General features: G+C 35.4%; 1 protein-coding gene across 1 annotated transcript; it reads right to left on the bottom strand.

Annotated features, from left to right (window-relative positions):
• Window positions 1–28,180: 28,180 nt before the first annotated feature.
• Window positions 28,181–32,234, bottom strand: LOC131076395 (cation transporter HKT1;3). The gene is made up of 3 exons (XM_058013543.2): window positions 30,498–32,234; window positions 29,034–29,288; window positions 28,181–28,940 (listed from the first exon to the last, which is right to left on the bottom strand). Exons 1-3 carry the CDS (start codon window positions 31,859–31,861, stop codon window positions 28,559–28,561), a joined length of 2,001 nt encoding a protein of 666 aa, XP_057869526.2. The 5' UTR covers window positions 31,862–32,234; the 3' UTR covers window positions 28,181–28,558.
• Between the last annotated feature and the right edge of the window lie 39,855 nt (window positions 32,235–72,089).

Below are 72,089 nucleotides of genomic sequence, written 5' to 3'. Positions count from 1 at the left end.
AAACTTTAATTTTCTTTACCAGTGCCTTGACAGTCCTCACAGACATATGTCTACCATTTTTTTGATAATTTTTGATATACTTGACCATAATCAAAATAAATTACATATTATTGTACTACACTAGATTCTATACACTTAAAAAAAAATGGTTTGCATTTTCGATTATTTTGATGCAAGTTATGCCTAGCGCAAGAACAGGTACCAAATTTTTAGGATGTGATCACTTCAAAAAATAATAAAAAACAAAATACGTAAAGGAAAATTACAAAAAAATACACAGCTTCTAAATCTCACTCTTACCTATCATAAAAAGATAAATCAGAAGCTTTTCAAATGTTTAAATGGTACAAGGCAAGAGTTGAAAATGAAACAGGAAGACAACTGAAATGTCTTCGATTAGATAGAGGAGGAGAGTTCACATCTAATGAATTCAACCTATTCTGCAATGATCATGGTATTAAAAGACAAGTCTCTACACCGAGAACTCCACAATAGAATGGAATAGTTGAGAGAAGAAACAGATCTATTGTGGATTGTGCTAGAACACTAATGATTGAAAAGAAGGTGCCACAAACATTTTGGAGAGAAGCAATAAGCACAACAGTTTACACCCTGAACCAAGTACAATTCAAGAAAGGTACTTTGAAGACACCATATGAAATCTGGTATGATAAGAAACCTAATGTAAGCTATTTTAGAATCTTTGTAAGTAGATGCTATGTACACAAAGATGATAGAAATGGCAAGTTTGATCAGAAGAGTGAAGAAGGAACATTTTTAGGTTATTCTTCTAGAAGCAAAGCATTTAAATGTCTGATCAAATCATCTAACAAAATAGCAGAAAGTGCAAATGTGAAAATTGATGAATTTGCAAAAAGAAATGATGAAGGAAATTCCAAGGAACCAGAAGACTATGATGAATTTGTCTATGTTCAACCGAGAAGTCTTATTGAGAAGACTATTGAAGAAAATGAAGAGAATATCCAGTTACCGTGTGATGAAGAAGATCATATAGAGCATACCGAGCCTGTATTAGCCAAGTATGTCAGAAGACATCATGCACCAAGTCAGATTATAGGAGATAAGGATGATCCAGTGATGACAAGGAACAAACTGAGACAAAACACATGTTTGATATCTGAATTTGAACCGAGAATAGTGAAAGAGGCATTTAACAGTGAAGATTGGATAAATGCTATGACATAAGAGATTGATCAAATCAAGAAGAATGACACATGTACACTAATCCCAAAACCAAAGGACAAAAATGTAATCGGTACAAAATGGATTTTCAGAAACAAGCTAAATGAAAAAGGAGAGGTCATTTGAAACAAAGCAAGACTAGTTTGCAAAGGTTATGCTCAAGAAGAAGGAATTGATTATGGTGAAACTTTTGCACCTGCTGCTAGACTTGAAGGAGTAAGAACATTGTTGGCATATGCTACTTTCAAAAATTTCAAGGTATATCAAATGGATGTCAAATCTGCATTTCTGAATGGAATATTAGAAGAAGTTTTTATTGAACAACCTGAAGGATTTGTTGAAGACAAGAATAAAGATCAGGTATGTAAATTGAACAAAGCTTTATATGGTTTGAAACAAGCACCTAGAGAATGGTATGAAATATTGCACTCTTATTTGATTAAGATTGGTTTTATAAGGACAAGTGAGAACAACAATATGTACATGAAGAATGATGAAAATGAAATATTGATCTCAACCATATTTGTTGATGATATTATATTTTATGGAAATGACTCTTTATGCAAGAACTTTGGAAATGAAATGAGCAAAGAATTCGAGATGTCATTAATCAGTGAGATAAAATATTTTATAGGTTTATAGATACTACAAATGAAAAATGAGATTTTCATTACTCAATCTAAGTACATAAAGGAAATCTTGAAGAAATTTGGAATGGAGGATTCAAAACTAGTAAGTACTCCTATGACTACCAACTGTAAATTATCAAAGAATGATGAATCTGCATCTGTTGATGAGACACTTTACCGATCCATGATTGTAAAGCTACAATATGTTGTTCACAATAGACTAGAAATAACACATGCAGTAGGTATAGTTGCAAGATTCTCTGCAAATCCTAAGGAAACACACATGATAGAAATCAAAAGAATTTTTAGATACTTGAAAGGCACAGAGGATTATGGCTTAGTATATCAGAAAGGAAATGATTTTGATTTAAAAGTTTATACTTATGCTGATTGGGTAGGCAACATTGATGACAGAAAAAGCACAAGTGGAGGAGCTTTATTTTTAGGAGAAAGACTAGTGAGTTGGCTTAGCAAGAAACAAGGATGTGTTTCACAGTCAACAACAGAAGCTGAATACGTTGCTGCAGTATTGAATTGTACCAACATTGCATGGATTAAATAACAGTTGGAAGGTATACATGAGAAAGTTACCGAGCAAGTAACTATATTCTGTGACAATACTAGTGCCATTAACATTTCAAAGAATCTTGCTATGCACTCTAAGACAAAGCCCATCTCTATCAAATATCATTATCTTAGAGAAGAAGCTCAAGAGAAGAAAGTGGTGTTGGAGTATGTTAGCACAAAGGAACAAATAGTAGATATCTTCACCAAGCCACTACCAAGGGACACTTTTGAATATCTCAGAAGTAAGTTAGGGGTCCTACCCCTATCTTCTACTCACTGACCGAGTTCAGTGAAAGCATCAATCCGATGACTCTATCGAATATCTTTTAGGAGTTGATGCTTCATTACACACTTTAGGATGTTTTCTAAAGGTGTACAAGAAATATTATAGGAAAACAATATAGGGAACAAGAATTGAAGAAAAAATACTCTGACCGAGACTGCATTGATACACAACAACAGGAAATCACTTCATACAGGAAGAAATTATGTTTTAGTTCTTTACTTTTTGGCATTGTTGTCAAAGGGGGAGAAGACTAAAGTTTGGAAAGAAGACTAAGAAAAGAGGAGAAGTCTAATGTATGGGGGAGAGCATTTCAACATTTTAGAATCATAGCAATCCGAATCTTTTAAGGTCAAATCAATTGGTTTTGCCATCAATGCCAAAGGGGGAGATTGCTAGCAATATAGCATTATAACAGACAATGGGAGATTGTTGACATTTTAATAAGGATATTGAGAAAGTTGTTGATGATTATGGATATAACTAATTAAGATGTTTCCTATCTTGATATTATTATTTTGTCATTGATGTCAAGAAATTGATTTTCTAATTTAGTATGATGTTGCCATATCTTGAGAAGTATGATTTGAAGAATATAAAGATGTCGGTAAAAGGCACAGGAAAGATTATGATGAATAAGGTATTCAATGGGCAACTATTACTGAGTCAGACAATAATGAGATCATGATGTTTAGATTGTTTTAACACCATACATATTGTGTAAATTGTAAGGTTAATACTATACTATGTTATCAAGCAAAGAACCTAGTCGGTAAACCCTAAGGTTATTGCTATCAGTTAATGAAGGCAGAATGTCCACTGAGTGAACTTTAGTATTTACCGAGTTGTAACCGAGCTATAACAGAATGCATTAAATGGTTACATGCATTATTTAATGAAGGAAGCTGATGAGCTGGAACTGATTAAATGATTGGTATGTCGTGCATGAAGTTTGTTAATGAATCTATGACAAAGGAAAGTCGACATGAAGATCTACAGTGCAGATTGAACCACAATACCCTAGCACAAGTTCCAAGAAATATATGCAAGTTCCTAGGCGAGGTAAAACATTTTCAGATTGAAAGATGCATTGAACCTAGACAAGATTGAAGATTTGATGGCTATGATTGATCATGGGAAATGTGATCAAAGAGATTACGCGGTTAGCTAATTGTTTATAAATAGGAAACTGTTGATAAACAATGTATGCGGGCAAGTGTATGCATAGGGATGCTACATAGTGATTACTGAGCATAGAAGCTTGAAGACCTATTTGAATAATAGAGTATAGAAGCCCAACAGATGGACAAAATTAGTTCTATGTCTAGATTGTATTGAACAAATAAGAATCTACTTTAGCATTTTAGATGTGAAGTTGCAGATAGATTTTTATTACTGTTATTTTGTGAAAGTGACAGAAAATCTCTTAACCGAGTGGACTTAACAGTCTTATTTGTAAAACCCTCTAGCAAGGTGACATTCTGATTGAGTGTTTGAAATCCTTTAACAAGGTCACTTCTAACAAGGTGAAGATCCTAACAGATCTGAGGGAAATCCCTTAACTGGGTCACATCTAGCAATGTGTTTGTAATCTTTAACAGGGTTTGCTTTTAACCGAGCATACTCTAGAAGAGTATATTTCTTAGTGGGTCCAAAATCCCACAGTGGTTTTTCCCTATTTGGGTTTCCATGTTAAATCTGGTGTTATGAGGTTTATGATGTTTATATGCTTTTGAGTTTGCATGTTTGACAGTTTTGGTTATATTACTAAAGTATTTGTTACCGAGGTTGAATCTGATGTTTTTATTGAAGATTAAGTTTGTATGATTCACCCGCCCCCCCCGCTCATCTTGTTGGCTATTGGATCTGTACTTACATCAGAACTATCAAATTTCACATGTCTTCTTAGCTTTCTGACCATATAAATTTTTCTATTTTTGAACAACATTAGCATAGTAAATTTTAATTTTCTTTACCAGTGCCTTGACAGTCCTCACAGACATATGTCTACCAGTTTTTTAATAATTTTTGATATACTTGACCAAATTCAAAATAAATTACATATTATTGTACTACACTATATTCTATACACTTAAAAAAAATTTGCATTTTCCATTATTTTGATGCAAGTTATGCCCAGTGCATGAACATGTACCAAATTTTCAGTATGCGATCACTTCAAAAAATAATAAAAAAACAAAATACATAAAGGAAAATTACAAAAAAATACACAACTTCTAGATCTCACTCTTACCTATCATCCTACCAAAGGGTTTTGCAAAATACTAAATCTAACTATATGTTTTGTGCAGTGCACGAAAACAACTATGTTATGTTTTTCTAAAAAAAATCAGTGAAGTTTTTCGTGCTCGAGAGGTTTGACTCTCTTAATCTTATCCAATTTAAAAAAACAATTAGTAGTTTAGAAACTAGATTCAGAACACTACAATTCTTATTATTTGCTCAACTCCTAGTTTTGAGTGCATGACCTTCAAATATCTCTTTGAAATTCAGGTTTACTTATTTTCAAAAAAAATGTGACCACTTATACTCCCTTTTTCTTCACCATCTTGGTGCACTTACCCACATATACATATACATATACATATATACCTATACATATATACATATACATATACATATACATATACATATACATATACATATACATATACATATACATATACATATTGATGTAGAGACTTCCTGGGGTTATAACTTTTGACTCGGTTGTCCAATTGGGCTAAAATTTAACATGGACGTAGATCTTGAGGAGTTGATTGGATTGCCAACTGAACATAGTACGGTAGGGCCTCCAAAAATTCAAATTTTCAGGGTCGGATTCCTTCATCTAAGGCCTCAAAATTGGCTTTTACTTTCTTTTTCATTTTTTTAGAAAGTTGGTTTTTTAGTTAATTTTGAGCTCGTAATCTCTTTGATATTAGAAAGTTGTTTTTTTGTGTCGTAGGAATGTTTTTTAGATTTTTAGAAGATTTTGTGATTTTTGGGATAGATTTGAAAATTTCCTTAAATGGTAATTTTTGGATTTTGTAAAAATCTGCCCAAAAATAAAATTTTTGGTGATTGTTTAAAATAGGATCATTTTCGTTGTAATGGCAGAATGGTTGGATCTGCAGAAGAATAATGAAGAACATTTGATCTAGATTTGTGTTTATTTCTGATTATTCTTTGTTATATTGGCTATGTTTTAACTAGCTACATCATATATATGTATATACATACATACATGTATACATATATATGTATATATGTACATACATACATATGTATATATGTACATACATACATAAATACATACACAAACACACACACACAAACACATAGACACATATATACATACATACATACATACACATACATACATATACATACACATATGTACATATATTATGTATGTATGTATATATATACATACATACATACATACATACACATATACATATACATATACATATACATATACACAGATATATACATATACACACACACACACACGCATATAAACACACACACACACACACACACAAATATATATATATATATATATATATATATACACACACACACACACACACACATACATATATACACATATACAGCCTTACAATTATTATTACACTTGTGCTAATGATCACACTTTTTAACTACCTCGAGATGTTTTTGTACAAACATCCTAAATCAAAACTAGATTTAAAATAAATAAATAAGAATTCATTTTTTTTTAATTTTAGAAAAACCAATAAAAAGTTATGAAGTATCAAATATTACAAGGATTGAATAGAATCATGAAGGAACATACAAAGACATTGTTGCAACATCATGGAACAACTACATTAAACAAACATCACTAGACTAGTAGAATTGGAACAATTGCAACAAACAAAGAGAGTGTTGAAGCATCAAATTTGTATCTAGCATAGCTATAAATGTATCCATTAAACTAAAAAAAACAAGCATCTTAAAAATCCAACATAACTATAAATGTATCCATTACAAAATGCTAGTGTGAAATAAGAACATATGAAACCCCAAAACCAACTTCATGAAAAATTGCCTCTAGTCATAATGTCATATGAGGAAGAGCCTGAAGCAAATTGGCAACCACTCATGTCTTATTCGAGAAGATATTTAGTCCAGTTTGGAAAAAAAACTTCAAACAAACCCTAGCACTAATCAATTCAAAATATCTCAAAGGAAATTGGAGTCTCATTTTCTTTCAATAATATCCTAAAGCTGCAATAGATCATATCTTTTCCCCTATAGAGAAATGTTGCATCATTATGTTGGTAGATTAGAAATCTAAAGATAGATTGGCACAAAGCTTTTGAAACTCAATTTGAAGGTTAAGGACGAAGTTAGAGTAAACAAAAAGATAATGCATTCAAATAAAATTAATAATCACATGTGATGTTAAAGGAAGAAGAAGCGCCAAAGAGAGCTGCTTTCTAAGACACCACACTGAGGGGAAAGAGAAGGTATGGAGCTGAAAAGTGAAAATACTCTAATTGCATTTTCATAAAAGTAAAACATATAAGGTTTAGGTGCGTGATATAGAAAGGAGACACTGAATATTTTATATTATAATTTTTTTATTTAAATTAAATAATTAGGTTGTGAAGTTTTCTATATTTTAAGAATAGTAGTAAGAATAGTAGTAAGGAATGAATGTAAGAGAATAAATATGTTATTAATTTTTATTTTAAAAAAAATATATCAACATAATAATAAAATAATATTTAATACATATAAACATATTAAATACATATAGAGAACATTGTAGAGGAGAGTGTTAAGGCTTCGTAGAAGACTAGATTGATCTGCAGGCTTTGGAGGACAAACTGTTGCATGAAATTTTTCCCAAGGTAGACAAAATGAGTGGAAAGTGCTTGGTTGGGCTTGGGAGGGTCAGAGGCAAGGAAAAAATGCCTTTCATCCTAGATGAGAAAGCTTTCAAGATTGGCAAAGGCAGGTCAGACCCAAAAGAGGTAGGACACCATGGAGTCTTGGGTATTATAGGACAATGGAGGAGGTGAAGGAAGACAACAAGTGAATCTTCTCCAAGGAATTGAAACCCAAAAATGTTGTGAAACTAGATGGAACCAAGAAGGTATCTCCCTCGTTGTCTCAGGGTAACGTGATTTTTCTTTCTTTAGATTCTCAGGCATGGAACAACTTAGTCTCCCACTTTAGAGAAAATTCCTTTTTTATCAAATGGGTTGGAGATTGGCCAACCTTTAGTAGAGTTAAACAATGGTGTGTAGATAACTGGAAACTACCATGTGAGCTTAAGACTCAGCCAAATGAATTCTATATGGTCATTGGAGAAGATGCTTAGTTGAAAAATTGGGTCTTAAACAATGGATTGTTATTTATGGGTGGAAGAGTTCTTTTTGTACAAGAATAGGAGCCAAACTTTGACCCAATGAGGGCTTCAATGGAGGAAATTATGATTTGGCTCAAAATATACAATCTTCCGAGGGAATATTGGGTTGTGGATACTTTGTAGAGGATAGGAAGCAAACTAGGGTTTTCCATCAAGGTAGACAAAACCATTGATGAGAAAGACTATAGTATGTATGTGAGGATTTGTATTAGTTGGATACCACATGCCCCCTTGCCAAGCACTATCAAAATCAAAACCATTGCTGGAATTTGGCATCATAAAGTAGAAGTGGAAGACATTTGGGAAACCTGTTGAGCCTGTAAAGGGGTGGGTCATGTTGAGGGACAATGCTTGAAAAGAAAAGATAAATGCACAACCCTAGATCCACAAGTTAACAAATTATTTTAGGCCACATAAGGGGTTAAGGGTAATGATAGGATTGGTCAAGGATCATCAAGCTGAGATAGTCAATAGTTTTGTTGACCTTTCATCTAACCTAAACAGTGGCAAGAAAGATCTCAAAAAAAAATTCAATGAGGGGATCCTGAAAGATAATAGGGGTGACATATTTTTGGGAGAGAATAATCCTTCTGGAGTGGTACCCTTCACCAAGGGTTGTTCAAATTATATGGAGAAGGGAGAGATGACAACAACACTTAGGGAGGAAATGTAAAACTCAATGATGGTTATGGAGATAGAGGAGGGAAGGGATTGTAATATGGTTATCACTAACCTGGCAGGGGAAGCTTTTGCTAAAGTTGAGGAGGCCATTGTGGTTCTTCAAAAGGAAGGAGAGAAGATGTCAACGATCAACATGCCTCGGGGAGATTCTGATTAGATCAAAGTAGAACATTTTAAGGATATGGTCAATGATATTTACGTGTCACCAACAAAGGATAAAGGGAGAATCTCAAAGGAAAATTATTGAGATTAGAGGGGCAATGAAGAAGAATTAGATGATGACTAAGCCTAGGATGGGTAAGAGGAGGAGGAAATATGGGACCTAGATGATTATGTTGCCATCAAAGAGAAAAGAACAATCTCTAAATCTATGTTGGGGATTGAAAAATGCAAAGTAGGAGAGAAGAGGGCTAGAGGGAGGAAGCCAAATAGAGTGAAGTTGGAAGTAGAAGGGTGTGCTAAGGTACAAGAGACGATTGGTCAAAAGATGCTTGGACCAATCGAGAACAAATTTATTGACGAGGGACGATTGGTCAAATGAAAGTCTTAACCTAGAATGTTGAGGGCTGCAATGCCCCTGACAAGAGATGATTGGTCAAAAGATGCTTGGACCAATCAAGAATAGATATATTAATGATTCAAGAGACAAAGTTAGGGAAAGATGAGTTTTGTCTATTCAAAACAAGGGGTTAATGGAATTTCATTGTGGAGAAAGAATCCAGGACTACTGGGGGTTTGGGTATTGTATGGAATTCGCTAATAGTGTCTATGTCTAGTGTGATGCAGACATCCAATTGGCAAGTTGTGAATATAACATCCTTAATGTATGGCAGTGAGTACACTTTAAAAAAAAATTATGGTTCAACAAACCTTAACAATAAGAAAATATGCTGGATCCAAGTCTTAGATGTTTTGTAGTAGCTTGTTTAGAGGGTAGTTATCCTAGGGGGAGACTTTAATGTTGCTCTTGAAATTGCATATATAATAGGGGGAAGAGGTGGGATCGAATTGGTGCAGATTGAATTTCAAACCTTTGTCATATAGAATGGTTTGCTAGAAATAACATTGAAAGATGGGTCTTTCACATGGTCAAATAGAAGGTTTGGATCGGACTCACATCACATAAAAACTAGATAGATTCTTTGTTGTATGTCCATGGGCAAAGAGGTCTTTAATCTTCTAAGAAAATATTATTCCTTTCCCAGGATCAAACTATTTCCCCATCTCGATTATAGTACAAAGAGATTTAGTTCCTATATGATGCCCATTCAAATTTAGAAGATTGTAGATGGGTAAAAGCACAAAATTGTGTCACGTTTCAGGCTAACTTATCAGCACAAGTGAATTTAAGTAATTCTAACTAAAAATTAATTTTATTCAAACATATGGTCTGTAGAGATTCATTATAGCTATGTTATATATGGGCCACAACTTTTCCAACTGAAGTTGTCTATTAAATGTATATTTTATACCACTTTGAGTCTAATTACAAAAACTTGATGTTTCAACAACTCTTACTCTTAGAAATAATATTTTTTTTGAAATGTAAAAATACCTTTTTATAGATCTATAAGTGAATTTTCCAAAACATGTATCTTTTAATATATTAATTAATTTTTATATTTTATATTTTATTTTTATTGAAAGTAGGTCATCAGCACTAAAATATAAGGTTGATTATCTTGTGAAGGAAAAATACTAAAATTTATTTAATTTAAAAAAAAAAAAAAAAGCGCTAGAGAAAAGAGTCTATGTCAAGATGATATATTTTTTTTCGAATTTGGATAAATAATTAAGAAAAAAGGTGACGTTGAATGGAAAGAGTTATATTTCAGTAAACACAACTTTTCAAATTTATTGAAAAATATATATACATAAAAAATAGTTAAAAATAGATTTTTTTCATTAGTTTCAAGTTATCAATATACACAAAGAAATTGAAGAAAATAAGGTAAAATTTACTATATAAAGTGCAATGCCTCGTGTAACTTCAATTTCAACATTTTATTAGCAACTAAATTATAGTGTTTACTTTATAAGAAAACATATTCAAATAATTTTTTAAATTTTAAAAAAAATTATAAACATAAAATACATAAAAAAATAATGCATTTATTAGTTTATATCATTTTAAAATTCAAAGCATATATATCACTTTCTATTGATTCAATTTAAAAAGTTGAATCAACATTGGCCAGTTCCTTTATAAAAGTGTGACACAACTTTGTGCTTTTACTCAAATAAGAGACCCATCGATTAGTTGTTTGGTTGATAAGTGGTGGAATGAAGCCCCTTTGATGGATGCGAAACATGCCTATATATTTTTGTAAGAGACTACAATATATGAAACAATAATTGAAAGAGTGGAATAGACTTAGTTTTAGAAATATTTTTTGGAGAAGGGGAAAGTGGATTTTTTTTTTGGAGGAGTTAAATAAGAAGATTATTCAGACATGTTTGGAGGTGGAAGACCACATTGAGGAGAAATATTTGAATGAAAAGTATGCAAAAATCCTTGTAAGAGAGGAAATATTTTGGAGACAAAAATCTAGGGAGTGTTGGCTAAGGGAAGGAGATAGGAACACAAAATTCTTCAATAGTTCAATGAGAGCAAAACGATCCAAAAAATAGAATCTCTCAGATTAAAAACAAGGAAGGAGTCAATTTATTTAAGGAAGAGGACATTTGCCAGGAAGCAGTAAGGTTTTTTAAAGAACTCCTATTAGATGGGCAGCAAGCTAATGCTATCCTAGTGGAGGAGATGTTAAAGGAGATCCCAAATAGTATATTAGCACAACAAAATGAGATTCTATGTCAGCCATTGTCTAAGGAAGTGAGCATCATAGTTTTCACAATGAAGGGGGATAATGCACTTGGACTAGATAATTTCCTTGATCTTTTTTATCATTTTTTCTGGCATATTATTTCAAATGATCTATGACTAGTAGTGGAAGAGTCTAGGAAAGAAACTTATATTGCCAAGGATCTAAACAACACTTTACTAGCTTTAATGCAAAAGAAGGAGAAACATGAATCTTTTAATGATTATAGACCCATATCTCTATGTAATATGGTTTACAAAGTCATTGCAAAGGTGATGACAAATAGATTGAAAAAAGTTCTTGGCAAAATCATTTCGGAGGAGCAAAGTGGGTTTGTTCCTCAGAGATCAATAATAGAAGGAATCATTGTTGCCCATGAAGCAATACACTCCATCAGGTAGGCCAAAGTTGATAGAATGATAATCAAATTACATATATATATGGAAAGCTTATGATAGGGTGGACACAAATTTTCTTCTAGAGGTCCTAAGGAAATTTGGTTTTAGTGAGGGCTAGTTTGCTTGGGCAAGAAGTTGCATTATTACAATGAAGTTATATATTCTTGTTAATGGCAGTCCTCAAGGTTTTTTCTAGACCAACAAAGGGTTGAGGCAAGGTAATCCCCTCTCCCCACTATTATTTATCATAATGACTTAAGTGTTGTGGAGGTTGATTTCAAAATTAAGAATTGAGGGAAAATAGTGTGGTATTAGTATTGCTCCCAATATGGTTAATACCATGCATCAATGAATTGCTGATGACACAATTCTTTTTGGGGAGTCTTCCTTGCAAGAAGCTAGATGCATCTAGCAAGCCTTGGATAAATATTGTCTTGTCCCGAGGCAAAAAGTGAATTGGCACAAATCAAATGTCTTTTTATTTAACACTAATATGAACAAGTAGAGGGAAACTTCGAGAATCTTCATGGAAATCATATTAGGTGAGCTTCAAGAAGGTTTTTTGGGACGCCTCTATTCTCAGGGGGCAACAAAGCAACCTTGTGGAATAGTCTAGTGGATAGCTGTCTAAAAAAATTAGAGAGATAAAAAAGCAAATGGTTGATGGTTGTTGGAAGAATTTTGATGCTAAAAGCGCTAGTTTCTACAATTCCAATTTATCCAATGACATGTTTTTGAATTCCAAGCAAGGTGGTTAAAACCATAAATCGGAAGATGAAGAAGTTTTTTTGGAATGACAATAATGAGTAAGATAAAATTTCACTTCTTGCATGGGATGCAATTTGTAAACCAAAAGAGCTAGGAGGGGTTGGTCTTAAAAATTGGAGTTTAACGAATAGAGCAATGGGAGCTAAATTAGTATGGAATATATATTTGAAGCCAAATTAGAAGTGGGCATAAATTTTGAAGGAGAAGCATATAGACAATGATCGAAATGATCAAATTTTAACTATTCAAAATCCTTTAAATGAGTCTACCATTTGGAACTTTATAATCTCTTGTAGACATTTGATAATAGATCACATCTCATTGTAGATAGGAAATGGAGAAAGTGCTGATTTTTGGATGGATTCGTGGGATGGACATAAATAGATGGATGATGCTCTTGAGTGTGGATAGATAAAAAGTGAAACAATGGACAAATGGGGTAGGAAAGTGAAGGATTATGCGGTTTTCCTTCCCGAGGAATGATAATTCAAATAGAAATGGAAATGGAAAGAGACTAGGGACTTCAATTTGTCTCCACAACAAGAGGAAATGTTGAATAAACATTTAGAGAGTAGGAAAATCATTTTCACGGGTGGTAAAGATGAGATTTTTTGGTGTGGAGCAAAAACTGGGAAATTTTTAGTTAAAATTGGTTATCAACTACTAGAGCAAGAGGTGAGGGAGGCCTCTTGGCCTTATAAGCTCCTTTTAAACAAATGATGTCTTCCAAAAGAAAGTTCATTCACATGGTTAGCAATTAGAGGAAGGAATATAACAAGAGAAAGATTAGCCAAATTGGGTTCAATGGCTCATTCAGATGTTGGATGTGTAAGGAATCATAGGAAACTATGGATCATTTACTCATGAATTGTTCATTTGCAGAAAAATGTTGGACTTTTGTGTTGTAAAGGCTTGGATGGCAAACCCCTTGACCAACACAATTACTAGAGTGGTTTAATAGTTGGAGAGTAGATGGTGTGAAATCAGTCTACTCATGTATCTGGTATATAGTGCCTTCTTTAGTCATTTGGGAAATCTAGAAAGAGTGCAATAGAAGAATCTTTCAAGGGAAAGAGGAGCCCATCTAGAGATTCTTGTCTAGGCTAGAATTTGCAATCTTAGAAGTGGTCAATTCAACCACCACTCATCATAATTTTTAGAAATTTCCTATGAACATGGCAAACAAATTTATTCAAGCTTAGTGGTCCATATTGGAATTTAGGCTTGTTCATGGGCCTCTATGGGTTGATCCTGGCTCAATGCTAAGGAGGAAGGTGTTAAGGGAGAGACCAAGTAAAGGATGGGTGAAAATAAATTTTGATGGTGCCACTAAGGGAAATCCTAGAAGATTGGAGTAATCTTAGCAGTTAGAGCACAAAGGCTAAGGGATGGAACAAACAATAAAGCATAAGCAAAAGTGGCCCTACTTGCGATAAGGTTTTCCATGGGCATAGGTGCATCTAAAATTCACCTTGAGGGTGATTCATAGATTGTATTAAATGCATTGGTGCAGGGAGAAGCACAAAACTAGAAAATTAATGTATATTAAGCTCATTTTGAATCTCTTAGAACATTTTCAAGATTTCAAAGTATCCCATATTATAAGGGAAGAAAATGAACAAGATGACAAACGCTTTCAATTGGGGATGTGGATTAGACAATGAAGAGAGGACCAAATGGTGGGAAGATTTAAAAAATGTTCCATTCCCCCTAGGAGAGGATTTCGACACTGTAGGAGGGAAGAATGCAGAGATGGCGTAAGAGAGAAATAGAATGATGGTCAAACATAAAGGATAGATTGTAATGCCCCACCAAGAAACCCAAAAGGAACACACTAAAACATAGGAATAAAAGCGGAAATAAATTTTTTTAAAGATAAAATATCATTAAGGTGCATTAAGTTATAACATTGCACCGATTAATTACACAAGCGGAAGACTTATCCATATTCCTAAAGGGTTTCCAATGAAGATTACTTTAAAAAGAAATTGAAAGCTTAAGGTTCACTTAATCACTTATGATGCAAGTTAACTATCCCTAATACGTTGCAATGATATTCATTTAAAGAACTGAATTAGTCATGCTAAAAGTTACATACTTGCATTTGATTTAATTACATACAAATGATTACATACATCTAGTTTACTCCAATAAATCATTCAATAACCTCATAATTACCATTACAAAATTTAACAACTTATAATATCTCACATATATTGCATTTAAATTACAGGATAACATATGAATTAAATAAAGATCATATAATGAATTGCATAGTTGACAACATGCCAAGAAGGCATAATAATACAAATGATACAACTAAACTCATAAGGTTCAAATAGGTGCAATAATAAATCCAATGAGTACAAAAGAATCCAACTGGAACAAGAAGATGATCAAGACCAAAGAGCAACTAGAACACCTGAAAAGTCAACCCTCGTAAGAAGGAAGCAAACATGATACCGATGGAAAGTGGCACTACCACCCGACCATGTGGCTCAAAAGAACCACCCCTCCATGCTAGGAGATAGCACTAAGACCAACTAGCAAACAAAGGAAATAATAAATGGTCTAACAAAACATCGGATCAACTCACAAACATACCAATACACATTAGATAAGGCTTCACAAGTATACCAGGTAACATCTACAAGTCTACACACTAGTGCACATAACAGAAGATTGTCATCGCATAGCTTGACATGGTTATCTTGGCAAGCCTCCATAGGCCTCGACCCCCATCATGGATTATCTTGGTAGCCTTTCCTGAACCCCCATCCCCATCCAAGTCTAATGTAGACCCAAGCTATCCTTTCATGATGACAAGGTAGATGTTTTGCCATTCTAGGACTTCCCACTGCATCCTGAGTCTATACAAGCACTCAACCATGATCGAGGTAATTTAATCTTGTTTAGTGTTTGAAGCTACGCATACCCCTAATTCATTATTAAGATTATCACTTGTTATCTAACTTTCGATGGTTTATCCTGCTTACCACTTTGGATGCGGCCCTCACTCAAAATCCACTCTCTCTTACGACACCACAATCCTACTGAACTCTAAGGTACAACTCACGATACCAAAATACTCAAGGAGTTTAGACACAATAACAGTTCACTTGGTCATTTGAATCTAGCACCTAGGTTGAGGAAACTAGAGAACTCAATAGAATCATGAAAAGAGACTATAACAGATAAACAACACCATATAGAAATTAACTTAATGATTTGCACATAAACTTAATCATAAGCCAAACACATAGGCAAATCAAAAAGTACATCATGATATAAAAGAATTTCAGTAATGTTGTTTTTCCATCTATTTTCCTTTCAACCAAGTTTGCTATGTTTTCCAATTTGTTTGATTCAAAATGAATACAATTTCACCATCCCAATTAAAAAAATTCATTGATAATCTATCAAGTTCTCCCAACACAACTTAATCATATTCCATGAAAAAAATACATATATAAATATATAAATTTCTATATAATATTCTCTCTCTCTCTCTCTATATATATAGAATATATAATAAACATAAATATATAATATTCTATATATATATATATATATATATATATATGTACAAAAAAATTATATATCTAATTTATTAATATTTTAATATACTAATATTAAAACTTATCCTTAAAATGAAAAATTACCTTAATCTAAGATAATTAATTTAATATATTATTAAATATTAATTTTTTTATCATTAATATTTAATAATATATAGTTATAATAAAAAATATATAATTAAAACTTTTAAGTAAAATATTAAAATATATATATATATATATATATATATATATATATATATTAATAAAAATATAATATTAAAAAAAAATAGTTTAAAAAAAAAACTTAAATTAAAATCACAAAGTAAAGTGGGGTGTGGGGACAATGATGTGGTCCCCACCCACAACCCATGGCTATGGGGAGACCACGCCATGGTCTCCACACCATGGCTTTCCCCATGGCATGAGCAGCCCATGGCTTCCCACCACCATGGGTGGTGAGCCCATGGTGTCTCCACACCATGGCTCCCCCCATGGCGTGAGAAGCCCATGGCTCCTAAAACAAAAACAACGATTCCCATTTTTTTTTAATATATTTTTAAAAAATTTCTTAAAAAAAAATAAAACAACAACCCCTAGAAAACATAAAACTCAAAAAAAATTCTGAGAAAAGAAATTTTTCTTTTGACAAAGATAAAAATAAATTTAACTAATTCTAGTAAAATTTATTCAATAAACTACAATAATTTGATTGCTTGTGTTATTTTTAACACTGATTTTTGTTTCCAGCAATCATCAATCATATTTTAACAGAGGAATTTTTCTTTTGAACATTTTTTGGCAGCATAACAGTATGCCCAGAAGAAATAGAAACTAATTTTTTTATTTTTTTTCCTCTACCAGAAATTCTAAATAAAGAATTTAACTTGAATAACTAAAAAGAGAGGTTCAAGAATGAAAATTTCTTTCTTTTTCAACACACAGAAACACACAAAAATTTGATTTTTAAATTAATTATTTTCACAATCAGAAAATAGATTGGGGAAAAACTAAAATTGATTTAAATTCATGCTAATTTCACATTTCAAAACCAATTTAATGATTCAAGAAATTTTGACATCAATTCATTTCATACAGAGATTTCTTCAATCAAATAATTTTTTTTTAAACAAAACATAGATATATAAAACCAAAATCCAACCTTAAAAGCAATCCAGGAAGAAAACTGAGAAGAGCCCAACCTCATGCATCTAGAAACTTCCTTCAACAAGGATGCACAAATTTCTTCCAAATTTTGTTCCCTAAAATTTCTTCTCCAAAATTTTCCTTCCAAACCTTCTCCCTTACTCCCATGAAGAACAATGTAGAAATAGAAAAAAATAAACCTAAAACTAGTTTAGGTTGAATTTTTTCTCAACCAATCAAATTCATTCTCCAAAAAGTGAATTTTTAAAAAAAAGTCTTTTCTCTCCACAATAGCATGTTCTCAATTTTTAATTGAATCTAATATTTCCAATTTCCAAGTCAATGAGGGAAAAGAAAGATTTTATTACTTTACTTTTCCAATTCTATTTAACTTTTTACAAAAATGCATATACATAGCTAATTTTCACAATTTAAAAAAAATAATAAATTAAATTTCCTAATATAATGAATTGCACAAATTGACTTAACCATTTATAATACTGAGGGGTCTCATATAACTTTTATCCAATAGTTAATTCACAAACGCATAGAACGCAAATAAAATAACTCAAATAAACATACGAGTCACATACCAACAAAGGAAAACTGACGAGCAACAGGGACGCTCACTTTGAGCATGACAAGGGTAAAATGTAGGTCTTAGGACTATCTCCTCCACTTCCATCGGATCAGTAAGATACGCTCAGACCTGTGAAGGCAGGTGGAGACGATACCCCATACCTACACGGTACTTGTACCTACAATTCCCTACGTAAACGAAGCACATGTGCATATATATACAACCACAAAAAACACACCGGTGAAGGAGAGTCATGATGTTCCCTGTCTCACCAAAGTGAGTGAAGGAAAATCATCTCCTCACACCCCATACACTTACAAACATGAAACATGAATATAACTCATCATACGTATACAATGACTATGTCAGTCCATGTCAATAATCCAATAAAATCGCATTTAAAAACATCAATAAGGAAATATTGTATGAAAACATACATTGCAACTCAAATTAAAGCATATCACAACATTGCATAAAGTCTAAATAAAATATCACAATATAATATTTCCACTGAAAAAGTTAACATGAGTCTAAAAAGTCTGATCGAGGAAGGGGTACTACATCCTGCCCCCCAAAACTAGGCTTACTCCTAGAAGCCTAAAACAGATAAGAATAAAGTTCTCATTGTCGTTGCATCCTCCCATGTAGTCGAGGTCTCATCTTTTTTGTCCCATAGGAACCTTACCTGGTTGATGGTATGGCCCCTGAGGCTCAAACCCCGATGTTGTAGAATAAGCACAGGCTCCATGGAAATCTGCTCGTCCTTGACTTGCAAAGCATTCCAATCAAGAACATGGGTCACATCAGGATGATAAGGTCTAAGAACTGAAACATGAAAAACATCGTGGATGCAGGATAGGCTCGATGGCAAGGCAAGATAGTAGGCAACAGGCCCTATCCTCTCAAGAATCTTGAAAGGGCCAACAAAACGAGGCACCAACTTAGAACCCTTTCCATAACGGATCAAACTCTTTTGCGGATGCACTCTCAAGAACACATGGTCGCCAACAGAAAACTGATGATCCACTCTATGAGCATCAACATACTTCTTCTACCTATCCTGAGAAGCTACCAAATGCCCACGAATATGCTCAACCTGCTGCTCCATCTCTAAAAGTATATCCAGTCCTATACACACCATATCCTCTAACCGATCCCAACTCAAAGGAGTACGACAAGGACGACCATACAATGACTGGAAGGGAGACATACCTATGGAGCTGTGATATCCATTTTTATAAGCAAACTCCACAAGGTATAGATATTCCTCCTAGCGTGACTATTGGTCCATAACATACATGTGAAGCATGTCCTCCAAGACCTGATTCACACACTTGGTCTGACCGTCAATCTCTAGGTGATAAGATGAACTAAAGTTCAATCGGGTCCCCAAAGCATGCTGAAGTGAAGTCCACAATACTAAAGTAAAGACATGATCTCTATCAGAAATGATCCATCTAGGAATCCCATGAAGCCTCACCACATCTTCCATGAAAAATTGTGCCACCACTGCTGTTGTATAGGAAGATCGAATAGGAACAAAATGAGAAACTTTGGTCAATCTATCAACACTGACCATGATGGCATCATGGTGATGTGAAGAAACAGGCAACCCCACTATGAAATCCATGGAAATGATATCCCATTTCCAATCAGTACCAAATTAGGTTGTAAAAGCCCTGAAGGGTGCTGATGCTCCACCTTAACCCGTTGACATTCTAAACACTTCGACACAAAATCAGCAATGTCACGTTTCATACCAACCCAATGATATATTTGTCTAAGATCTGCGTGCATCTTCTTGACACTAGGATGTGCCGAATAAGGTGCACCAAATGGGCCTTAGTCATGATTAAAATACGAAGTCCATCTAAAGGAGGTACATAGATCCATCTGAGATGTCGAAGAAGATCATCTACCTCAAGGTTATATCTAGAATATCTACCCTCTAATGGCCTTTCAATCTCAGTCACGGCTCTAACATCCTAATACCAGGTGTCCTGAGGAAGAATCCCAAGAATTCTCTCTCTCAAGTCCACCCCAAGGGACAATGTTGCAACCTCATGTCGCCTACGACTCAAAGCATCTTCCACTATATTCTCCTTCCCCTGAATATATCGAACATCAAAATCATATTCATAGAGGAATTTCATCCATCGCATTATCGAGCATTCAAGTTCAGTTGCGTAAAAATGTATTGCAAACTACGATGATCACTGTGCAGCTCAAACCGACGGCCCAATAGAAAATATCACCATCTGACTAAAGAATGAGCTACAACTGCCAACTACCAACTCTAAGTCATGAACTGCCATCTGACTAAAGCATGAACTACCATCTGACTAAAGCATGAACTACAATAACCATCCTGCACAAGCACTGCTCCTATGCCTTCTAAAGAGGCATCCATGCAAACCATAAAATTTCTGAATGGATCAGGAACTGCCAAAATCGGAGAACTAACAAGGAGTTCCTTCAAGGTACGAAAAGCTATCTCACATTATTTTGACCAAATAAACTTCTTCCCTTTCCTCTGAAGAGAAGTGATCGGGTGACCTATCTAGGAGAAACTCTGAACAAAGCGACGGTAATATTTGGCCAAACCCATAAAACTCCAAACCTTAGAAACATTGGTCAGGGCTGGCCAATCTACAATGGCTTGGATCTTAGAAGGATTCATGAATACACCTTCTCTTGAAAATACATGACTAAGATAGTTCACCTGAAGATTGGAAGAAATCACAATTTGCCAAGTTGGCATAAAGTTGATTCTCCCTCAAGCACTGCAATACCTGTCACAAGTGGCCCTCATGCTCTTCCATAGATCTAGAATAGATCAAAATATCATCCAAGAACACAAGGACAAAACGATCAAGGTAGGCACGAAAAACTTCATTTATGAGGCTCATGAAAATGAAGCCGCGTTTGTCAACCCAAATAGCACCATTGTGAACTCATAGTGACCATAACAGGTACGAAAAGTTGTTCTATGAATATCTACATCATGAATGCGCAACTGATGATACCCACATTTTGGATCAATCTTAGAGAACACCTTGGCTCCCTTAAGCTGATCAAAAAGATCATCTATTCGAGGCAATGGATATTGATTCCTGATGGCTACCTTATTCAACTGTTGGTAATCAATGCATAACCGAAGAGAATTACCATCCTTCTTCTTAACGAAGATAACTGGTGCACCCCAAGGAGAAACACTAGGACAAATGAACCCCTTGGCCAACAATTCCTCCATCTGTAGCTTCAACTCACTCAAATCTTGAGTAGTCATCCAATATGGTGCTTTCAAAATAGGTTCCGCACTAGGAACCAAGTCAATGCAAAAGTCTATGTCCCACTTCGGAGGCATACTAGGAATATCAATAGTGAACACATCTGCATACTCTCAAAGAATAGGGTGACTATCAAGAGAGATTTCTTGACTCTCTTCCTCATCCACATCCTCAAGAGCAACTGCAAAAATCTGACACCCTTGACACATACACCTCTTAAGTTGCATAGCAGAAATCATACGTAAGGATATCAATATTTGAACCCCAACAATCCCCACTTTCCTGCCATGATCATCTAAATACTCCACTGTCTTCGACAACAGTCTACATGAGCACTGTGAGATGCTAACCAATCCATCCCCAACACAACTCCATAAGACCCCACAAGAATGACTCGAAGGTCAACTATGGTAACAAAGGGTCCTAGGTCCAACTCACAATTGGGAATGAAGGAGTCTACGACCACACACAAACTAGTAGCCAACTCTACTTGCCACCTATCTGCCTGTCTAGCATACGCGAGCCCACACCATTCCACAATGGAGGAAGAAATGAAAGAATCAGAAGCACCAGAGTCAAATAGTACAGAGATAGAAATACCACCCAACACACCTGAAGTCTCGATCATTGTACCCTGGTGCTTGGCTTGGCGGTCATGAAATGCCACAAAAAATCTATGGGATCTACTTGCATCCCCCACTATAGGCTCTAACGTTGCCGGTCTTTGACTACCTATCTGATGAGAATGCTATGGACATTCAGTAGCTATGTGGCCATATTGACTACAAGAGAAACAAGCTCCCCTACTAGGTCCTCTACCTCCAAACGACCCACTAGACTATTGGAAACTTCCACTACTAGGGGTCTATGAAGCACCCTGAGAGGATTGTCCTGCGAAACTCTACCTACTCCTCTACCAATTCCTATTCTTCCTAGGCTGAGAGTTGCCACCCTACTAGCCCTGAATTTGCTTCAACCTCAACTGAAAACTCTATTGCTACTATTGCTACCCACCCTTAGCAGGTGCCTAGAAACTCCTAAAAGGTGCAGCAATCTGAGACTGATTCCCTCTAGATCTAGAACCACTATAAGGCACACTCCCAATCTGTACTCCAGACAGACCACCGTGAGCACAAGCAATATTCTGCTCTACTAGCTTGGCTTTCGCCATGGATAACTCTACTGATGCGAGCTCAAATACTCTCACACCTCCACTGATGCGGTCATTTAGACCTCTCAAGAAGTGTTGGACCAACATAGCCTCTTCATTCCCAATACCAGCATACTGTTTGAGCTCATAAAACCTATGCTCATACTGATCCACAGTCATACCGAATTGGTGCAATGCATGAAACTCATATGCTCGACACTGTCTCCATTGAGCTGAGAGAAAGTGTGTCCTAAATCTCTCCTGGAAAAATCTCCCAAGACACGGTGCTAATGTCTAAACAAATCCTCTCCTCCTCCAACTGCCACCAGATAGAAGAAAATTTATGGAGATGCATGATGGTGCATCTCGCCTTGGTGTTGCTGCCATACGGATGCATGGCGAAACACCTATCCAAATCAATTAACCAAGTCTTTGCCTCAAGTCCGGTACTCGAACCGTCAAAGGAAGGAGGACGAGATCTCATCAGATCTCTCATATGCCCCATAATAACTGAATCCTAGTCCACTGGGACCTCTCTCCTCTTGGGAGACCTCTCTCTCTCCCTCTCCTCAAGATTCTATTGGTAAGACTCTCCCATATGAGCATGGCTAGGCTGTTTAGCCTCAGGTCTAGGGCCAAGTCTGGCTAACACTTCCTGAAACATCTGCCTCAACTCCTCCCTTTCGAGAACCTGCTTTACAGTGTGTTGCTCACTCTGATTCACATACTGAACCTTCTCTACACTCTCATGTGTGGGCTCTAGTGAAGGACTATGATGACCTGAACTTTGGCCACATCCCCCACCTCTACCTCGATTGCAGCCACCTCCACGACCTCCTCCTTTGGATTTCCTAGCCATAATCCTAACACTTCACAAGAGAAAAAGTTTAGATCTACAACAAGGATACTGACAAGGGAAAAACAAACACTAAGACCTAACAAAAGGTCAAGTTGAATGGGCTAAATTTAAAACTAGAGTACCCAGTGTTGAAACTTGGGCTCTGATACCAAATGTAATGACCTGCCAAGAAACCCAAAAGGAACACACTAAAACATAGGAATAAAAGCGGAAATAATTTTTTTTAAACATAAAATATCATTAAGGTGCATTAAGTTATAACATTGCACTGATTAATTACACAAGAGAAAGACTTATCCAAATTCCCAAAGGGTTTCCAATGAAGATTACTTTAAACATAAATTGAAAGCTTAAGGTTCACTTAACCAGTTATGATGCAAGTTAACTATCCCTAATACATTGCAATGATATTCATTTAAAGAACTGAATTAGTCATGCTAAAAGTTACATAATTGTATTTGATTTCATTACATACTAATGATTACATACATCTAGTTTACTACAATAAATCATTCAATAATCTCATAACTACCATTACAAAATTTAACAACTTATAATATCTCACATACATTGCATTTAAATTATAGGATAACATATGAATTAAATAAAGATCATATAATGAATTACGTAGTTTATAACATGCCAAGAAAGCATAATAATACAAATGATACAACTGAACTCATAAGATTCAAATAGGTACAATAATGAATCCAAGGAATAAAAAGGAATCCAACTGGAATAAGAAGTTGATCAAGACCAAAGAGCAACTGGAACAAGAAGTTGATCAAGACCAAAGAGCAACTGGAACACCTGCAAAGTCAACCCTCGCAAGAAGGAAGAAGACATGATACCGATGGAAAGTGACACTATCACTCGACCATGTGGCTCAAAAGAACCACCCCTTCGTGCTAGGAGATAGCACTAAGACTCACTAGCAAACAAAGGAAAGAATACATGGTCTAACAAAACATTGGATCAACTCACAAACATACCAATACACATTAGATAAGACTTCACAAGTATACCGGGTAACATCTACAAATCTACACACTAGTGCACATAAGAGAAGAGTGTCATCGCATAGTTTGGCATGGTTATCTTGGCAAGCCTCCATAGGCCCCAACCCCCATCATGGGTTATCCTGGTAGCCTTTCCGGAACCTCCAACCCAATCCAAGTCTAATTTGAACCCAAGCTCTCATTTCGTGATGACAAGGTACATGGTTTGCCATTCTAGGCCTTCCCATTGCATCCTGAGTCTATACGAGCACTCAACCATGAGTGAGGTAAATTAATCTTGTTTAGTGTTTGAAGCTACCCATACCCCTAATTCATTATTAGGATTATCACTTATTATCTAACTTTCGATGGGTTATCCTACTTACCACTTTGGGCACGACCCCGACTCGAAAGCCACTCTCTCTTACGACACCACAATCGTACTGAACTCTAAGGCACGACTCACGATACCAAAATACTCAAGGAGTTCAAACACAATAACAGTTCACTTGGTCATTTAACTTTATGTGTGTGTCTGTGTGTTTGAACTCCTAAAAAGAAAGAATTTAACTTGAATAACTAAAAAGAGAGGTTCAAGAATGAAAATTTCTTTCTTTTTCAACACACGGACACACACATAAATCTAATTTTTAAATTAATTCTTTTCACAATCAGAAAATAGATTGGGGAAAAGCTAAAACTGATTTAAATTCATGCTAATTTCACATTTCAAAACCAATTGAATGATTCAACAAATTTTGACATCAATTCATTTCATACAGAGATTTCTTCAATCAATTAATTTTTTTTAAAACAAATCATAGATATATAAAACCAAAATCCAACCTTAAAAGCAATCCAGGAAGAAAATTGAGAAGAGCCCAGCCTGCAATCTGGAAACTTCCTTCAACAAGGATGCACAAATTTCTTCCAAATTTTCTTCCCTAAAATTTCTTCTCCAAAATTTTCCTTCCAAAACTTCTCCCTCATTCCCGTGAAGAATAAGGTAGAAATATAAATTTTTTAACCTAAAACTACTTTAGACTGAAATTTTTCTCAACCAATCAACTTCATTCTCCAAAAAGTGAATTTTAAAAAAAAAGTCTTTTCTCTCCACAACATCATTTTCTCAATTTTTAATTGAATCTAATATTTCCATTTTCAAAGTCAATGAGGGAAAAGAAATATTTTAATACTTTACTTTTCCAATTCTATTTAACATTTTACGAAAATGCATATACATATAGCTAATTTTCACAATTTAAAAAAAACAATAAATCAAATTTCCTAATATAATGAATTGCACAAATTGACTTAACCATTTATAATACTGAGGGGTCTCATATAACTTTTATCCATTTATTTAAATAAACATATAAAACACATTTTCTAATTAAATACTCTAAGATTTAATAGTTAATTCACAAGTGCATAGAACACAACTAAAATAACTCAAATAAACATACGATTCACATACCAACAAAGGGAAATTGACGAACGATAGAGACACTCACTTTGAGTACGACAAGGGTAAAACATCGGTCTTAGGACTATCTCCTCCACCTCCATCGGATTGGTAAGGTATGCTCAGACCTGTGAAGCCAGGTGGAGACGGTGTACCCCACACCTACACGATACTTGTACCTGCAATTCCCCGCGTCAACAAACCACATGTGCATATATATATATATATATATATATATATATATATATATATATATATATACAGCCACAGAAAACACACCGGTGAAGGAGAATCGTGGCGTTCTCTGTCTCACCGAAGTGAGTGAAGGAAAATCATCTCCTCGCACCCCATACACTTACAAACATGAAACATGAATATAACTCATCATACGTATACAATGAATATGTTAGTCCATGTCAGTAATCCAATAAAATCGAATTTAAACATCAATAAGGAAATACTGCATGAAAACATACACTGCAACTCAAATTAAAGCATATCACAACATCGCATAAATTCTAAATAAAATATCACAATATAATGTTTCCACTGAAAAAGTCAACACAAGTCAACATGAGTCTAAAAAGTTTGATCGAGGAAGGGGTACTACATAGATAGAATGAAAACTTGTAAGGTTTTAATATTTGTTGGCGGGAAGTAATAAAGGATGGGATGATTGACAGGGAGATACACTTTTTTCGATTGTGTTGGTGGTGGCAGAGGCTTGGATGGAAAGGAGAGTCATTTTAACCCAAAAGGGGTATTGTTAGTTAATAGCGCATAGAGCAGTTGGAGGACTAGAAAAAAATTCTAGCAAGGAGGAAGTTGTTGGTAAGGAGAGCATAATGGAAGCAAACTTCTCTTTGGGTGCGACAAAGCAGTAGGGAGCCTTCAAAGACAATATTTTAGAGTAATGCATGAGGCACATTTTCAAGATCAAAGATCCCAAGAATTTGGGTATGGTCGACATACTGTTGGGTAAGAAATATATGAATCTTCCTTTAGAAATAGAAAAATTGCAGATGTGGCCTCAATCTTTTTGGCTTGCTGTTTGGAGTTGGGGACTAAGGAGGATGTGAGGTGGGTGATGAGTGAATGTGTGAAAGAAGAGTAGAAGGAGGGTTTGAATACCTTTTTAGCGATGGCAAGGCTAAGTGAAGGTTTTGTGACCACGGAGGTGAGTGGGTTCATGTGGCTGAGCTCAAGTCACCGTTAAGACCATTTCTAGTCTGGGGAGTTGACGATGATAGGGAAGCTAGAAGGGTTGAAGCACAAGATGGATGGTGGCATATCAAGGAAAATATGAGAAGTAGAGAGACAACATTACATGACCAAGAAAGAGATGGAGCTAAGAAGAAAGACAAAAATAAGCCATATTTTAGAAAGGAAGAATATTAGCTTAGTAGAGGCATGAGTAAAGGAGAGTCTTTTAATCAGTAAAGACTAGTTGATATTTGTTGTGAACCATTGTAGTGGGCCTTAGCTAAAAGGCCATTTTGTTTATTGTTGGGATAGAGGAGGTTGGCAGAAGACAAAATTAGTAGAATGCATGTTGGATTATTAAGTTAGTTTGGTGTATAGATTCTAGGGATGGCAAATGATGCTAAAGATAGTGGGTTGGTGTATGTATCAGATTATCTTTGTAATGCTTGTTATATTTTAATACAAATATATAACTTTTATCTATAAACAAAAACATATTAAATGCATATAAATATATTAAATACAAATTGAAATGTTTTAGTAATGGTTTTCTTTTTCTTTTTCGACACACAAATTTAAAAATAAAAAATGTTTTTTAGCAATACATTTAAATCATGATAGTAAAAGAATAAGAAAAATAAATAAATAATATTTATTATTATTTAAATAGATTTACCCTAATTTTCAACTCCAATCTACAATAGAAGAAGAAATAATAGAAAAATAGAAAGAGGAAAAAATATTAAAAAAGAGATATAAGCTTGTAAGTGAAATGATAGTATAATCAAATTACGTTTTTCTATATCAATTAATGGATCAATATCAAACATAAAATAAAATAATTTTATGTTTTTCAATCAATTTATTTAAAAAAAAATTAAACATATAAAATAAATAACATGTGTTGTTTTAATTTAATATTTTCAAATAATTCTTAAAATAAAGTAATTCAAAAAATTCAATATTTTAACAAATAATCTAATAAATTATTTATTAAGATTACTTAAATACATCTATCTGAAAAATAACAATATTATAAAAATCTCTTTCAAATATTTTTCTGTAAATAATTTATATTTTCTATTAAAGAATAAAGCAGATTTTGAACTCTAAACTTTACAAAAATACAGATCCAAAACCCCCAAAAACATCAGCCCGCAAAAAATTGACAACGGAAAAAACAACTAATTACTTTTTTATAACTTTTCTTATTTAAACAAAGAAATTCCCACCTGGCCACCTGAATTTCTCTGCCTTAACGAGACTTAAGCTGATCATGCATCAATTTTTTTTTAATGGAGGTTCGGAGCTGTTACAGTTCAGTAAAGGCATAAAGACTCCGATCTGTTATTCTAGCGAGGGTCTTCACAAAGTATTTTTTGTCACTGGATATGGGACACGAGCACCTCTTTGAGCTAAGAGCCAAAGACTGAAGAATATCCATTCCGTCAAATTCACCGAAAGCATGATTCCGACCTGATTATCATGCATTAATTTGAAACTACACCGTACTTAAATTACCAATTTGAGGTGATTTTATCGGAGCTTTACATAGTTATCCAGAAGATTGGTCTTGCCCATATGGTGGGTGTGCAGGTAGTTGCAGTCCCTGATCATCTGTAAATGATGTGCGCCGAGATCGATCTCGAGACCTCCTCGGCCACGAAGTAGATGAATTTATACTCAGTTGGGCCATAGATTGTATGGTTGCGAACTCTTGTTCTTGGGCTACTCTACGGGGAAGCAACAGAGCAGAGTCAAGACTGTCAGGAAGGCCTCTGTGTCTGCCCAGAAACATGGTCAACACAAGCAGAATTTTTCCTCCTCTGTTCCATTTTCCTGAAAAACTGTATGGGACCTCTTGACAGGAAGAGGAATTGTTCCCAGTTTTTAAGGCGCAACTGTAGCCCACTGACAATCCCACATTCCCAAATCCGCTGAAAAAGAAACAAGAAATGTTGAATTGATAATATTATTAGTCCTGTAAAACAAATTCAGGGGATTTTTATGAACTGGATAAATTAGCTCACCTGATGACCTCGAAGATGATGTTGAATACTGAATAATTGAGAGGGTCGTGGCTGATGTTTTGGCTCTCCAGAATGCACATGAGGAAGACGATGACGAAGATATGGGCTGAATCTCGAGCCAGAAGTTTCCGCGACTGAACAGAAATTTTACTGTCATAATGTTCACTGTAGGTTTCTTCTGATGCTTCGCCTGCTAGCATCTTAGGAGCCCGCGTCTTCTGACGTGTTAGATAAACTGGGTAAATTGAAATATACCTGCCAGGCATAACAGATATCAAAATTTTATTCTAAATTTGAGTACTGTAGAGAGATTGATTGCATAAGCAAGAAATAGGCGACCTCCTCTTTATTCTCAGTACCCACAAAATATGGGTCCATAAAGGTTTTGTGAAAATAGTTTTGCAGATGGTGCTCTAGTTCAGAGTACCCTGTTTCTGGTTAGACAAATGTCTTAATGTTATTAGATTTTTATTAATATATGAGACTTTACTATTGCTGCTTGATTTTTTCATTAACATTTTGGATCAATCTGTGATTTCATTATGTTGTATAATATTCTGATAATAGATCATAAATTGTGATCCGAAACTTGATAAATACGCAATCAAATTCAAAAACAGCAACAGCAAACACAAATGTCTGTCATTATACTTTTAAATTAATATCTTCAACTAGATCTAAAGTGACCCAGAAGTGAAAGAATTATAATTCATAGCCACTGATAAATTTCTTTTGCATAATGCTGAAATTGTGAAAATAGTTTTGGAGAGAGTGCTGTAGTTCACTCTACCCTGTTTCTGGTTATCAGTTTATGTGAAAGACAAATGTCTGCAACTCGGATCATCTATATTGAAAGCACTACAAGCAATGATTGTGAATTTGTGGTGTAGAAGATTAAAAGGAATGTTGGGCTCTACCTGTTAGAGAAACGATTCACCACAGAAGGGATTGAAGAAGTCTGATATCTTCAATCTGATATCTATTTTGATTTTGATTTTTTTTTGGGGGGGGTTATGAACAAGTTGAACTAGTAAATCTTAAATAGCCAGATTTCCACCTTGGTGAGATAAAACTGTAATAGAGAGGGCTTGGAAAGTGGAATTCAATCAAAACGAGGGCTGTAATAGAGAGGGTTTGAAAAGTGGAAATCGATCAAAACCAGGAGTAGTTGTCATTTTATAGGGCCAGCAGGTTCATATAAAATTAGTTTGAAAGCTTTAAATCAATTCCAATTCCTCACTCCAATTCTTATAACTACCCAATTTAACAATCCATCTATATTCTAAACCCTTATATGACAGTCAACCTTAAAAGGCTTTACTTTTCTCGGCTCTGTCATTTACCATCCCCTGCAATAAGATAACTTCTATATATTGCCTTTTTTCAATATTTCTGATATTCCTGGTTATCAAACTTATTGATTATCAAAGAGCACATGAATGAGAATCAAGTTATGTAACTTACATCATGCCCACCATCAACACCAGCATAGAGGGAGAAAGGTCTACAAGATTGACAACATTGTTTCCAGCGTTGCGTGTGGCTACAGACTGGAACACAGCATCCACAATTTTCTCTGCAAAATTCAGACCATTAACAGAGCTTGAATTCCAATCCAGAACACAGAAGAACGAGGTCTGAAGAGTGTTAATGGCCATGACAGTGATAATGAGCCACAGCGTCTGGTTCTTGGGAAACAAATGGGTATAGCAATTGCGAGGATTTGTGATAAGATACGTATAGACCTCCTTCCTGCTTCCCTTACCAAATCTCTGCAGCACAGATATGATTACCCATATACATGGACCAAACATGGTATTCCCAACAAGTACTATAAAACTCAGGAAAAGCAGAATGAAAGCATGGTTCCTGAAGGGAATCATGCTACTGTCTAGAAGACTGTATCCAGCGTTTCCAAATGAAGTTACAGCATTATAAGCAGAGAAAAATGTTTTATTCACACTATTTTTTTCTAAAATTTTGGTAGCCGTGGGAGAGGCAAACAGATATATCTGAAGAAGCACAAACGCACCCAACTGCACTAGCAAGAAGTATGCCACCACAATCCTATATAGATAAGTCAGGGCCTTGTACTCCATATACATAGACTTCCACATAGAAATCTCAATTTCGTTAGTTAGATCTTCAGTCTTACAGCACTGCAAAATCCGTTTTGATAAAACACTCATGAAATCTTCACGCCAGATGCATCTCTTCCAGACAATTTTCATCATTTCTGAAGATTTCCCCTTCACATATCTTAGCAGATGCTTCAATAGCTGGCCCAATTCATTCTTGCCAACATAAGCACTGACCCCCTTAACTTCCACTTTAACTTCACTATTACTGTGATGGGCTTTAACCTCTCTGGCTGCTGATTCATTTGAAATCAATTTCACATTCTCAGCATCTTCTTTAGCCTCTGATTCATTTGAAATTAGTTTTTCTTGCACCTTGGACAGAACGGCCATGGCCTGATTTGTAAGTATCCTCCTGTAAGCCAATCTTCTTGCATACAGAGGAAACAGAGAAGTAAAAACCTGACTACCAAGTACTGTCAGCAACAAAAGTACAATCTGCTGAAACTTATGCATCCCTTGTATTCTTACGCTAATCAGGCCCGTCACAGTCACAGCAGAGGTAGAGCAGTACAGAGCATCTATGAAGCTCATATGCTCAGAATTTATCTGAGGACACATCCACAGAGCAAAAGCACCCATGAATCCTAAAACTAGGAAATAAGTAATATGAAGAATCATGAAACAGGATGGCTTCTGCACCCATGTTGGCATATCCCTTGAACTCATGGAAAAACTCCTCATAGTCATTGGATGTCTTCTACACAAAGCCCAGTTGTTTCTATAGATTTTTCTGTGAGAAGTTTCTTCATTTATGGCACATACTTCATTAATAAAATCCAAGCTTCTCACATGAAAACTTTTGCTCCATTGATATGAATCCGAAAGCTCACTTCCAAGCAGCCAATTTGGCTACTTATTCTCGCACAAACTCCCTACATATTCACCTCTGTTTTGAATGAATGCTCTTCAAAATTATAGGCCAATGAAGAACAATCTAGTTTTTTCAACGCGCTCGCTAAAATACACCAGACAACGGGCAAACAAGGATAGTTTAATTTTGTCTCTACTATTCATGTGGAGAGGACGAATTTGAGAGCACATTTGAGTCTCATACAAAATCCACATGTACAGCATAAATGATATTAGCATGAGTAACCTAACCTTTAGAGAGTAGAGATACTCACCTTTCATATATTTTTTTAAAATTATTTATTTATTTCATAAATTTTTTAAAAATTTATTTATTTATTTTAATACGGAAGAAAGACCTGTAGTCCTGGTCTAATTTTGTCATTATGTAACAGTCAGATGAAATTTTGTATGACAATCATTTTTTTTTTAATATGAATTTTTATTTATCAAATTGGAATTATGTAGCAGTTAGATGAAATTTTGTATGATCGTTAATTTTTGTATAAATGTGATATGGATTCTTATCTATCGAAAATTAAGATTTGGAATTGTGACTTATCATGGAGCTTGCCACATTAACAAGGATAGTTTTATTTTGTCTCTATTGTTCATGTGGAGAGGATGAATTTGGGAGTACATTTAATTCTCATACACATGCTGTACATTATACATGATATTTAGCATGAGTAACCTAACCTTTTGAGAGTAAAGGTACTCACTTTTGATTTTTTTTTTCAATTTATTTAATTCTTTTGAATAGGGGAGAGAGGTCAGCAGTCCTTGGTCTAATTTTGTGATAATGTAACAATTACATGAAATTTTATATGAGTGTCATTTTTTTGTATAAATGTGATATGGACTCTTATCTATCTACAATTAAGGTTTGGAGTTGTGACTTATCATGCGACCCTCCACATTAACATGTCTAGTGAGAAGTATTCTAAAAAAAAATGATCATTTTAAGATAGGGAACTAATAGGCGTGCACATGGAAATGGTGTATAAAAAAGTAGCCAAATGGTTAAATTTCTACAGAATGCAATTGCATTATGTTCGAAATCAAATAACATGACCACATTATAGCATGGTAAATACCAAGCCACCAAGCCATAATGTGAGTGATTATGCTTTATAAAACATGAGTGCATTTTGTGAGCTACAGAATATGAGCATGTTTTATGAGACACAAAATGTGCTTTTTTCTTGTATTTTGTAGCTTAGAGAGAGAGAGAGAGAGAGAGAGAGAGAGAGAGAGAGAGAGAGAGAGAGAGAGAGAGAGAGAGAGAGAGAGAGAGAGAGAGAGAGAGAGAGAGAGAGAGGGGGGGGGGGGGGTGGGGGGGAGATATACTTATAGAAGGAGATAAGAAAGAGGGAGAATAGAAAAAGGAAGGCAGAGGGAGAGAAATAGAGAGATAAAGATAGGGATGAAGACAAATGGAGGGAGAAGATAGACATGTAGAAAAAATTGGAATTAGTCAATGGAGAAGACTAGTCCTATTGATTATTGGAAGTTTAGGGGACATGCAAGGTGAAGGTAGTGAAATGGAATAAGGACAGTGGTAAAGAAATGAAAGAAAAAAATATTGGTGGGATAAGAGAAAATTTGGTCAAAAGAAGTGAGAGGTAAGACACATTTTAGGAGAGTGATAATATTAGAATGAGTGAAAAATAATTTATGAAAAAATTAGGGTCAAATAAATTATCATAAACAGAGGGTGAAAAAGAGGAGGCCATGGTATTTAGGGTAGATATCAAATATAGGGTGGTAAAGGTAGACTAGGTTAGTGCAAATAAGGCTAAGATGACAAGGATAAATTCAAATGCAAGAAGGATGTTAAAAAATAGAAAGGAACAAAGGATTGAAAGAAAGAGAAGATTAAAAGTAAAAAAGAAAAAAGAAAAAGAAATACTATATGGAAAAAGAACATAAATAAAGCTATACTAATACACACAAGAGGCAAATTCTAAAAAATCTAAATACAATGAAAGTAACAAATTATGAACTATACTAACACTTCAAATTCAAAATTTATATTTACATGGTATGTTAGGTTCACCAAATCAATGAACAAAAAATACTCAAATGAGAAACCATGATTAGGATTAGGTGTTTTATTCTAGTGTATTTGTTGAAATACAACAAACTAAACCTCTTTAGACTCAATCAAGTTAACATAAAATAGAGACAGGTCTAAAAATATTTTGTGAGACATAAATTGGAAGCATAAATTTTAAAAATGGAAGAAAACAAACATGAACTAGGACTAGGAGAGATAATTTAAATTATAAAAAAAAAAAAATTTAGATGCATTTGGGATGCCAAAGTTACCAACTATGTGGGTTAGCAAAGCACATGGGAATTGATTCTCTAAATTTAGAAGCTACAAGACCTACCCTCTACCAAAGGGGTGATGTGTATGAGGCATATGTCTAGATAGGGTCACTAAGTAGATATAAATGACATAGGTTTCTAGTATGCATGGGACAAGCCTACTTTCTATTCATAAATCAAGTCTAGTAAACTTCAAATTTTCACTAAAGTTATCTTGTATATATAATTAAAATTAGGAGCCTAAGTTGCATAGAAAAGAGGAACAAATGAAAAACATAATATGTTAAGATTGTAGAAGTATACTTTGTTATTATTGTTTTACTCCAATCCTCTATTGTTTTACCCTAGAGATTTACAATTCAAATCCAATTTTGACTCTAAAAGGGGGAAGCAAACAAACAAGTAGATTCATTTAGTATCTCAGCCCTTTTCCCTAATTGAATTATGGCTAGATCTATTGAATCTACACCCCCATTTTAATGTATATGTATATGTATATGTATGTATGTATGTACATATATGTATATATGTATATGTATATGCATATGTACATGTACACACACACACACACACACACACATATGTATGTATGTATGTATGTATGTATGTATGTATGTATGTATATCTGTGTGTGTGTGTGTGTGTGTGTGTGTGTGTGTGTGTGTGTGTGTGTGTGTGTGTGTGTGTGTGTGTGTGTGTGTGTGTGTACATATATATGTATATGTATACACACACATATAGAGAGAGAGAGAGACATACACACAGACACACACACACACACTTTCTTTGTGTTTTTATCATTTTCCCTTTAACACACACACTCTCTCATTTACTCTCCATCTCTATCTCTTTATATATTATTATATATCTATATCTCTCTATCCTCATTCTCTCTTTATATTTTCCTCTCTACCTCTCTCCTTCCCTCCTTTCATCCATTTCTCTCGGATGAAAGGAGAGAAGAAGAGAGGTAGAGGGAGAGATGTGGGAGGGAGAGAGAGGACTCAAATATAAAGAGATAATAAGGATAGAGATATATAGATATATAATAATATATATAGAGATAGAGATGGGGAGTAAATGAGAGAGAGCGTGTGTGTGAAAGGGAAACAAATAAAAACATAAATAAATTGTGAGGGAGATAGAAAAATATAGAGTGCAATGGAGGATAGAGAAAGACAAAGAGAGAAATATAGGGAGTTAGGAAGGGGTGAGACAGTGAGAAAGAGAGAGAGTAAATGAGATTGATAGATAGAGTGAGAGGGAGAGAAACATAAAGAAATTGTCAGAGAGATAGAAAGAGATTCTAAGAGGGAGAGATGAGAAAAGGATGTAGAGAGAGGATAAAGAGATAAAGAGGGATAAAGAGAGAGAGAGGTAGATGGAGAGAAAGGGAGAAGGAGAGAGATAATGAGAGAGGTAGGATAGAGAGATAGAGAAAGATAGTAGAGGAGAGAGAGTGGTATATAAAGGTATAGTGAGAGATATAAAAAGATAGTGGGAGAGGGAGAGACATATAGAGATAATGAGAGATATAAATAAAGATATAGAGGGAGAGGGAGAGGGAGAGATAGATAAATAGAGAGAGAAAGTGAGAGATAGAGAGGGAGATAGGGAGAGGGAGATAAATAAATATAAAAAGAGAGGTGATGAGTCCTACAATTAACATTATTTTATCTAGTGTATACCTACTTTTATTAGACTTTTATATGTTTAAGTCTATATCCAAAACCATGCTTTTACTTAATTAATGATATATATGACATGTGATGAATGAATATGCTATGTGTATTTCTATGGTTGATATGATGTCAATATGTTATAAATGATGGTAACTTAGACAATTGCTTTCTCTGAGATAGTATTCTATAGGTTAAGGTTTAGCAGCCAGCTCACAACCAAAGTAGAATGTTCCCATGCCACCTACATGGAAGAAGTCAGAAGGATGCCAACTAGAACATGATTGTTTTGAAGATTTGATGAATTTATCTTGAATAATAAATGTATGAAGGAATTGTAGGAGCTTGTAGTACGATATAGTTGCACTTCATTAATTCACTTGCATGAATTCTTTCATGTTCGTGTCTTGTCATTTAGGTCATTTTGAATAAGAGTCCAAATTTGATTGGAACTCTTGTTAAGTTAGTTATTGTTTTCAATTTCTTATTTGAATAAATCATCCTTGGTGTTAGGTAGGATTGCAACATGTTCTTATTAAATTTTGGGAAGTAATTAGTCCACTTTTGTGGATTGTGTATAAAGTTTAATTCTGTCAAAGTTGGAGGATATTCTTCTTACATTTCTAATACATATTAGATTTTGCCTAGATTTTTGAGTAATTAGAGAAGTACTACTACTACTTTTTTATGCATTTATCAAAGATGAGTAAAGTGAATGGTTGACAACGTGTTGAGTTAAGAGTAATATGGTTATTCAAGGTTGAACCCTCCTCAAGAAAGGGCCCCTTGAGGTAGTGTAATCCTCTCATAATTAGTTTCATTTGTTTTGCATTGGTTAGATTGTTTATTACTTCCATAGATTACCTTTTATGTGTTAATTATTTCATGTAGTTTTTTTAATGAAGTTGATAGTTAGATTGTAAGGTAGGGATGCAGCCTAGTCACAACACTATTTATCTATAGCCACTACTAAGCTAACTTGCTAGTTACTTACAAAAACTATTATGCATACAAATTTCCTATTTCAACATTTTTTTTGCTTTAGTTAATTGTTAGTTCTCTTTACACACTGATAGGGAGCTTAGAGAGTTTTTGGTTGCACATATAGTGCTAGCATCATCCTATTATAACATCTCAGGTCAATAATTAAATGAGCCTTTGTAGGACATTAGGTTACTTCATGTGGGATTAGTTGCCTAATCTAGAGTGTGCATTGAGTTATTTGCACCAATATATTGTAATTAGTAGAGACTAGTCATTTTTGGTGTCATTATTGGGGATGGTTCTAAGTTTTAAGATTCCTAAGTTTAGGAACTTTGCTTGTTGTTATTGGCTTTAGGAAGTTTTCTTCCCTTTAGAGAAATTTTAGAGGAAAATTTGGCTTCAATTAGAGGGCCAAATGACTTAACAAACATAAATAGAGTGCCAAAAGATCCATTCAGTGCACCAAGCAGTTCAATATCTTTTGATGATACACAAACATAATAAGCACCCGCATCAACAGTCTTCTAAACCAACACAAGAAACACCTGCAACATTAGATGGTGCAGAAGTAGAAAACCCTATGGAACCAATTAATTTTTAGTTTCCCATCTTTGATTGAGAAAGAGCAACAACACTGAAGAACATACCTTCATTTGCACTGCCCAATTTCTATGGCTTAATTATAGAAGACCCTAATACATTTTTTTTTGGAATTTGATGTATTATGTCATAGCTATGAGTACACCATAGATGCCTATATGCTAAAAATATTCCCATCAACCTTGATGGATGTTGTTTTGATATGTTTTATGAGATTGGGTATAAATTCTATCACAAGTTGGGCCATAATGAGGGAATTTTGTTTTGTAGAAATACCAAGATTATTGTGAAGGTGGATACATGAAGAAAGAGGAAATATTTAGGATGTCCCAAAGAGAATATGAGTCTCTTGAGGACTACATAGAGAGATTCCAATTTTGTCTAAAGAAATCTATACAAAAAAAACTCTCTCTTAAATCCCTCAAGTCAGTCTTCCTAAGAAGAATTAATGAAGAATGCATCGATGCACAAAACTTGATGGGAGAAGGTGACATCTCCCAAGTATCATTTGAAGAAATTTGAAAGCTTGCTAAGACCTATTCCAAGTATACTTAAGGAAGAACAAAAGCTCTAGACTCCTACCTACTATCAAGACATCCAACATTGACTCTAGAATGGAGCTCAACAACGTTATTTTTGACATGAAGGAAGATATCATTAAAGTTACCTTGCCACTCAATTGGACACCCTTCACATCAAGAAGAAGAAAGAGGAGTTAGAAGTAACTTTCACAAAGTACGACCCCCAATTATAGACAAAAGATGTCCAAATTTTTCAAATGTAGGAAGATCGTTTTTGTCTTTAAGGAAAAGTCGACTTAACTTGAGTTTCAAGCTTTGGAAGATGAAGAATTTTAAGTTTTCTACATTTCCCAATTTAGGCCATGGCAACAAAAGTAATGTATTCTTCCAAATCCATTTTCTTATAATATTTCATTTTCTAGGATCAATTCAAACACTGTAACCTAGAATTATCATCCATGAAATTCAATATGTAATCAACAATGTCAGGGTAATACAACATCAAATTGGATGCCACAACAAGGGGTAGGATCATAACAATAATAATAATATTAGTTTCCAAGTTATAATCAGTGGAAAAACCCTTAGAATCCATAGTCACAACCATGGAGAGGAAACCAACAATGACAACAATCCAATCTGTCCTACTTGTAGCAACAACAAAATATGGCCCAATAATCTATTCTTATGCCTAATGCATTACCTCAACAATAAGACATTATGCCTAACCAAAACACATCTCCCACATCATAAACAAGAGCATCATAATTTCCTACTTAAACTACACCCTATCCTCACAACAAGCCTATTCAACAGGCTTACACTAGCAAGGGTACATAGTATTCAACGTATGTAGTTGAAATCGGTGATGTGCACCTCCACTCAACAAAGACACTTTTTGGTCCTACATCTCAAATCTTAGAATTATCTAATGAGGAACCAATAGTAGACACCATTGACAATGGGCCACTTAATTAGACCCAACCACATGTTGGAGTTTCAAAGAAGGAACCCTCCTTTCCAAAAAGATTGGCTACTAAAATATACCACTCTAAGCCTAAATTTGACCTTCTAGGATAATTAAAAAATGTGTGTCATGATCCCCCTTATTCAAGCTATTAAGGATGTACCAATCTGTACCAAGACTATTAGGGAACTATACATCTCAAATGACTATGGAGAAAGAGGAAAAACCCTTAGACTATTCATATCATAGGACGACTTATTGATATCATGTTGGGTACGCTAGTGATGCCTAAATACTTATACCCTAGTAGTCATGTTGTAGATATGCATATCAATGAAACCCTTATTAGGAACACCTTGAATGATATTGGTGCAACAATAAATGTCATGACAAAAGAGACCATGAACGCCTAATAGATACTAAACATAAGGCCAACACTAACCATCTTGCAACCAGAAGATATATCCATTATCAAACTAGACATAATTAATTAAGGACTTGGTTTTCACTCTAGATTCAGGGGAATACCTTGTTGATTTTGTGGTTTTGCAGCCCAAAGCTAGTTTAGGAGGTTATCCATTAATACTTGAGTGACCACGGTTGGCCATTACTGATTTTTTTTATTGGCTATAGGTTCAAGAATATGATTATATTCAATGGGAATGTGACCAAGAAATTGGCCGTCTATCCTCGAACTCAGCCTCATGCTAACCTAGAACAATCCATATGGCCTAATCTAGAGGATGAAGATCAATATTCCCTCCAAACTCTCATGACAATAGACATGATTCCTATGATGGACATCCAAGATGAAGATGGTGTTCTTGGTCACATTATGCAAGTCTTATGGTTTGAACCAACAACTTGAGTGGAGTTTTTATGTTGTCTAACATGCCCACTTCATAGCCTCTTGTTTAGTGAGGATGCATCTATATCACATATGGTTTATGTATCTAATCTAGACATTTCCTCAGTCATGATATAAACTATCCCTATAGAAGTTTCTGCAATTAAAACACTTAACATGAGAAATGATGTCAGTAGATCTCAATGTGTTGATCTACTGCAAATGCTTCAAGCTCACACTTCAACATTCACATAGGATTATCATGATATGAAAGGAATTTGTCCCAACCTATGCATGCATAGGGTATATATCAATGAGGGTTGTAGACCAATAAGACAACCATAAAGAAGGATGAAACCAACACTCAGAGATACAATTAAAACTAAACTGCAAAATCTTCCAGATGCAAGGTTAACATAACCTATTTTAGATAGTGAATGGTTATCACACCTGAAAAATTATTCCTAGAAAGGGATGAAAATAGTGGGTGTGTGTATATTATAGAGAGTTGAATGCAACAACCAAAAAGACCATTTTCCTTTGCCTTTTATTGATTAGGTTTTGGGCTCACTAGCTAGTAAAAGGTACTTCTCCTTCCTAGATGGATTTAGTGGAAATGATCAAATCAAGATAGCCCCTTTCGGTCAAGACAATACTACCTTCACATGCCCATGGCTAACATATGCCTACTTAGTGTTGCCTTTTGGATTATGCAATGCACCAACTACCTTTCAAAGAGCTATCTTGAGCATCTTTTCATACTTTTTGCATGACACAATGGAGATTACATGGAAGATTTCACTATTTGGTAACTCCTATGAGGAGACTTTAGCGAATTCAAAAAAATGTACTTCAGAGATGCGAGGACAACAACCTCTCCCTTAGTCATAAAAAATATTTTATGATCATGGAAGAGGGAGTTGTACAAGTGGTCATTTTTTCTTAGCCATTGGAATTCAGGTTGACCCTACCAATATTGAGATTATCTTAGGGATCCCATTACCACATAACCAAAGAGATGTCAAAATCTTCCGTGGACATGCTGTTTATATTATAGGTGATTCATAAAGGACTTTAGTGATATTGTTACACTACTTTTCACATTTCTAACCAAAAAAGTATAATTTAACTAGACTCCAAGTTGTCAACAATCATTTAAAGCACTGAAGAAAGCCCTCACTCAAACACCAGTACTGAGAGGACCTAACTAGAATATTCCTTTCCACATACACACAAATGCTTCTAACTTTGTAGTTGGAGTCGTGTTAGGAAAAAAGGAAGGTAATTTGAAATATGAAATTTATTATATTATTAAGAATTTGCAAGGTGTTGAGGTTAACTATATAGTTATAGAAAAGAAAATCATTTCTTTGATTTATGTCATAACAAATTTAGGCATTATATCACTTGTTACTTTGTTTTCTATTATACTGACCATGCAATAATATACTACCTAATGAATAAACTAGTGGTAAATGGTCGACTTGTCAGATTACTGCTTTTTGTTACAAGATTTTGACATCACAATTATTGATAAGCCTTGAAAGGTTAATGTGATAGTAGACTTTCTCTCAAGATCAACAACTTCCATAGAAACTCCAATAATAGATGATTCATTTTTGGATGAACATCTATTTGCATTAACCAATTCATACCCCAAAATATGCAGATATTGCTAATTACTTGGTTTCAAAACAACTCCATCCATATTTTTCACCTAAGGAGAATAAACAATTGGTTTACCACAACTCTTTCTATTCATGGTTAGATGGTTATTTATTTTACACTGGGCTTGACAATGTATCATGCACACATTCCTCGGGGAAGATAAAATATTTGATATACTCAAAGCAATCTAAGTTACCGAATTAGAAGTTAGACAATTTCTTTTATAAGTATCGATTTACATTGTTATTAGGCTTTGAGACTTATCATCGGTAAATTCAAGTAGTTTGGATAGCATCCAAAAACACCGGTGATAATGGCAGAATCGATAAGTTGTTTGGAAAGCATCCAAAAACACCGGTGATAATTTGTTGTTTATGCTAAAGAAGCGGCATATGCATAAATGGATTTTTTTGAAATGAATTTAGAAACTAGCAAACAAATGCAATTCGTGTTTGGCAAATCCACATTTATTCAAGACATAAATTCGTTTAGCAACGTACATTGAAATAGATATCATCATATGGGGGGCACTATGATTGCAACGTAAACACAAAATGGACGTGTAAAAAAGGCTTTAGAAAGTTTTAAGCAAATGCATTTGACATTGCCGGTGTTCTCTCCACCCGTGCCAAAATGAAAGAGTTGGAACAGCGTATGGGTCTCCATCGAGGCATGCCAAACGATTGACCGAGTATCTCAAAGAACGAAAGGAAATGATCGCAGAATGTGCACAAAATGGAGATCACAAGGAAACTATCGAAATCTTTCAATTAATGTAGCACTTTCGTACACATGCTAACATTTAAGAAGCAGACAGGACAATGTTCGAAATGTGATAGAGCTCACCTGCAAACACAAGAGATCTATGCAATGTTGGAGAAATTAAGAGGACAGGTTCAGTGACACGAGCATAAGTGAAGAATGAAATAACTATTAGTGTCCAACGGATACATCAAAGAGATGTGGTAGCGCATTTTTTTTTAATACATTTAGTTAACTGATAGTTCATTTAGCAAATGATATTGTTTTTGTAGTAGAGGTCTTAAAAATGATCAAAATATAACTGAAATAAAATCTCTCAATTAGAAAGATGATCAAACTCTATTATCAATAGACTCATTTGAAGAGAGAAAGGGAAAGATAGATGAGGAAAAGAATGATAGAGAGAGAGGGGGGTAAGGATATAGAGATAGGGAATTGAGATAGTGAGGCAGATAGAGATAAAGATGGGGATGGAGATGGAGGTGAAGGAGAGGGATATGTAGAGGAGGAGAGGGAGAGATAAGGAGAGAGAGATAATTATAAAGGTAAAGATAGGAAGTGATATATATATATATAGAGGTATAGAGATGGAGATATAAGGATATAGAGATAGAAGAAGAGATGAAAGAATAAATATGGATTTGTAGAGATAAAGAGGCATAAAAATAGAGGTTTAGGAAGAGGGAGAGCGAGAGAGAGGGATACTAATGGATGGATATAGAGAGGAAAAAATATAGAGATGGAGGGAGAGAGAGGAAGATAAAGGAAGAGAGGAACATGGAGATAAATATATAGAGATGTAGAGAGAGGTAGATGGAGAGATAAAGATATAGAGAGAGATGGAGATAAATAGGGAGTAAAAGAGAGGAAGAGATAGAGATATATATAGGAAGAGGGGGAGGGATATATGGAGAGAGAGATAGATGGTGATGTATAGTGATAAAAAGAGACATAAGGAGATACAAAGGGAGGAGAGACAAATATATAGATATACAAATAGAGTGTAGCTATAGACAAATACAGATGGAGAGAGGGGGTGACATAAAGAGGTAGAGAGATATAGGGGAAAAAAGAGATAGTGGTAGTGATGCGGAGAAAAGGTGAACCTCACTCAAACAAAATAGGAAATACTCTTATAACCCTTCAATGGGATCAACTCCGAGGCCCAACACCCACACTCAAGACCTCTCAATGGTCAAAACACATCAGTTGTCCACCAAATTCCACATGCTTGCCAATATTAAAATAGACATATGCTAAAACATGGTGTCTTTGATCCTAAAGCACTTGGAAATCTACAAATTCAACACTAAGGACTCCTAAGGCCTTCTTTCAACCTTCAAGGCTTTGTTCATGTTACATCCTATCCATTTAACCCAACAAATACAACTCTTTGATTAAATAAAACCAAAACTACCTTCTTATTGCCCTCTTTGACAGACCCGTACTCAGAGCTCCATAACTTTTTAAATGGATCAAAACTCCACAATCGCTCCAGTGAGATTATGAAAAACTTAAGGATGATCCAACGTTTGAGTACGGAGATATGGTCCCCGTATTAGACTGCATGTTTTCTGGGACTGTCTTTTCCAATCAAACCACCAACTTGCCTAGCTTCAACTTAAATGCACTTTCTCCTTGCAAACCTAGCCAATAAATGAAAAATATACACTGAACAAATGAGTTTTCACTTGACCTTAACCATCCATGGGATCCCACTCTTGGTTTAGTCAAGTGGATAAATTTTCAAGCCACAAACCCTTGACAAGGCAGCGAACTGGCAAAAACTAAAAGATTTTATTTGATAAACCAAAACTCAGTAAAAAACCTCACACGAATGAAAAAACTTCATACAACCATGACACAAACTCCCATGAAAGAACAGTATGGAAATAGTTCTCTGTACGGACTGTTACAACAAATTTAGCTTAAAAACATGAAAAACAGTCATATTTCATTAACTTCCTCTTGCTAATACAAATCCAACCTCTTCAAATGATTCAATTTCATCTATTTACAACCCTAAAGGCCTTCTAGGCCAAAATCCAACCTAAAACCAACTTATAACTAACTTATGACAACTTTTTGCATTCTTGACAACTTTTGACAACAAAAAGTTGCTCCAAAGTTGTCAAGTTTGACAAATATGTATGTCAACTTGCCAAACCTATATCTAAACATTATAAAACATTAAAATGGTCATTATATGACCTTATAAACCTATTTTATCCACCTAAACACACTTCTACCCCAAAAACCCAATTTTAGCCTTTTCTAGGCCTAATTGCTCAAAATGGCAATTTTACACTTTTTGATCATTACATTGCATTTCACTACATTTTATGGCTCACATGGCCATGTTACATCATTTAAAGACCTTATAGGTCTTGTTTGTCTTCATTTTTCATCAAATCCTCCATAGGGCCTATTAGTGACACTGCTCCACCTTGTCTTCTTGGTTGCTCCTGCACCATACTCCTGGGGATAAAACGAATGCAAGATCCCCTTGCATGGCTGCCTCCTCTTCCTGGTTTTCCAATTCATTGGAACTTGCATTGTATTCCCTGCAAAAAATTGTACATGCTTTGGCAACTCATGGCACCTCCTCTCAAAAAAATGGTACTTAAGGTAAGCACCTCCAACATGATCATCCTTGTAAACACTCAACAAACCTGCATACAAAACATTAGGATAAACAAAAATATCTTCTTCATTGAGTACAATATCATCTTGTTCCAGAAAACCCATTGAAATCTCTTCATATTTAAAATGCCATTCTCCTTGGCATGTCACCATAACCTCACCCATCATCAAGGCTTCATCAGGAGCCTTCTTCTTTGTTGCAACTAGCCTCTTCATAGGCCAAACTACCTTCTTGTGCACCCTCAAGTGCCAACTCTTTGCTGTACCCTCAAGGTTTTCCAATTTCAACTTCATTTGTGCTTCCCTAAGTTCATCTTCCTTTGTCTTTTTCTCTAGTTCCTCTTTAAGCTCCCTCAATCTTGCTTCATTTGCTTCTAAAGCCCTTCTTAAACTTTTCAACTCATCTCGTTTCTTTTCTTCTTCATCTCTCTTCATGCTTTCTACTTCTTGTTTCCTCAACTCTTCTTCCTCTCTTTTCTTCTTTCCACCAAACATTAGTTCTTTCCACTTCTTGTAAGCACCTACTATCTCTTTCTCAGATTTTGTTAACTCCATCTTCACCCCTATATCCCAGACCTTTCGCTGGCTTTGATACCACTTTGATGCGGAGAAAAGGTGAACCTCACTCAAACAAAATAGGAAATACTCATATAACCCTTCAATGGGATCAACTCCGAGACCCAACACCCACACTCAAGACCTCTCAATGGTAAGAACACATCAGTTGTCCACCAAACTCCACTTGCTTGCCAATATTAAAATAGACATATGCTAAAACATGGTGTCTTTGATCCTAAAGCACTTGGAAATCTACAAATTCAACACTAAGGACTCCTAAGGCCTTCTTTCAACCTTCAAGGCTCTGTTCATGTTACATCCTATCCATTTAACCCAACAAATACAACTCTTTGATTAAATAGAACCAAAACTACCTTCTTACTACCCTCTTTGACAGACCCGTACTCAGAGCTCCATAACTTTTTAAATGGATCAAAACTCCACAATCTCTCTAGTGAGATTATGAAAAACATGATCCTTTACAACATATCAAAAATTAAGGATGATCCAACAATTGAGTACGGAGATATGGCCCCCATATCAGACTGCATGTTTTCTGGGACTGTCTTTTCCAATCAAACCACCAACTTGCCTAGCTTCAACTTAAATGCACTTTCTCCTTGCAAACCTGGCCAAGAAATGAAATATATACACTGAACAAATGAATTTTCACTTGACCTAAACCATCCATGGGATCCCAATCTTGGTTTAGTCAAGTGGATACATTTTCAAGCCACAAACCCTTGACAGGGCAGCGAACTGGCAAAAACTAAAAGATTTTATTTGATAAACCAAAAATTAGTAAAATACCTCACACAAAGAATGAAGAACCTTCATACAACCATGACACAAACTCCCATGAAAGAAAAGTATGGAAATAGTTCTCTGTACGGACTGTTACAACAAATTTAGCTTAAAAAACATGAAAAATAGTCATATTTCATTAACTTCCTCTTGCTAATACAAAGACAACCTCTTCAAATGATTCAATTTCACCTATATACAACCCTCAAGGCCTTCTAGGCCGAAATCCAACCTAAAACCAACTTATAACTAACTTATGACAACTTTTTGCATTCTTGACAACTTTTGACAACAAAAAGTTGCTCCAAAGTTGTCAAGTTTGACAAATATGTATGTCAACTTGCCAAACCTATATCTAAACCTTATAAAAAATTAAAATGGTCATTATATGACCTTATAAACCTATTTTATCCACCTAAACACACTTCTACCCCAAAAACCCAATTTTAGCCTTTTCTAGGCCTAATTGCTCAAAATGGCAATTTTACACTTTTTGATCATTACATTGCATTTCACTACATTTTATGGCTCACATGGCCATGTTACATCATTTAAAGACCTTATAGGTCTTGTTTGTCTTCATTTTTCATCAAATCCTCCATAGGGCCTATTAGTGACACTGCTCCACCTTGTCTTCTTGGGTGCTCCTACACTAGGTAGAGATATATGGGAAGAGAAAGAGAGAGATGGACATATATGGGATGAGAAAGGGAGAGATATAAAGATATATATAGGGGGATAGTGAGGAAGAAAGAGAGGGAGAGAGTGGGAGAGATGGATAAGGGGGAAGATAGAGGGATGGAGGGAGGGAGTTAAATTGAGAGAGATAGGTAGAGGGAGAGGGAAAAATAGGGAGAGATAAGTAGAGATGAAGGGAGAGAAGAATATAGGGAGAGAGGGAGAGATAACTCAATATATATAGAGGGAAAGGAGAGAGAGAGATATGGATGATCGAGCACTATTAACAACATGCTCATGTTATGTCTGGAATAGGGATAGAGAGGGAGAGAAAGAGAGAGGAAGAGAGATAGGTAAGGAGACAAAGATAAGGGATAGAGATAGAGAGGAAGATTGAGATAGAGATGGAGAGAAAAGGGAGAGATAGAAAGAGAGAGGAGAGAGGGATGGATATAGATGAGAGAGAGGTAGATGTAGCATTGGAGTGTTCATAATCTAATTTGTCATTGTAGCGACTCTTTGATTCTTAACTGATTATGCTAATGACCCATAAAATGTTTATAAATGTATGAACTTGTGGTCACTAAATTTAAAGTTTAGAACTTAGGATTTGAATTTGTAATGAAGTGAACATTAAGTGGCCTAATCCAAGATATCAAATGATCAAGATATATGGATCATTTTAAATTAAAATAATTTGCATTAATGTTCGCCTAACAAATTTTAACTAAAACTTAATTTTAAAACCAAATAAATTAAACAAAGCACAAATTTATATAGTTTACAAATAATATATAAATATATATATAAAAAAATAAAAAAAAATTTGATTTTATATGTTACATATATATACAAAAAATATGAACTTTTTTTTTTTGAACATTATTTTAACGTATGTAAAATGTCTATATTTAATTTTTAAAAGAACCAAAGCTAAAGCTAAACAACAATTTTTAGCTTGGAAGATCATCCACTATAAAATTGTTGTAGAAAAACATCTCACTTTTCTCCCTATCCACTCCACCAAATGTGATTTTTGTCACAAGTTTGAAACCATTAAGCCCACTTTTGGAAGTTTTAACTGTAGACACTTAAAAATAATTATTTTAATTATTTTTAATTCCTCGCATAATTAGTTAATTAATTTTGTTAATTCAAATTCCTCTCAATATTAATTAAATATAATTAATATTGTCACTATAGCATATGATTGATTTATTTAATAAATCAATCCCTTTCTTTATTCTTCTAAAAAAATCAAATCCTCACAAATCTTCCTCTTAGCTAATTAATTTCAATTAATTAGTTAACCTACATGATTCCTACAAATCATCTTCTTAATTCATTCTTCTAGAAACTCCCTAAACTCACTTAACATTATTCTTCTAATTTTTTATTCCCTCCACTCATTCTCTCTCCTAGTCAAATTCTGCTACAAATATTAATCCCACCTAACATTTCCTCTAATCCCCCTCCTAATGAGTCGTTAATGGTTAATCATCATGATTAGCCACAAAGTCAACTCTTTGTCCTTTTCATCCAGCCACTAGCTTTAAATGCTCTTTTCCTAGGTGAATGTAAGATTTTCGAAATCACACATTCCTCTAGGCATCCCCTCTCCCAAGGAATTTTTATTTCCTTTTTATTCCTCCAATCCCCATGATATCCTTTTTGGGAGAATTTTTAATTCCTCCAATGCACCTTGTGGAGTGTGGAGATAGGAAATGCCTTTAAGGCATATTTCTTGGTCTCCACACCCTCTCTTGGACCTTGTTTGATCTCACAAGTAAATCTTAGCCCTTCATCTCGAATTTATCCTAGCCCTCCGTTTTCTCTCCTCTTCCTATAAAATAGGGCTCCATCCCTTCATTCAAAACATCTTGAAATTTAGTAAGTTTATGCTGCCCTTTTGAGCCGAGGAAATCATCTTGGCAACTTGATCATCTCATCCTTATCATTTTTCAAATCCATTCCATTTGTTCACAATATTAGAGAGCCATCCACATCCATCAATCAAAGGAGCACTTCAAGTGGAGCATTAACAAGGGGCGCCTTCACTTCATCAAGCTCAATCCGAAGGAGAAGGTAAAATAACAAGGTGAAAAGGTCTTTTAATGATATTTTAGCATTCTGCATGTTTATTTCGTTATGCTTTGATCATTTGACCTTCAAATCTGTTTTCCCCTCTTCATTTTGGCACGCCTGGTGGAGCCCACGTCCCTAGGAACTAATTTTTTTTAGGATTTTGTTAGTTGTGAGACGCAGGTTCCAGAATAGCGTGACTGCAGAAAAAAAAAAAAATCTTTTTTGCAGGTTCCAGAATAGTGGCTCTATATTTCTGTGCAACAACTTCTTTTCTATTTCTGTTGCATTTTTGTTTCTGTTCTTTTTCTGTTTCAATTTCAGTTTCAGTTTCAGCACGATAGCTCTGCGATTAGCGTGAGCGTTTTTGTGGGAATTTGAATTCCTGTTATCCGATCTGTTATTTTCTCTATTATCTGCTCTGTTTAATTAGAATCTGTGTGAAAGTAGGAGAGTATGCTCTTGTCTATATAGACAATCAGAAATCCAAACCTTTCACTTTTCTATTCTGTTTAGCGCGATTGTATGCTCTGACCACAGGAAAGTAGCAAAACCTAGTCAAACCCCATTTACCCATCAAAGCTTTCTTCAAATCCACATTTGTCATTAGTAAAAAAGTTTTTATTCATGTTTTTCTAGTCATTCCCAAAAAAAAAAAAAAATAATAATATTTTTGTCATTTTGTTGTTTTTTGCAGGAGGCTTGTTGAAGACTTTGTTTTTGCAAACTACTAATCAAGTTGTTTTGTAGGATGTTTTTTGAAGACTCCATTTTTCAAATTACTAATCAAGTGGTTTTGCAGGTTGCCTAGCTGATTCAACCAAATATTGTGCATTTATTTAAATTAGGCACCTAGATATTAATTAAAATAGAATGAACCATTGTCTTATGTGTCTTTAAGAAAAGCGTAAAGGTAGGAAAGTATGCTCTTGTCTTACTAGACGATCAGAAATCCAGACCCTCCAACCTTTTCTTGTTTGATTGTGTGTTTACCTCTAGCGGGCCTGCCCTCCCAACTTGCTCTTTGAGAAGGTAAGAGGGGAACGACCCAAGTGAGTACACCTGGACATGGGGTTCCCAACTCACTATAATAAATAGGCCATTGATTACGAAAGGGTTAATGGTTGGGGCTATATGAGAGTTCACTCTCACATTGGGTGCTTAGTAGGATCCTAGAGATCTCAATCATGCTTGTGTGACTACTAAGTTCTTGGTGCTTCATTGGGCTATAGGCCTCAATTGCACAACTTTGAAGGGTAGCTCCTAACAGGAAGACTTACTAAACACCTTGTTCATAGTGGCCAAAAACCTTCTAGTCATTAGTGCAGAAGGTCGAACCTCTAAAGTGGCCCATATTCTTACGGCCCTTAATAGAGACACAAAGTTTGCCATGAGGAGTTTTCATGGGAATTGATGCTTGGCTGCCCCGAGAAGTGAGTGCCATGGAGGGGAGTCAGTGGGGTCAAGCATCTAAGTGTCTGCTCTGGGTAAGCGTAGATGGGAAACCAATTGGGATTCAATGACTATTGTCCTTGCCAACCTTAAGAATGTTGTATATGACCATGAGTGTCTTTGATATACTATGCATTTGATCACTGTGTTTGCTTTGTTTGATACATACTTGCCAAGAGTAGACTAAAAACACATCACTATCCCCAAACACTTTGCAAAAACATTTGTCAAGACACAAACAATTGTCCAAGTCATTACCCACACAAAGTCCAAAATTGCGTCAAAACTCTGTCCGTCCCATTTTTCATAAGCCTAAGAGAGAAGCTAAGAGTCTGTCATCTCCATCAACATTCAAGTTTGTCCTTTGAAACACCAACTATCGTCCAAATTAGGGTGGTCATATCCCTTCATACAACTTGCCATTCAAATCGATCCTCCATTAAGTCGTATTCATGTCAAAGACAACCTAGTTATCAAGTTTCTTCTAAACCATCACTACCATACCTTCTTCATCAATCATCCTCAAATTTCTTAAATCCTTTCATCCTCAATTTTCTTAAATCCTTTCATCACATATTTCTCAAGTTTTTTCATCCTGAAATTTCTCAAGTCCTTTCATCACAAATTTCTTAAGTCTTTTCATCCTAAAATTTCTCAAATCCTTTCATCACAAATTTCTCAAGTCTTTTCATCCTCAAATTTCTTAAGTCCTTTCATCAGATTTTTCCTAAGTCTTTTCATCACAAATATCGTGTATAGTCGCAACTCGATCCCAAAAGAAAAAGATGGCTGAACAACAATATGGCATGCCAGACATTAATGTCTTATATGAAGATCCCATGCAAGATCATACACAAAGTGGGCAACCTAGTGATCAAGATCAAAGTCTTGACATGGTTAACCAAGATGAATTTTGTCCGGAAGTGCAAACTTTCCTAGCGGATTCTTATAACCAAGAGATGATGGAAAAGTTTATTAAACACAGTCCTACTGCACTTCTGAAAACTCTCCTTGAACATGGAGCTCAACTTCCACCTGAATTTAATAGATCTGCTCTCACCCAACAACCACAAGGAGACCTCGCTCCCACACAAAGTGCTGCACCTACTATTCAAACTCAATCAATTGCAGCCCCATCAATCATCCAAGCTCAATCAATGTCACCCATGGTACCTCCCACTGTGGTCTCCATCCCACCTTCTTCCTCCTTACCATATATACCACTATCAAATCCGATCTCATCCATTCTCCAACAAACTTCTATACCACCTCCTTCTATTCAACCACAAATTTCTATTCCACAAACTTCCCTTCCTCCCAACAATGTTGCAAATTTTATTCGGGCCGTATTCAATCCCGTCACAACCGTTTGCGGACCACAACCAATTGTCACTCAAACCCCAGCGAAATCGGTCATCACATCCCACATTCCCGCCTCCTCATCATATCAATATGTTGGTGGTGGTGCACCTTCTTTGGCTCATCCAATTCTTGGGGCAAATACACTTCACCATTATCAAAGCCCACAACAAGACCTCATCAAGGAAATTCAAGACATGAAAAATATCATCAAGGACATGAAACAAAGGACTAATAAAAGAAAAACTTACTCGTTCGAAGAGTTTTGCCCTTGTCCTTACGATCCGTCTATATCAATTGCACCATATCCCCTTGGATTTGAGATTCCTAAATTCACCAAGTATGAAGGCAAATGAGACCCTCGCGATCATTCGAGAATTCCACATCTTATGCCAAGAAGTCTCCTATAGTGACCTTTATCTTCGTAGACTCTTTCCCAAGAGTCTCATGGGAGACACCCTGGCATGGTTCTCATCTCTACCACGAGGTTCCATTGTCTCTTTTCCAAACTTTGCAGAAAAATTTGTGGCGCACTATGCATACAACATGGGTAATGATGTTTCTATGAGGGACCTATGTAATACAAAACAAAGGTTCGGAGAAACCTTAGCCAATTTCCTACAAAGATGATGACATCTTATCAAGAAATTCCAATGGGACATGCCAGAACAACATCAAATTGAATTATTCCAAAAGAACTTGGTGCCTAAAATTTCAAGACCTTTAATATCTCAATGTATCAAATCCTTCAAAAAATTGATAGATAAGGGCCTCGCCCTCGAACGTGTCTTGTTGGAGGAAGGAACCTTGAAACATTACCAGAAATCAACACAAAGTTCTTCCTCTTATTATAACGACAAGCCAAAATTCTGGTCCAAAAACAAAAATGTGGTCAATGATGGTATAACTGATGCAAAGCGGGTCCAAACCATGGCCGCTCCCCCAAAATCCACCACCAATAATCATCAATTCAATAATTGAGACAATCCAAATCAATCTAAAAAACCTCACAATAATGTCTCAATCCAGGGATGACCACCCTGATCGAATAACAGGACTCCAAGAGATTTCACTCCTCTGGCTGAGCCTATTGAAGTGGTGTTTCAAAAACTTGTCCAAGCAGGTGTAGTGGTTTTTCCAATCACTCGCCCATTTGACCCCAATCAACCTAAACCGAGATGGTCTAATGAAAATGAGTATTGTGAATACCATCGTATCAAGGGACATGATACATGAAAGTGTATGAAATTGAAGATCTCCATACAAGATCTCATTGATAGAGGTAAGATTGAAGTAGCAAATGCAAAACCTAGTAATAACAATGACAAACTCAAAATGTACTAGGAACCCTTCCCGAATCATGATAAAGGAAAAGGCTCATCATCTAACGCAATGGGTTATGACTACGCTAATCACATAACCGGTTTTGATTTTTTAGTAGGTCGCATTGAACCTGCAGACAATCATGTCAATGTCATAACCATCCAAGGAGTCAATTCTCCTTCTTCCCAAAGCAGACCAAATCCTGCTAGGATAGTCATTCAAGGCGCCACGCCTTCCACTTCCCATTTCCAGAATGATTGCAATGCAACTACACGTCGAGGAAGGGTCGCCATCCAAGGAGTCCCTCCCCCACCAAATCCCCCACCCATGTCTTCCACTCGCTGATATGACCTCCTTGATCAACTTGGGAAGACACCCGCATAGATCTCCATTTTGGAACTTCTCAAGACCTCCCCGGTCCATAAAGAAATTTTGGAACAAGCCCTTCTCCAATCACGTGTTCCAGATAACATCAACGCCACCCAATTCCAAGCCCTCATTGGAAACCTTGCTGCCCAGTAGCACATTGTATTTAACTCCAAAGATGCTCCCGCTGATAAAGACCATAACAAACCTTTGCACATCGAAGTTCTCATCCACAAGCACAAGGTCAAACGTATCCTGATAGATGGTGGATTCAGGCTTAATCTGTGTACATAAAAATTAATAAAACAATTGGGACTTTTTGAGGATCTGATAGACACATCAGGAAGGATCACAATAAAGGCATATGATGATGCAGAAAGAATTTCAAAGGGTATGATCACCTTACCTCTTCAAGTGGGCCCCATTACAATTGAAACCCCTTGTCAAGTACTAGATCTTGATCTCCCCTACAACATTCTCCTCGGGAGGCCATGGATTCATTCCTTGTAGGCCGTACCCTCCACCTATCACCAATGCATCAAATTCCCCTATAATAGAAGAGTGATCACTATCAAAGGTGATCCCCAACCTTTTCAATATTACAAACTATTAGAGGGGAAGCATCCACATCATTGCCCACTAAATAGACCCTCGCCATTGCCTCCATCTGACACATCAAATGTTGCCTCCACATCATCCCAACCAGATAATCAAATCAAGATCTTGGACAATGACTTTGGAGAATACAAATTGGAGGACGTCTTATTAATAGGCAACCTCCCTCTCTCTCCTAAGTCAATTGGCAAACCAAAAGAGATAAAAAAGGACCCAAAACCAATCATGCAATGCCAAAACACTAGCTTCCAGCAATGGGGCCCACTTGATAACAAGAGCCTCGAAGCAGATATCTCTTCATGGCTGTACTAGGAAGAAGATGAAGATCCAACAAGAATATCCAAAGAAATGTACCCAAAAGCATCTGCCATAGTTGAAAAAATGGGTTACAAAGGACACGGCCTGGGACCAGAGGAGAGAGGAAGAAAAACACCCATAAATCCTATCTCCTACAGATACAACAGAGGCTTGGGGTACACCTCGGTGCCTAAGATTACTATTGTTGGTGCCCCTTCTAGTCCTTCTTCGGATATCGAAAGCACTAATGAAGAGGAATTCCATGAAATGCCTTATGAATATGAGAAAGATATCTTCTTGGACGCTTACATCAATAACATCACCCTCATAACCCCTCCCACTTCACATGAACTACATCTTGTCCATCCTGAACTCATTGATTGGGGCCAACGAGACAAACCCACTTTAGATATCTGTGTCGATGATAATGCTCTCATTGTTCTCCTAACAACACAAAATATGGAAGATTGTAGCAGAATAGAGGGTATTCAACTACACAAAAAGGGATACTTTGGTAGTCAAGTCAATGCCCTTAGCCACAAAAAAGATAATAAAAGAAAAAGATATGATTCCCTAGGTGAAAACATCCCTGAGGCACCTTTGGATGAACAAGAAATAAAAACAAAGGGCGTATCTGAAAGTGAAAACCTGGAAAAGGCACTTGACGATGAGGGATTTGACCTCCCTACCATTGGTTACCTTCCATAGGACAAATCAAATTTGTTGATAGAAGAAACAGACAACATCAACATGGGCACCGAGGTCATTTTGAAAAATGTGCTCATTGCCAAATCCCTCACAGAAATCGAGAAACAAGACTTCATCAACTTCCTGACAGAGGTAAAAATCAATTTTGCATGGTCTTATTCTGATATGCCAGGGTTGGACCCTCCCTTGGTAGTTCACAATCTCACCGTCCGCCCAAATGCAAAACCTGCAAAACAAAAATTGCGCAAAATGCACCCACATATTGCACTCCTGGTCAAGGCGGAACTCCAAAAAGTTGTTAGATGCAGAATTTATCAAACCAATAGATTATGCTGAATGGGTCTCCAACATTGTACCTATCAGCAAACCTATTGGGGGAATCTGCATCTGCACAGATTTCCGAGATCTAAATATAGCTTGTCCTAAAGATGATTTCCTGCTCCCCAATATAGACATGATTGTGGACCTTATAGCAAGGCATGAAATGTTATCGCTAATGGATGGGTTTTCTGGATACAACCAAATCAGGATAGCAAATGAGGATTAGCATAAAACTGCATTCACAACACCATGGGGTACCTTCTGTTACCGGGTCATGCCTTTTGGCCTTAAAAATGCTGGAGCTACGTATCAACGGGCAATGACAACAATTTTTCATGACCTCTGGATGATCTGCTAGGAAAATCCAAGACAAGACAAGAACACATCCCCATTCTAAAACAGATCTTCGAAAGATTGGAAAAAATACAAGCTGCGCCTAAATCCCAAAAAGTGTGTGTTTGGTGTCACATTGGGAAAACTGCTGGGATTCATTGTTTCCCATAGAGGCATCGAGGTTGATCCCGCAAAGGTAAAAGCTATTATGGAAATGCCTCCGCCAAAAACTCTCAGGCAATTGCACAATCTCCAGGGAAAACTCCAGTCTGTCAGGCGTTTCATTTCACAGCTACTAGACAAGTGCCATCCATTTGCACACCTGTTGCATAAAGACACAAAATTTAAATGGAATTGCCTATGTCGAAAGGCCTTTGAGAAATTAAAAGAATATCTAGCATCACCTCTCGTATTGATGCCTCCTGCTCTTGGAAAACCCCTTATTTTGTATATATGTGCTACTGCAGTGGCATTGGGGGCATTATTGGCGCAAAGAGATGATCAAGGGACGGAACACGCCATTTAATACATCAGTCAAACGTTGGTAGGATATGAATTCAATTACACCCCCATTGAAAGAGCATGTTTGGCATTAGTGTTCAACACACAGAAACTACGACACTATATGCTAAATAATAAGACAAAATTAATTGCTAAAATTGATCCACTTAAATATCTCTTGTCCAAAGCTGCTCTCATTGGTAGAACTACCAAATGGTTCATGCTCTTAAGCGAGTTTGACATTGAATATGTGGACAGAAAGGCAATCAAGGGACAAGTCATTGCAGATCAGTTGGCTGAAGCTCCACTTCCAGGCGACCATCCTCTTCTCACAGAATTACCAGATGAGTTCATTATGACTGTTACCACATCCTCCACATGGAAATTGTATTTTGATGGCTCCTACACTCAAAATGGATCGAGGGCAGGAATATTATTGGTCACACCTCAAGGAGATGGCATCCCCAAATCATACAAGATAGCCTTTGCATGTACCAATAACATAGCAGAATACGAAGCCCTCATCACAGGTTTACGCTTGGCTATCCACTGGAAAATAAAGGAATTACAAGTCTATGGCGATTCCCAACTCATCATAAAACAAGTCAATGATGAATACCAGACAAAAGATGATAAACTCCTTCCCTACCATACCATGGTTGAAGATCTTAAGCAATATTTCACGGCAATCAAGTTTGACCAAATCCCACGAACAAACAACAGGGCTGCAGATGCAATGGCCACCATTGGCTCCCTCCTTCAAATGCCAGCACATAGTCAGAAGTGCAAGTTCTTGGTCGAGCAATTGTTTATACCAGCATACAACCTACTAGAGTCTGAAATGGTGTGTGTTCTCATTGGTCCCGAGTCCCCTTAGTACCAAGAAACCTTCGCTTTCCTCAAAGACAACACCATTCCCCCACACCTCACCAAAACCCAACAGCAAACCTTCATCCGCCGATGTGCCCATTACACCATCCTTGCAAACACCTTGTTCAGAAGGCATTTTGATGGTTCCCTCCTAAGGTGTTTAGATAAACAAGAAGCAGAATGGACATTACGCGAAGTACACGAGGGTATCTGTGGGGCACACTCAAGTGGTCTCACATTGGCTAAATTTTTTTTAAGAACAAGATACTATTGGCCTAAAATGGAAGAAGATGCATACAATTATGTGAAGAAATGAATCCCTTGCCAGTAGCATGGCGACAAGATTCATGCACCATCACAAGAATTGCAGCCATTCATTACACCATGGCCCTTCTCGCAATGGGGGCTCGATCTCATTGGGAAAATCCACCCTTCATCTTCCAACAGACATAAATTCATTATCACCGCCACTGAATACTTCACCAAGTGGGTAGAGGCTATCCCTCTTACTTTCACCATCGGCAAGCAAATATCCAAATTCATCCTGAATTACCTAATCTACCGATATGGCATCCCAAAAGTTATCATCACAGATAATGGTAAACAATTTAAGAACCAGGATGTCAAAGAACTCTGCCAAAAATTCAACATCCAACACCGCTTCTCCACTTCATATTACCCCCAAGGCAATGGCCAAGCTGAGGCTTCTAATAAAACCCTAATAAAAATCCTCAAAAAGACAGTCAATGAAGTCTTAAATGGTCAAAAAAAAAAATCAAGAATTTTTTTTTTAAAAAATCAGAAAAAGAAAGAAAAACAATTCGTCCATTAGTGAAAACCACTTGGTGGCGCTATGGACAAGTACCTTGGTGAAAACCTCTATGCAGACACCAAGGTAAATAACCGGATCCATTGTCTATCATGTCGATACTACAAATCATCTACGATTCAGCCCACCCATGCACAACATTCCTTCTTTTTCACCTCCCAATAAAACATGTGTATGATGATGAGTCTTCACCTGAGTCATGAACAAGGAATGTCCCATTGAAACTAAGATTTTATGTCTCTGTGTGTAAGCTTCAAGAAGTCTTGAGAAACAATCCGAAGTCCATCCTAGTTCTACTCTTGGTAAGAGGTATCATGTGGTTGCAAGGAAGAGACTTGTTAGATTTTGTTAGATCTTTTCATATAGGCTTGCATCTTTTGCCCTACAACTGCCACTATTTACGACTGCCTAGGTTCTTCCATATCTAGGTACGTTATGATAGGTGCATACTGGGGCATATTTCATAGTATGGCATGTTTTGGATCCTTCTTGTATAAATCAGCGACCTGGTACTAGTGTTTATCAACACTTACCTTCTCGTGTACAAGAGGTATCGGTGTGTTTGAGGGTTTCCTTGCACGAACCCACAACTTTGTATTAGTGTTTCTTAACACTTGCATTGTTGTGTGCAAGAAATTCCCGTTTGTCTACAGAGTCAGTCCACACCCTGCATTTCTCATGGCATCCTGATTTCTATAATCAATGGTGCAAGTCACTCAGGGCAACATCAAACTAGGTTGGCTCTCCACATTTGTTGTGCACAAAATCTCACCATCATTCCATCAAATCCTAAACTCAATAATCCCATGGAGTTCTCAATTGCCCCCATTTTCCTCCGCGGTCTTGCATCTCGTATTCTTCTTTCCAAATACCTCACGACTACTTCATATTTGTTCCTCATCTATCCCTTCCACCTTAATTTTTCTTCCTCTATTTTTTTTCCCTCACATAATCAATTCTGATTTTGATTCATGTCTTATATAGGATGAATCCTTCCTAAAACTAGACGTTGTGATTTGATCATGTCTTATACAAGATGAAACCTTCCTAAAACCAGACGTTGTGATCAGTCATGTCTTATACAGGATGTATCCTTCTTGAAACCAGACACTCCGATCATGTCTTATACAGGATGAATCCTTCCTGAAACCAGACATTGTGATCAATCATGTCTTATACAGGATGAATCCTTTCTGAAACCAGACGTTGTGATTTGATCATGTCTTATTTAGGATGAATCCTTCCTGAAACCAGACGTTGTGATCTGATCATGTCTTATACAGGATGAATCCTTCCTGAAACCAAACGTTGTGATCAATCATGTCTTATACAGGATGAATCCTTCTTGAAACCAGACACTTTGATCATCTTTGTCTTATACAGGATGAATTCTTCTTGAAACCAGACTGAATCTAGATCTTATCAATCGAATCAAATCAAATCTATCGGGATATCAATTTCACAAAACTCCAAAGATCAAATACCTCAATTGATCTCCCGAGGGGGCATCACCTTACCATAATCTATCAATCAAGAGTCGAGGCATCCTATCAAACCAACATTAGCATCAAAACAAGATTATTCTTTGAATCAATGTGTCATCACACCTCACTTCAAAGAGGGGCAAAATGTAGACACTTAAAAATAATTATTTTAATTATTTTTAATTCCTCGCATAATTAATTAATTATGTTAATTCAAATTCCTCTCAATATTAATTAAATATAATTAATATTGTCACTATAGCATATGATTGATTTATTTAATAAATCAATCCCTTTCTTTATTCTTCTAAAAAAAATCAAATCCTCACAAATCTTCCTCTTAGCTAATTAATTTCAATTAATTAGTTAACCTACATGATTCCTACAAATCATCTTCTTAATTCATTCTTCTAGAAACTCCCTAAACTCACTTAACATTATTCTTCTAATTTCTTATTCCCTCCACTCATTCTCTCTCCTATTCAAATTCTCCTACAAATATTAATCCCACCTAAAATTTCCTCTAATCCCCCTCCTAATGAGTCGTTAATGGTTAATCATCATGATTAGCCACAAAGTCAACTCTTTGTCCTTTTCATCCAGCCACTAGCTTTAAATGCTCTTTTCCTAGGTGAATGTAAGATTTTCAAAATCACACATTCCTCTAGGCATCCCCTCTCCCAAGGAATTTTTATTTCCTTTTTATTCCTCCAATCCCCATGATATCCTTTCTGGGAGAATTTTTAATTCTTCCAATGCACCTTGTGGAGTGTGGAGATATGAAATGCCTTTAAGGCATATTGCTTGGTCTCCACACCCTCTCTTGGACCTTGTGTGAGCTCACAAGTAAATCTTAGCCCTTCATCTTGAATTCATCCTAGCCATCCATTTTCTCTCCTCTTCCTATAAAATAGGGCTCCATCCCTTCATTCAAAACATCTTGAAATCCAGTAAGTTTATGCTGCCCTTTTGAGCCCAGGAAATCATCTTGGCAACTTGATCATCTCATCCTTATCATTTTTCAAATCCATTCCATTTGTGCACAACATTGGAGAGCCATCCACATCCATCAATCAAAGGAGCACATCAAGTGGAGCATTATCAAGGGGTGCCTTCACTTCATCAAGCTCAATCTGAAGGAGAAGGTAAAATAGCAAGGTGAAATGGTTTTTTAATGATATTTTAGCATTTTGCATGTTTATTTTGTTATGTTTTGATCATTTGACCTTCAAATCTGTTTTCCCCTCTTCATTAACATATTCAACAAATCTAGCAAACAATTTTGAATTTTATTCCTATTATATTTAACATAAAATTAAGTTGGAAATCAATATTGATAGGGTTACATTATTCTCAGAATATGATATCAAAATATTTTTAATGTATTATATTTTATATTTGGTTGCTTTGTTGTAAAACAGTTTTCTCTAATGCTTTCCCACATGAAAATAATTATGCATGGTTTATTCTCTACTATTATTTTGTAGCAGTCATCAATGTTGGTAGGGTTACATTATTCTCAAAATATGATCTATCAAAATCTTTTAAATGTATTCTATTATATATTTGGTTGCTTTGTTGTAAAACAATTTTCTCTAATGCTTTCCCAGCTACAAAAGTGATTATGCATGGTTGATCTCTACTATTATTTTGTAGCAGTCATCTCTTCTAAAGCCTTGAGAGAGAAATTTAGCTACAATTTAGAGCTCAAGACACAAATATCTCAAGTTGAGTCCCAAAGCTATTGCTATATTTGTATTGTTTCTTTTAGATACTTTAGGGTGATTTGTTCTTGTAGACGTATAAATCTTACCACTTTCTTAAAATGAATATTTAATATTTATTTTAACCCCATTCCCCTTATTAATTAAATTCCATTTAATTTATTTCTTCACATTCATCTATTTGATTAAATTAATTACTCAATTTATTTAATTAAGTTCACCTAAACCTTTTCTAGCCTTTAATTAAATAAATCACTTTATTTAATTAATTTCCCTTTCTCCTTTTTTAATTAAATTTACATTTAATTAAATTGATCCTTGCAAATAAATAAATCTAGTTTATTTATTTAAAATCTCCCACTTGTATTTATGCAAGTTGCATCTATTTGGTTGAAATAAAGTAATTTTATTTTAATTAAAATCCTTTTCCCTCCACTTGCATTTTCCTACATCTCCCACTTGCCTTCTAATTTTCCTTCTAGAAACCTCCTAATCCCATCCTAATCATGTTTAATCTCCTAATTCTTGCCACATTCCTAAGCAAAGAGAAGTCACTTCTCAAAGCGTCCAAAGTCTTTGAAATGCATTAAAGGCCTTATGTGCTCAACAAGTTAAACCCAAAATCTTCCAAACCATTTAAGGCTCTTACATAACCATTAATGGTTAGCTCAACCTTCTTGCATGATTAGAGACTTTCTCTCTAACTCAACCCTAATCTAACCCAAGGGTCTCATCAAGCATTCACGACTTTAACCTTGGTTATCCCTTTAACCCTTGCACAAGAGTTTACCCCTTGGGTAAAAGCTTTATCCATTGGATAACCCTAACCTAACCTTAACCTTACCTCCTAATGTAACCTCCATGTCTTGTCAAGAATTTAATGCTTCTTACATCTCTCAAGCAACCTCTTGTTGACAATTGTCACCATATCATGGTAAGAATTGTAAACATGGATTGATAACTTTCAATCCTGGCCCTTGTTAAGATTATCCAATCTTGACCATCCATTGCCCTATTTTACCTATAAATAGAGCTTTCATTTCTCATTTTCACATATCCAAGTCTTTGTGCATCAAACTTATAGTCATTTTACTAAGCATTTTAGCCTCTCTTTGTTAAATCATCATAATAGCATTTAGAAGCATTTTAATATCATAGAATACCCATGCTAGACTAGTATATCATATTAGGATAAATTTGGTAATCCTTAATCTTATCATCATCTTTATGATAGCTTAATCATCATAGTTTCAATATCATACATATCTTAGAATGCATTCATGCATATAAATCAAACATTACTCATTCTTGGAGTTGTCATTCCTACGTCACCTTGCTCAGTAATACGAGAGCGAAACATTGACTTTAGGGATTATGTGAGATAGAGAACAATGGGACACCCCTTGGGAAGTTGAACTATTTCAAATAGTTCCTATAACTTTCAGCAAGAGTCTTATTGGTGTGTGGGTCTTTTGAGTCCAACTTTTACACTTTTCTCTCCCTCATTCCCTGCATACATTCAGGCACCCACTGTGGGGCTCATCCCCATAAATCACATCACTTTTGGTGTGGGACAAAGATTACAAGCACGCTGGAATACTTTTTTAGCACGTCGGGAACTTTCGTTAGCGTATCCGTGGAAAATATTAGCATGCTCATCATACTGTTTAGCGCATAAGAACCTTTTTGTAGCACTTTTGAGCTTACTGTTAGTGCATAACACTTCATTTTCTTTCTTGCACGTCGCGATATCAGTGTAGCACATTCGGTAATTAGTGTAGCACGTAAGAGTCATTTTGTAGCGTATTTGTACCTTTTTGTAGTGCATATGTGCAAAATTCCAACGTGTGACTCTGGCAGAAAGAAAACATAATTTTTAACAGAATTGAAAGTTAGGCTTGTATAAGCTCACCTAGGGCCTTAATTTTTCACTAACTTTTATTTTGCTACAGGTTACTAATCATTGTTTGCAGATGGGAGGAGTTTTTTTTAGGCATTTGATTATTTTTGTTTCTAGCTTTTTCAAGTTAGTTTAAAAAAATTCATTTCCTGTTGGTTAAAAAGAACTTCATTACTCCTTTGGTGCTTAAAACAAAACAGACTTTCATTTTGCAAAAGGGTTAAAAAGAACTACAAAACAAACCTTCATTTTGCAAAAAGGGTTGAAAATAACTACAAACAAACTTTCATTTTTGCAAAAAGGTTAAAAAGAACTACAAACAAACTTTCTTTTTTGCAAAGGTTAAAAATAATCCCACTTTCATTATTTTTTGTTCAAGGCAAAAAAGAGTTTCATTGGGTATTCATTACATGATTTTCCTTTTGTTGACCAAATTCACGATTTACTTTATTGACCAGGTTTTTTTTTTAAAGGTTTTAAAACACACATTTTTACTATGAAAAGTTAAAAAGAACACCATGATTGTTGGAGAAACACGTCCAAGATAGAAGTTAGCAAATCATTGTCTTGAAGGCTAAAAACAACATTGTTTTCCTTGTCTCGAAAGTGGAAGGTATATGCTCTCCCCTTAATTGGGTGACCAAAAAGACAAACCACTCTTATGCTTTATTTTACTTCAAGCATTTAAATCCTTTAGAAGGCCTGCCCTCCCGAGTTTCCCTTAGGGTACCATTAATGGCCAGTGAGAGGGGAATGACCTAAGTGGGAAATAACTTTATCGCCAAGTGTTCCAACCCACTATAATTAAATGTGGAGGTTGACGAAAGTCCCCTTCAATGGTTTTCTCAGTAATTAGTCTTCCTCCAGTATCTTTAAGATACGTAAAGCCTTTATTCTAAAGGTTGGGAAGCCTCCCAAGGGAGTTTATCACTGAAAACCGAATGAAAGCCTAATTATGAACCTTAGCATTAGAAACTTTGAGCCAAGTCAGTCGCCAAACATTAGCAATATCATACTGCAAGGGTGGGGAAAAATCCGCCCCCAAGATCACTCACCATATATCTCCTAAGATAACTACTCAATTGTGAAGAAATACGATAGATGGCACCACATGGTTTGAATCATCTTCTCGGCCACTTTGAGTTAATTTATGGAAAAGGCAAAAAAATGGGCGCCCTCTAAGGGGTGACATGACTGTTTGAGTTGACGAAGTATCGAGACAAGTGGGCTATGATGTTGTTGATGACCCTTGAATAAAGAGTCTACTTGAACTGTCTTATTTTTATCCAAACCAGTGAAAACATCGGGGATTTGAACACATCCTCAAAAGAACATACACTACTTGTTTAGCATAGACAAAATTGTTATCTCTTCTATGTGTCATGTTTTCAAGTCATTATTTTATATAAAATCATCAATCAAAATCACATGTTATTTTTCAAAATGATAGAAACAAAGAAATTAGAACAGTTAGCGCATAGGAGCAACATCCTAGCGCATAGCAAACATTCAGTAGCGCATCTAAACCAAAAAATAGCACTTTCATCACTCAACTTAGCGCATAATCAATATCATACTAGTGAAATTTTGAGTAGCCCTTCTCAGTATCAGTGTAGCGCATTCAAACATCAGCCTAGTGCATTCAAGGTATATTATAGCTCTTTCATATCAAACATTAGTGCGTAATCAGGACATATTGGCACATAACCTATCGAACCAAGTTAGTTTCAAATAGTCTAAAATAGAGCGTAGGAAAGGCAACATAGTGCATAGGGAACATTTCCTAGCGCTTTGAGAGAATAAGTTAGCGCATCGAATCTCAGTCTCAGCACATGATCAAAATTAGGGAAAGACAGAGAGCAAAATCTGCACTTTGGGAAAATTTAATCAACAACTTCAAATACCCTTTTAGGTCCTTTAGCAAACTCAACAGAAAAACTTCAAAACCGATCATCAGTGAGAAAATTTCCAAATCAACAAGGCACTCTTAGAACGAGTTTTCAAATCATTAAACTATTTTGAGATCAGACTTCAACCAACAAAATCAAGAAGTATGAGAGACAGTGATCAAAGTTTCACCATCCAACAGATTCTACCAAAACAAAATACCTAGTTTAATCCTTAAGTTGTCAAATAAAATTTCCATATCGGGAAACTTTATCCATATCATTTGACACACTTTGTTATAGAGGCGAATCTAACTAAACCTCTACTTGATAAAGTAAACTTGAGTATTCAAATGAAGTATCCGAATCCAACATTAATGCCAACCTTTGATCATTCGTGTATGACCACTCCTCATATTTTGAGAAGAACAAATCTTCATCATAAAACTAAGTTGAAGAAGAGACAACCTAGTTCTAAGGCACTTGCTAAAAGGAATAAATTTCTCTATATCAATCATCAACTCTTTGCATCACATCGCGTATTCTTGTGTCATATGCGATTGTATATCCAAGGAAAACAAACGAGTTTGACAAGGAGCCTTTGAGAAGTAGGGCTTACATTCTAAAAGCAACGTTCAACCAATGCCTAAATCATGGAGGTAGGATTAACCCTGCTTTATCCTCAAAGTTACTTATCACTTATAATGAAGCTCAACCTGAACCACCAACACCACCCAGAACTCCCATAGAAGACAAAGAATTCATCATGGTAGAAATATATTAAATGCCCATTGTCACTCGATCTTAGAGAAACAAACAAAAAGAATCACAACCAGAATCGAGTAGGGATAACTTTAAGAAACCACCCCCCAGACAACTGTGTAAGATCCTGGTGAATTGGACATTATTTTCGGGGGGGAATTTTCATATTGATGGCAATTTTTTTTTTTTAAATAGGGAAAACAATTATTTCATATTTGCGAATTTTTTCTAGGGTACGAAAATTCCATAAATTTCTGGCGAATAATACCTTGTTCTATGGGAAAAATATTTATTGTGGGAGGCGAATATTTTTTGTTAAAAGGAACAAATATATAATTGTATGAGCGAAATTTTTTACTCCGAAGGAAAAATTGTTTAAATGTATTGGCGATTTTTATCCACCGCTTGAAAATTATTGAATTTGTTTTGGCGAATATTTTGTTATTTATGGAAAAATATATAATTTATTGGTGATTTCATGAATTCATTACCATTAATAGACAAGGCACATCACATCAAATCAGTACATCACATCACATAAATTCATAATACATTGAGGCCGGACTTTGCACGATGTATCAATAACCGCAGCCTCTTTGACACGTGAAGGGTGACACATACCTAAAATCTATCAATGATTTTAAACCATTCGATGATCGTAGATCAATGGCTGAAGTTTTATTTCAGCCCAATTTTCTGAAGAGAACATAGCTCACTAGAAAGTGCTCGGAATGGAATTGGATTTAATAGACACATATCAAATGTCACAAATCACGATCGATAATTTCATTCATTTAATAAATATCTTTTCAATAATTGCAATCCACTCTGTCCCCACGACTTTCAATGTGATACTTGTCAACTTGGTACCAGTTTATAGCTATTTCCATTTTCGTACAATAGTGCATTTTTGGGAAAGATTTGTAGAGATACGAAAGATTTAAAAAAAAATTAAGCAATTAATATGATTATAGAAGTAATTATTACAATCAAGAGCTTCAACTATTTATATACGATCTCTGCTTCTTTCATCTTCAATTAGCCTTTACCATTTGGTAGATAAATCGTCGGAGTTGTATTTAAATTCTTCCTTTGGTTTAGGTTTATAGGCTCAGGTTGTTTAGTTTGTTAATCTGTTTTCTCAAGATGGACACTCCCATCCGCTTGAGAAGCACTTTTGCAGAGGACCAGAGGGCCTTTCTAGGCTCCGTTAGAGACCCAACCCTCCAATCAGTCTGCAAGGAGGTTGGGTTGTTCACCAATGAGGCTATGTGGATGGTGCTGGGCAGAGAGTTTCTGCGAAACGAAAATAGGTACCGTGTTAACACGAACATTACATCCCACTTCTTAGCATCTCTTCTAGACCTCAGAGGAGACAAGGTGGATATGCTGATGCTGTTGAGGAAGGTTTTTATGGAAGATTTCCTTGGAGATGACATTACTCTTGTCGTCCTTGCAAAAGTAGCTGTGGGGATCCCTTGGGCAAGTGAATTATCCAAGCTTCTTCTCCTTGACCAAACAGTGCTAATGGCTAGGCAACCGTTTTTCCTGAACCTGAATGTGGAGTAGTTGACATGTCACAGGAAATGGGCGCAGATAGGCAGGAACTTCCTCCAGAAATGGTTGCTCCTGGACGACTTTCCAAACTACATGTGGCTTGAAGAATTCTCTCAGCTTATGCCGTCTGAAGAATTCTACATGGAAGGAGGGCCATATTCTTAGGGAAAAATTGTAAACCATTCCACTACCTGTGCCCTAGCCCTGCCCCCTGGGCCCCTAGTAGTTTTTTTTCCTATGTCCTCGAACCCTAACAGGCTCAGTGCCAATGGCTCACTCATTTTGGCTTTTAAGTTTTTGAGGGACTCAAGTCTCAGACGTAAAAAATGTAAATTTCCAAAGCATAAATATTAATGATAATTTTTCAAATTCCATTTTGTTCCAGTTTGCCTCTTAGAGTCTTATGGATATAAATATTAAAAATGCTTTCTATAATTCTATTTCATTTTTATTAATTAAAGTTTTTCAAATGCTTTTTGTATATGAGCTACGTTATTTCAATTATTTGTTAAACAATGGAAATGAATTTAATACTATGATCTTTTTTATGTAATGCTTCTTCCTCTATATTTAATATATATAAAAAAAATTTAGTTCGTTCCATTAATTATTTGTACATTGATTATGGTTGATTATAATTTTATAAATATATAGTTAAGATTTGAACTAAAACTCCAACTTACTTATATTAAACTAAATTTAATTATATTAAATTTACTTAATTTAATTATATTAAATTAAAATCTATATTAAACTAAATTTATGTTGAACAGTGAACTTTTATATATATTTTTAGTCTTTATTTATTTATTAAATTAAAATTTATATTACACTAAATTTATGTTGAACTTCTATATATATTTTTAAACTATTTTCTAAAATTATATATTGTAAACATATTTTTAAAGAATTTTGTTAAACTTTAAATTAATACACTAAATTTATGTTGAACATTTATATATATTTTAAAACTATTTTTAAAAATTATATATCGTAAACATATTTTTAAAGAATTTTGTTAAACTTTAAATTAATATTTTAGATCTAATATTGAATGTTTTCTTTTTTATATTTAACTTTTACCTTTCAAATTGTATATAAAAAACTCAAAATTTATATTTTTATTTAGTTATTTGTTTTATTCTAGAAACTAAGTTTCATGTTTTATACTATTTTTCAATTTCATATTTTTACAAATAATATTAACATTAGATTTAATAGTTATCTCAAACTATTGCACATCTTTAAAATTTAAATGTCTCTTATTATGAGACTGACGACATCTGACAACACTCAACATGTACCATCGTTCGTTGGATGATCAAAGATCAATGACTTAGGGTGGATTTCGGCCCAAATGTGGGAAGTGAACACATTTGTGAGAACTTCGTCCAGAATTTAACATTTTAAATTTAATTAAATATAATTAAATCTATAAAGCTATTTTTTGGGCGGAATTTTAAAATGATTAAATAGACTTAAAAAACAGACCAGGAAAGTGACACGAGTATGGTGACGTGTCAGAAAAATGGCAGAAGTCATGGGACCCACGACATCTGACAACAAGTACCATCGTCTGTTGGATGATCAAAGATCAACGACTTAGGGTGGATTTTGGCCCAAATGTGGGAAGTGAGCACATTTGTGAGAACTTCACCTGGAATTTAACATTTTAAATTTAATTAAATATAATTAAGTCTATAAAGATCTTTTTCGAGCGGAATTTTAAAATGATTAAATAGACTTAAAAAATAGACCCGAAAAGTGACACGAGTATGGTGACGTGCTAGAAAAATGGCAGAAGTCATGGGACCCACGACATCTGACAACAAGTACCATCATCCGTTGGATGAGCAAAGATCAATGACTTAGGGTGGATTTTGGCACAAATGTGGGAAGTGAACACATTTATGAGAACTTCACCTGGAATTTAACATTTTAAATTTAATTAAATATAATTAAGTCTATAAAGATCTTTTTCGGGTGGAAGTTTAAAATGATTAAATAGACTTAAAAAACAGACCCGAAAAGTGACACGAGTATGGTGATGTGCCAGAAAAATGGCTGAAGTCATGGGACCCATGACATCTGACAATAGGTACAATCATCCATTGGATGAGCAAAGATGAACAACTTAGGGTGGATTTTAGCCCAAATGTGGGAAGTGAACACATTTGTGAGAACTTCACCCAGAATTGAAACATTTTAAATTTAATTAAATATAATTAAGTCTAATGACCTTATAATCTATACTGAAGTAATGATTCTAATGAATGTTTTGTCCTTCGATATTGAATAGTTATTAATAATAATTAATAAAATTACAACATGATTCTAGATATTTTGCCCTTTAGGTATTACTTTTCTACTTTTCAAAGTTTTCAAAATAAGAGACTCGTAAATCATAATCAGATTTCATTTCATGGACAAACCTGTAAATCGAGGGAGATTCAAAAACATCTATTAGATTGAGGAATGCAAGTTGCAACAGAGACTATCTATGCCAATCTAGTGAAATAGAAATTTTGGGTAAAATCTAGAACACCTACATCCCGCCTTTTTTGCTTTTGGTAATCTCGTGGTCCAATTTGAGGGTTAGCATTTTTAGGTTTTTATCTAGCATTATTTTGAATTATTAAAAATAATAGTGATGGAGAAAACGGGACGTAGTAGTTCAACAAGAAGCCAAGAGAAAAAAAATGTACCTAACCGAACTAGTTAAAACACCAGGTTTCACTGATGAATACCATGATATTTATGACCCTGCTATCCATGGTGAAAAGCGTATCATAGATATTAGATATGCATTGTCTAGTAAGGTGGCAGATCCATGCAGGGCAAAATTTATTGTTTTCAACCCAATGTTACAACAAAGAACATATAAAATCGCATCGTGGGATGTTGGGTTGGGAAGCATGGTGTTACCTAAAGTATTCCCTTGCCCTGATTCTATCATGGTCTGCACTGAAAATTATGAAGAAGATAAAAAAGCAATTGTCAATAAAAATACAAAAGAGGAAATTCTATCCATAAACGAGGAAGAATTTGCTCGTTTGTTGAACCTAGGATTTGAAGCCCAAAACTCAAACATCCAAATTGACCTTGAAAAGATGGCAAGGAATTATGAGAGTCTCGATCCAAGTCGCAGAGATTCATTTATCAAAGGTCTAATAAAGAGTGGTACTGGTATTATGTTGGGTCAGAATCATAAGTCTCCTTATGATTCTAATATTTTTGTTCCATGGGTTGGGGATACTATTTCCTTGCTGTCATTTTGCCTAGGATTGGAAAATGATAGGGAAGTGGGTGCAAGCCTTCTTGAAATGATTAATAATATCCATTGTGTAGGTCATCCAGTAAGATATAATTTTATTGAGCATATTGTAAAATCCATGCAAAAACAATTACTAATGACCAAAAAAGGTTCTTGTAAGACATTTAGATTCTCATCCTACTTGTGCTATCTCCTTCTATCCAAGTATCATGCAATATTCGAGACCAACAAGCTTCAAATTGTGAGCTATAAGATTGATGAGAAGACTGGGAAGAGAACAGAGTGTCTAATATATGATTGGACACCAAAGATAAGGATGCATGATAACATAAAGAACTACAACCATTTTGTAGACTTCATTTTGGCACCAATGTATAATGAGATTACAAGCACTTCAATGCCTAGGTTGCCTGTGTTTTGTAGAGATTGCATTCAACTCGAAAGTCAAATAGAATCGGTTGATTGGTTCTTCATGGAAGAATTCACTGCGTTAAGGTTTTACGGATCAGTAGTAAAACCATATAGACTTCTAATACATGTGACAGAGAGGGTATTTGCATTAGAGTATGTACGACAATTCGAGAGCATAGATATGCACTTCCATGGTCAACAAAAGAAGAGCATATTTCCTTCCTTGCCTTTCTCATGTGGAGGGTTCACATTTGAGAGAAAAACATTCAATGTGGCACATGATTTTTTGACAATTTTTAACTTTGGTGATGAGGGTCTCTAGCAGTATGATCCAATCAGTGTAGTTCAAGCAAGGCTTAAGAAAAATGGGAACTCTTCAGTGTTATGTCAACATGAAAGTAAACCATTTCTAGAAAAGCTTAGAAACATGGACTCCGAGGATGAGGTTAAAAAAGAGATGGAGAAAATTGCAGCTAATAATAACATTTCAATAGAAGAAATTTCATCACAAATTATGGCATTGCACACATAGAGGACAACAAAGGAGGGCCAGGGCATCCAAAATAGGAGGTCCTATAATTCCTACCTAAAATAGGCTAATCCATCTAAGAAAACTATTCCCAAATCAATTCTGCACAAGTGTAAAGAGAATTATTGGACTCAAACCAAAATAAATGATTTTTGGACTATAAGGAGGAATCTTGGTGAACCAGAGACAAGTGCAGAATTTGAGACCATCGACGAGGATGGAGAGTTTAGCAAATTGTAGAATATGGAGCATTCCACAACAACACATGATAGGAGTGAAGACGTTGATCAGTATGAGGTTGAGCCCACTCAAACAACTACTACAGTCCCTAAAATATTAGGTGTAGTCCATGAGGCAATGAAAGACAAATATAGAAAAAGGGCAAGCACTATGGAAAAAAAAGGGTTTTGAAGGTGGTGGTCTAGGTCCTAGAGGAGA

Source organism: Cryptomeria japonica, chromosome 7 (assembly GCF_030272615.1).
Source record: "Cryptomeria japonica chromosome 7, Sugi_1.0, whole genome shotgun sequence".
Lineage (NCBI taxonomy): Eukaryota > Viridiplantae > Streptophyta > Pinopsida > Cupressales > Cupressaceae > Cryptomeria > Cryptomeria japonica.
This window is presented reverse-complemented; position numbering and strand designations above follow the sequence as displayed.

Excerpts from the sequence above, each read along its gene's own strand:
- LOC131076395 (XM_058013543.2), bottom strand. The coding sequence starts at position 31,861 with ATGACTATGAGGAGTTTTTCCATGAGTTCAAGGGATATGCCAACATGG. Across the intron at positions 29,289-30,497 it reads GTGTTGATGGTGGGCATGAT|GTATATTTCAATTTACCCAG; the intron begins GTAAGTTACATA and ends TATGCCTGGCAG. Across the intron at positions 28,941-29,033 it reads ATCATCTTCGAGGTCATCAG|CGGATTTGGGAATGTGGGAT; the intron begins GTGAGCTAATTT and ends TTTCTTTTTCAG.